Source organism: Colius striatus, chromosome 2, assembly GCF_028858725.1.
Source record: "Colius striatus isolate bColStr4 chromosome 2, bColStr4.1.hap1, whole genome shotgun sequence".
NCBI classification, from domain to species: Eukaryota; Metazoa; Chordata; class Aves; order Coliiformes; family Coliidae; genus Colius; species Colius striatus.
The window spans coordinates 15,022,443-15,094,531 of NC_084760.1; positions in this window are offsets into that span (position 1 = coordinate 15,022,443).

Genomic DNA, 72,089 nt, shown 5'->3' on the forward strand with positions numbered 1-72,089 from the left:
GAACTGGTAGGAGCAAATAAGAAAACACATAGCACATTAACTGAAGCTATCAGCAACAATGGAATCCAGTCATAAAAGGGACTAAAAAGAATCAAAATTATAGAAGAAGGAGTCCTCAACACCATCTAGCTTGCTACCTTTTGTGAGAGAGAAATCTCTCTATGTTTTCTGCTATTTTTAAAACAATTTTAATAATAGTATTAACCTAGGCAAATAACATGGGATTCTATCAATACTTTGATTATTTTAATATATACAACTGAAGAGTGAAAGTCCTTCATGCTTGTGATCTTACAATAGTTGTACCTAATTTAATATATCTCATCTTGGTTTTAAAATTGCTATTATATTGAAGACTTCCAATCATAGAATGGTAGGGGTTGGAAGGGATCTTTAGAGATCATCTAGTCCAAACCCACTGCAGAAGCAGGTTCACCTAGATCAGGTTGCACAGGAACATGTCCAGGCAGGTCTTGAAAACCTCCAAGGAAGGAGACTCCACACCCTCCCTGGGCAGCCTGTGCCAGGGCTCCCTCACCTCACCTCACGGTAAAATAGTTTTTTCTTACTTTTAAATGGAACTTTTTTGTGTTCCAGCTTCATCCCATTAGCCCTTGTCCTGTTGCTAGCTACAATAGAAAAGAGGGATGTCCAATCTGATATAATAGGCTGTACAACTACTGGGAAAGACCCTATAGGCACTAATAATACTGTTGTATTAGACAATTCTGCATCTGCAACATTTATTTCCCCACAGAGGCTCCATAAAAATTCAGAGACATACATTTGGTGGGAAGGGTATTTTGAAAAATATTTAATATTATTTATAACAAATATTTTAACACTATTTCTTTTTAATGAGGAAATACTTTATTCTCAAAGCTAAACATCCCTGAAAATACCTATTTCTCTTCTCAAAATTATGCCTCCACAAGTGGCACATTTCATTGAGTAAGAGTAAATCTCTCAAAAGCTTATTCAAAGGAAATTTCAGTAAGAAATGAAAACATTACAATGGTTAATAATTAAACATATCATAAATCTGTACTTCAGGGGTATTACACTCAAGCCTAAAAGGTCAAAAATTAGATTAAAAAAAAAAATGAAGTATAAATGTTGCCCAACTTCAGAACAATTTGCTCCAGGAGGAAGAAAAGTAACAAGTGAGAGCAGAAAATCTGTGGAGAAAATCAGAGAGGAGAGGAGAGGAGAGGAGAGGAGAGGAGAGGAGAGGAGAGGAGAGGAGAGGAGAGGAGAGGAGAGGAGAGGAGAGGAGAGGAGAGGAGAGGAGAATTCAAGTCTGTATCTTCAGTTTCTGAGCATTAACAGGTTCAGACTCTGTTACTGAGGTCATCATTATAGTGACACCTTGGTAACAAACCTCTAGAGATACTGTCAGAACAATATGTTCATTGTGCCTGGCAAAGTACAAATGCAAATGCATCCTCAGAAGATTCTGAGGTGGAAAAGGGTATAAAGGAGACCTGGGACTGTGTGGTAAACTGCCATTTCAGGTCATTGACAAAACCAGGAAATCAAGTACCTCTGAAATTCAGAACATCTGGTGTGTTAAATCAGTGTGTCCCTCTGCAAATGACTTAATGAACTTCAGTACAATTGTTGAAATATCCCTAGCAAATTCTGAAGCAATAGAATTTGTTTCCTGTTCTTCTATTTATTTTTTTTTCCTGGACGACTAGCACCTAAACGGTTGCTTTTGTAGGCCAAATATCTCTTTACAGACAGAACTCAAATAAAGCAACAGAGAAGCTGTATTTTTCAAATCCTTTGCAATTATTCACATATGAGGCTGCACAATTCCTGCAGGGCATTTTCTCTTCTCCAGCATTGTCCTCTAAATTGCAGGAGGGTTCGGGAACTCCTTCTCACCACCAGCAGTGAAGGTTTCCTCTTCCCCTCTGTCCTGGTGAGCAGCAGTGATTACAAATGGTAACTCTTACTCCATCCAAATACCAGTTTGTGGTTGTAGATTTTAGCATTTTCAAGGAGCTATTGAAAGATCTCTGAGTTCCACGCTCCTTCTGAAATAGGCCATGTTTGACTGATTATCTGTGTGCTACAGATGAGCTGTTGTTAAGCAAAAGGCGCAAATAGATTCAGTGAAAACATTTTTCAGCATCGTTGCTGTGATCATGATTGACATGCAAGTTTCCTGGCAAGTGTGTAAAATAAGTGCCTGTCTATAGAACTATCAAGCAGGATTTATGTAGCTGCTTTCTAAGAAGATGTTTTATTTGTGGAAGGTAGTCTTATGAATGCATAAGTAGTAATGGGTTAAACCCAGACCTTAACTCCCATATTTTAATAGTAAAATTCATCTATTTCTCTGAATTCAGAGATGGAATTTAGTTATATTTAGTCACATTTCTAACATCAATTAGAAGCAACAGAAGTTGAGTACAAGCTGACAAGGTATAGCTTTTGAAAGCTGTACTTAAGCACTTCTTTTGCTGTCTTTAAAAATACTGTCATTTTTCCATAAATACCTCATTTCTAAAGATGCATACAAACTAATCCAGTAAAATCTAGTTTTTTAATCTACAGAGTCCAGAGCTTGTCTTGCTCGAGGGTATTGTGTCTTTTGTTTTTTGTAGTGCCTCTTTCTGCCTGCATCCCTCCACATGACCTTTCTAGTATGAGTTTGAACAGGACTAGTTTTACCTTTTCCTGATCATCAAGTACTGGATATAATGTTAATTATCATTATTATTATCATCGTCATCATCATCATTGTCTTCACAGTTGCACATAAGCACAGGCGACATCGGTACTTAACTTGTCTGACACAAAGTTTTCTTCCTAAAATATATAACACAATTGCTGAAGGTTGTTATTTTCTTTTTTATGCAGCTATATTTATCCAAGTCGGTTGCCCAGAGGAGGTTTCAAGTCTGTTCAGGTGTTTAAGTTTAAACTTACAGATGCTGGTGCTGATGTATCAGTCAGTAAACACTGTCTGGGTTTGCTTGGATAACACTGCCCCATGCTGGTTTGTAGGGAAAAATCCCCATTGACTCACCAAACATCTAAAAATGGGCAGGTGCTCTGTAATTTTAACTTGTATATTTGTTTCACTTTGTTTCTTTAGGGTGTTTATTGTTCTCTCTTCAATCCTTTTCCCAGATATCACACAAAATAGTTCACTTTGGTGTTCCGGAAAACAAAACACAGAGGGAGAAACATGGCTTTCTAAAATCTCTGAAGAGAAAGCTCAGTAATAAACACTGTTAGCAGATAGCACCCAGGTTGTCACCTCGCAGAAATTGTGAGAACAGGATTGACACGGATGTTAATGGGAGCTCTGTGATGTTATCAGGCTGCAAAACTGTAAAAGAGACCGTAAGGTCATGTGGCTCCCACTCCCAGGAGTTCAGCACTATGTCTATTGTTCTTGTTAATAACCCCAGATTTAGAAAAGTCCTTCTCTGTGGCTGACATAGCTCCTGGTACACGGAATAAACAAGGTCCATGTTATTGCCTTCATCAGCCCCAGTTGCTCTTGTTTTACACACCAGCATCTGAGCCTCTTTGGGTTATAAACCAGATATAACACATGAACACTTGGCAGTTTTCAAATTAGCCCTGTATACATGGACCGGAGAAAACTTCACACTTCCTTTCCTCCAGTATATTCCATGTTTCAGTGCTTTTCAATTCATGTCTCCAATCATTAAGAATTTACTTTGCTTCTAGGGTTCAAGTGATTTATCACGTGTGGCTACTTTGCAGAGATGTGATGCCACCTCAAAGATAAACGTTATTCTAATTAATTCCTATACATTTCCTGTCTTCTTCTAGGATGGCTACTGGCTGATTCGTAACTGGGCTGAAAACCTATATTCTAAAAGGTGTCTTTCCAAAACAGATGAGAGTATTAACACTTTGACACACAGCCGCTCCTGCAGAGGGATATGCTGGTCTGACTATGGATACTAACTGTGGTCTAAATTCACAGATTCTGGGGGTTTTTTTCTTTCTATGGTTTTGTTTTCCTTTGCCTGGGACAGAACTTCTCTGATCTGAATTATGACTGAGAGTTCTTGCTGCAGTCTCTGTATGCTCATGGACAGAGTTAATGTATCTAAAAGTTTACAGTCAGAAAATGAAACAGTGGCTTACGTTTCTTTGCCTATAAATGAGTATAATTGGCTCAAAAGAAAAGAGGGACTGTCAATGCAGATCACAAATGTTTCTCCCCATAATCTCAGGGGCATCACACTGTTTGGGACAAGTGCTAGCTAAACACAGTAATAAGTAGGAAAATTACCACCAAGGAGGCTGTTTTGTCACAGATTATTCACTGAAGTATGCAAATTAGGCTATCATATCCTGGGATAAAAAATTAAGTCTAGGACCTATTGTCACGGAGGTGAGACAAGGAAGTACGCAGAGGGAAATATTAAAATCTGTAAGGGAGTCCACAGAGAAGGGAAGAGAGGCTGAGGTGTGACCTCACTGCTCTTTACAGCTTCTGGAGGAGGGGAAGTGGGGAGAGAGGTGCTGAGCTCTTCTCCCTGGCATCCAATGATAGAACTTTTTGAAATGGTTCAAAGTTGTATCAGAGGAGGTTCCTAGAGGTGCATTCATATTAGGAAGCAATTTTCTACAGAGAGGGTGGTCAAACATTGGAACAGGCTTCCTGGAGAGGTGTTAGATGCCCTAAACCTGTCAGTGTTTTATGAGCTTTTAGACAATGCCCTTAATAACATGTTTTCACTTTTGGTGAGTTCTGAAGTGGTCGAGCAGTTGGACTAGAGGATTGTTGTAGATCTTTTCAAACAGAAATTATTCTATGTTATTCTATTCTATTCATCTCTAACACCAGAGATTCAGAGACATAGTGAGAGAGAAAACTAAAGTTCTTATAACAGATCTGAAACAAGAGATATGTGAAAGGAACGGCCATCATTTCAAAGTAGCCTGGTACTACTAAGAATGTACATGAAATAAAATATTTATAGTTAGAGAAATGCTTCTCTCACACTGGTAACATGAAATGATGTATTATGTGTACGTGTTTATTTGTCTGCCTGTGTGGTACAGCTCAGCTCAGAAAGATATTACAAACATAGACAAAAGAATGTAAGAGTGTCCCTGCTGGGTTGCCCATGAGCCATCTAGTTTCATGACTGTTCTCCAGCAGTAGAAATAAGCAGATGATGTAAAGGGGCCTAGGAAATAGAATTAATCTCCAGTGACCTTGAGACAGTTTCCCGATCTCTTCCCTGTGTTAACATTTATAAACATCCATGTCAACATTTCCTATTTTAGGGCAGATACTTTACTGAGAATAGATATTGTATTCCTATGTATTACTGTACTTCACAACATAAAATTAGTGAAATTAGCACTGAGTATGAGGTGGAAGGAAAATATCCAGCTGTAAATAAACTGTCAGTTAATATGTGAATAAATATAATTCCTATGCTCTGCTTGAACAAAACAAAACAAATGAACAATAAAGCTGAATCAGTAAAGAAATAAGAAAGAAACACCTAATCAAAGTGGAAATTCTTGTCCTTAACACTTGTGGCTGGCTGTGAAGTCAAAATAGATGACTCATCGTAGAAAAGTCCCTACTTTGTCAGCACGCCACTGCAAAGCAATGAGCAAGATTATAAGGATCAAAGGAGAAGTTGAAGGAAATCAAATCTATTTGACAAGAAAGTACATGTTGGTTCACACATATCACCCTTACATTTAGAGAACCTTTGCTCTGTAATTTTATCCCTCAGTTTTCTCAGCCTCTGCGATTTTCAGTAGATTTCTTCGATTCCAATATCAACTCAATAATTCAGAGCAGAAATAACAACATGGTCAGCACTCACGATGATATGGTCACAGCATGATTTGAGACCACCAGGTGCTTCTGAACATTAAACATCTCAAATTTTGTAAGATAAAACACATATGAAGATATCACCTTTAAGAAATGCCCTTAAAGATGATCAGGCAATCTACATGTATTTTTACTAAATCTGTCATCATTTTGGGTTGGAGGGTTGAGGGGAGAATTTTTGCCTTGTTAGCTTCAAATTTTAAAGGCATAATATTATGAAGTACTATATAGTTATGGGCAGAAACAAATATTTCATTTCAGATCCTCTCCTGGGACCCATGTCTTCATGGTCCTTCAACTTATAAGGCAATATATGAAAGCAGTACTGTGGCTGCAAAATGGGCTCTTTGTAGGCCTTCATTTGCAATCCTGTCAGCAAAAGGTCAGGGTATGAACAGATCTTGTTGCAATATTTGTTTGGAAAGAAGGTTCTCTTCCCCAACCTAAACACTTCTTATAAAGGCTTTCTCCCGTAATAGAGTGCAGATGTCTTTCTCTTCCATCAGGACTGAATTCTTTTGCTTACCACGGTAAGTATATTTCCCTTTTTTTTCTAGGGAAGAACAATAATCTTTTGTTCTTGTCTTGTGACAAGTACACCAGAATCCCTCTATGAATAAAGAAATGCTAGTTTTAATGTATTAGAAATGTTTATGTGGATAATGACACCTAATGTTTACAACATAAAAACAATTTTCTTGGGGTTCTTGATATGACTGATCCACCCAAAATGGAAAATCCTCAAACATGCATCTGCCACATACATTTTTCTTCACTGACATTTTATGGATAGTTCCTTACCTTGAGACTTCCTTTCTTTTATTTGCAGATAATCTCATGAGAGGTAAGTCCAGTAATACTTTGATAAAATATAATAAATAAGAGAAAACTGAAGTAATGTCTGGTCTTAAGCATTATTTTTCCTATGCCATAGTTTTCTCTCCCAGTAAAGACAAAATTTTTCAATGACATTGTTAAAAAAGTAACATATTCAGGTTTCATTATAAACCTTGAAATATATTTTCTTCTTCCATACCATCATTCTCTAGATATTACCATCTTTTTTGGATTAATAATGTTACCTGCTTTCTGAGACCTATTTTTCAACAAAATCTGTGCTCACTTTATGGTCAGTAAAACTGCATCATATTTCCTTACGTTAAGAGGAAATGTAGAAAAGCATGAAAAGTCTTATTAAGGTCAGATCATATCACATTGCTCATGTACTTTATCCATTAAGCCACTTATGCTATCAAGGCTGAAAATAAGAATTAGATTAGTCATAAAAGAAAATTAGATTTTTTTTTTAATTTGATAAATGTATACTGGCTAGTTTTTGTCTTGTCTTCTGGCTATTTACATTCTAATTGCTTTATCTTTTGTGGATATGGATTTATAGTTTCTTGAGTTGTTATTTCTGACACCAAATTAGATTAACTAATGTGTAATTCCTTGGTGTTCCATTTTTGCAAAGTTAGGACTATGTTTGAACTTCTCTTGTATTGTATCACCTTTTCTTGTCATCCTTAATTCTTTATGGAAACTGATAGCCATATAGAAAGTGGTAGCCAGGACAAGAAGATGGTGATACTGAGTGTTTGAGAACATTTTAGAAGTTGTGACAATTAAAAAATGTAGACAAGTGCAAAGTTTCAGGCAACTGAACATAGAGTTCATCAGCTTCTGGAGGACAGAAACAGCCAGGAGTTATGCCCATGACAGGTGAAGAGGGAACTGCAGTGAGTAGCAAGCCAAACAGAAGTGCTTGGTTAGATGTCTTGTCAAAAGTCATTTAAGGAGTATTAAATAAATATGAAAACAGCCAGTATGAGGAGAGTTTATCTTCTTGTATAACGGCGTAGACAAGTATTTCAGTGCTCTGTCCACCTTTTGAAAAAGTGACTGAAAGCCAAGAAGGCTTTAGGGAACTGTCATTTAATAATTTCAAAGGCTAGTTTAGAGATGGAGACATCAGTAGTTTAATATATTTACTGATTCGTCAAAAGGACTTATAGTCGGCTTGATTATAATTTAAGCATCCTTTGCTAGAAAGAAAATATATTGTACGAAAGAATTCTTTGTTTCAGAAAGAAAGGAATAGTAAGGACCAACTGCTTGATCATTAGCAAAAGAACCTCAACTTAGGGAATTTTTATTTATTCTTTTGCCAGTTAAGGTAAACTTCTAATCACTGATTTGTTTATTGAGAAAAAAAGAAAATCCAAATAGCTAAACAAACACCCAAGTAAACACACTTCCACCCTACTCCCAGGCTCAATTTAGGCAAAACACCTGTCCTCTCCATCCTTATTCTCAGCTCCTCTCATGTTTGTTGTGGGTTGCACACATTAAGTCTCAATGCCTTTGGTGAAGCAACAAGCAAACCAGTTGGCTTGGATTATGTGCACAAAGGTTTCTTTCTGCTGACCCACATTTTTACCAAGTTTCATCCACTTCTCCAAGCATCCTCATTGCCCTCTTACAGTCCCTCAGGCCTATCGGTGCTTTAGTATGGATTAGTCAGGGATGTTCATCATCGACATGGAGTGCCTTCTCCAACTAGCACACCTTCAGCTACGTTTCTCCTCATCTCTCCATGCATCTTCAAAACATTTCCTCCATATGTCCTCTGAAAAGCATCTACCTGAAAGTCTGCAAATATATATTCTTAGTTTCTTCACCTGAGGGTTGACTCTTTCTTAAATGTATCTGAGCTGTGGTTCAGTACACTCTTCCACATGTTTGCAAGTCTTGGGACGTGATGGGGTAACTGTATGGATTTCAGAGATGACTGTGAATGAATGAGGGCAGCTCATACCTCTTCCCTCACAAGGCATCCAGTAGCCAACTGCCATGACAACTCTGCCACTTGCACCTGATACAAGACAGCAAATATTTTCCATCTCTTCCCCCTGCAAATCCATGAAACCTTCCTCAGCACCATATATTACTTTAGTCTTAGCACCGCTTACACTCTCTTCCTACCTACTATCTCATTTCCATTTTCTCACTCTCACTCTTTCCATACTGTGTCTCTTTAACTACCCCTCGTTCTATACCTCAAGCCACAACTGATTCCTCTGCCATTCCCACAGCACCTTTTCAAATCCTTTTTCCATACTGCTTCATGGTTCTTCGTGCCCATTTTCTTTCCAAACCAATCTGTGTCCACATGTCTCAGACCTGTGTCTCTCACAGATCTCAACTGAAATATATTTTTCCAGCATCTCTCTTTAGATCTTCATTTTGCTGAAATTGCCTAAGCTTCTTCCAGCCACCAAAGCCAGTGTGTTTTCACATTTCAGCTCCTAATCTCTGTCCTTGTCTCTTCTCCTGGATAACAGGCTAAGTGTCTTTGACAAGTTAGTTCAAGTCTCCCACAGCTCCCAATGCGCACCTTCCTTTATTCTTTCATTTTTCTTTTAATATTCGAGTCAGGACTATTTCAATCCCTTACAGTTTAGGTTTTCAAGGATAATAGCAAAAAAAATATCGCAGGGTTTAATAAACAAAGCAAGAGACAAATACTTGGCAGCACTGGTACCTTTGCCTGTGGCAGAAACAGACCTGCTAACATAGATGTCAAAAGTAACATTTCCACTGAATTTCAGAGAAACAAGTCTGCAGCTATGTGGCAGGCAAACGTGCACACATATCTGTAATAATCACGTTTCAAATAAACAATGTTACATACACACCAAAACATTTCATTCTCCTGAAAATTCCATCCTCCTTGTAACTAGGAATATTTTTTTTCTAAAAGGAAATACTCATCAAAGAAGAATGTATTACTCTTTTATGGATTTTTAGAGTTATCTATTATCTCGTTCTTGGCAACAGAGAAATATGAATGACAGAAATTTGGCAAACAATGAGAAATCAGAGCAGATTCCCATAAAAAAAACACAACTGAAGATGACTGACATTGGATCTTCATCTCACTATCTGGAAAACATTTTATTTTGCTGTAGGATCTGCAGCTGAGAAAAAGCAATATGATCTTATTATTAATGATATAACTAAATGCTTCCTATAGTCATTGTTTCCTATGGAAAAAGATTTTTCCCTTACCTCAGACAAGTTCAATTATACATTATGTTCTACAATGAATAAATATCCCACCACTCTGTGTTTTACTTGGAAACAAGAGCTTATGTCAGTATACACAGCTGGGATTTTCTCCTAAGAATTTGCTTTCTTGCAAGTAAACACATTTTTCTGTAAGCAACACAAGCAAAAAGGCTAAAAAGCTACGTATTTGCAGAAATGGGCTCTTTTTCAGAACATGGGTGGCTAGGGGAGATGAGGGACTGCCGTTCTGCAACAGAGAACTGTTAAGAAGTTAATAGGGAAGTTAAGAAATAAACCACCAATTATCCAGGTAGAAAGTTGTTTGAACTATATGACCACACACTAGGGAAATTGTATTGCTGTATTGCACTACTGAGGCTGGTTACTGTAGAACAATAATAGAAGAATATGAGTGACACTACACCCAGCTTCTTTCTCTTTCCAGCCTATACACTGCTTAAGCTCATCACTTTCTGTTTAAGATCTGCCCAGCACCATGTTTTAGCATGTGCCTGGGAGACATTATGACTATTGATGAAGAATTGTGTCCTTTTTGTTCCCAAGTAACTTAGGCTTTGAGGAGCTCCAATTGATCTCTGTAGAGTGAAAAATAATCCTCTTTGAAGTAATCATGTTTGACAACCTCGTGTCCTAGCAGCAAGGTAGGCCTTTTGAGAAGAATAATACAGCAATTTAAAGTAAAGAATGTAAGAGGATCTAGTTAATGGCAAAAACATCTAACCTGCACCTGAAAGGTTCTGCAACTAAGAATTGAGACCACATCACATGATAATAATTGAAACCACACCATGAAAGAAGCTTTCTTATAGTGACTATTATGCTTTTTCTAAGTCTAGATTTGAATACATTCTGAATTTCAACATTTTATCTTTAAAATATTTACCTCTTTTAGCAGCGATAATCAGATAACCCAGGTGACACTAGCACACACAAAACTTTCAAGGGTTGTTCTTTAACAGTGTCTAACAGGGAGGGTGACAGAGCACTGGAACAGGCTGCCCAGAGGGGTTGTGGAGTCTCCTTCCTTGGAGGTCTTCAAGACCTACCTGGACATTTTCCTACGAGACCTGATCTAAGTGACCCTGCTTCTGCAGGGGGCTTGGATTAGATGATCTCTAAAGGACCCTTCCAACCCCTACCATTCTATGGTTCTATGATTCTATGATTCTATGATTTGAGCAGTAAATTATAATAAAAGTTAAATTATAATAAAGCTAATAAAATCTAAAGCACACTCTATTTACAATCACAAGTTAATTTCAACAGTTCAAGAGAAGGCCTACAACCGTGGTCCACTTTAACTGCTAATAATACTGTGTGTACTGCTCTGCAAGTGGAAGTTTTCTTCAGCATTGTCAGAGCTCTGCTTCTTCACCAACAAATCTAAGAATGCTGCAAAATGAGTTGCTGGGTTTTGAGAATGGCTTTAAATCATGACCAAGACAAGTAGATGGCAAAAATCCTGGGTACATTCCACCTGGCCAAGGGAGGGCAGATGAATTATTACAGATTGCAAACTGGATAATGGCTCATAATGCCAAGCTGTCTTGGACAAAATCATCCTTGTCTGGATCTGGACAGAAGGAATGAAACCAGCAGAACACGTGAAGGATGACTCTGTTAAACCAAATATTTTCAGTGCCCTGGCTGTAGTTCTCTGCAGAGAACATGAAACCAAGTCTGCAAACAACATACCATAATCAAGCAATGACAATGCAGAAGAAAGCAGCAGGGATACACAGAGATACAGTAAATATTACTTATTCAGAAAGATTTAAAAAAATCAAATAATCAGTGTTAAAAGACTAAGATAACAAAAAGAGTGCCATGAAATGTTTCTACCAAGAAGGGGCATTACCTCTCCCCATGTCACTCATGAGCACAAGAATCTAATGCGCTTAGCATTCAAATAAGATGTTTCAGGCTAGACATTAGGAAAAAAAGCCTGATGTAAGAGAGCTTGCTAAATGGCAATAACAAAGAGGTAACTTGGTCACATTGCCAGGAGAAACACAGAGAAAAACAAGGGAGAGTTGAAAAAGAAATATTATTTTGTCTTTTTCAGTATAGCTTCAATTCCTGTGAACAGAAAATTACATTTGGAGATTCAACTGCATGGATGATTGAGAATGTGTTGTCCACATCACCTTTTTATAGATCTTTTAGAGGAAAAGCTGCAGGACAGCCAGAATAGTATTCTTTGGTGGATTTCCTAAACAAGTAACTTAAGTTTGCTTGGAAATATTATTGTGGATAATGATAAATGTGAAACATTAAAAACATTGCATTAAATTCAGCATTATTCAACTTTACTGGTTCACAGTTTAATTTATAAAAAAATTGATGGTGATTCCATTAGGACTGTTTTAAATCAGTCCACAAGTCATTTCTAGTGCAGTTCATGATGAGTCATTTAATTATAATTTGTCTCAATTCATTGAACTAGAAAATGAATATAATGTTAACCTCCTTCCATTAGTTAACTCAGTTTAAAAAATGCTGTGAAAAAAAGAGTGACAATCAAGTGTACATAGATTTTTTTATTCCATACATAAATATAATTTCTATGTGTTTGGGGTTTTTTTTCCCTTACTGAAACAGATTTAATATGTCAGGGGATCTAACACTGGAATAAGTCAAATTTCTATGTTCCTACCAGTAAGCTTTATTTATACCTTTATGCCTTCACATTCACATTTCTAACATCAGCATCTTTTTTAAAACAATGTGAACCACAATTTCTCCCAACAGATTTCCCTGAAAGGTCTGGTATTGTAACACATATCACAATATGCAGATATAGTTTTCTGGCTGATGCAAGTCTCTAGTGCTCTTCACATTCACATAACAAAATATTTTAATTCAGTAAGTATCTTCCAAAAGGAAAAGAGTTTTGGTTGAATACTGTTTCTGTTTCAGACTATATATTATATTCCACCAGCATTGAATACTGAAATAATAAATGTACTTCCTTTTGTGAAAAAAACACTGTATTTGTCAGTGAATGAGCTGGGAAATCTACATGTAGAGCAGCAAAATGCAAGAAAATAAATCACAGAATCACAAAATCTTAAGAGTTGGAAGGGACCTCAAAAGTTCATCTAGTCCAAACCCCTTGCCAGAGCAGGACCACCTAGAGTAGGTCACACAGTAATTCGTCCAGGTGGGTTTTGAATGTCCCCAGAGAAGGAGACTCAACAACCCATCTGGGCATTATCTTTCTTTTGAAATAGAGAGAAACTCTAGTCTCAACTCAACATGCTGTGATTCAGTAAACTCAGAAATTTTTTCCTTCAGTTTTGTTTGATCCCTGATACAAGTGCCAGTGGTTTTCATTCTGTGGAAGTTATTATATCTAGATCTCGCTCACAGGAACTGTTCTACCTTAAATATTAAATATGTAAAACTTTTCCCTAGTTATAAGAGTGCTAATAGTGCTTGTCTAATAACAGCCATGTGCTGAAACATATTTAGGCTATGTCAAGTCTGTATCATACTTGAAACAAATGTTGTGTGGCTGGATCTGAGCTAAACACAGCAATGGTTTTACCTGAGATAAGTATCTGAAATAACAGCACCAAATCAGCTCTGGATTTTTTACTCCTCATTTGAGGGTGTCTCAAAATTATCACCTGTCTATACTGCCTGTGGGTGAAATCCTAATCACACCAAAGTCCTAATAACCTGATCTACCCTAGGATTTCATGTTTAGTATGAACCTGTCCTCTCCAGCAGCCTACACAGGTATTTTGGCAACCTTTAGAGAAAATTGCCCAATAAATTAACTTCCTGCAGGGGAAAGTTCTCTGTTTCATTCTGCCTAATTGCCTATGCCTATTTGTCCAAGTATTATCTTTTGTCAATGGTATGATGAAATTTGCTCCATTCCTAAAAACTTGTTTCTTAATATTGTATTTCTTATGAAATATCAACATTGTCTACTAACCATGTTATATGAAGTTAAATCTTACAAAATTCTGTAATCTGACATAATTCAGCACAGCCCAATTTGACATTTAAAGAAATATCATTAAAAAAAAACCCCAAAACTGTGAGAGAATGTGGCAAATATCCAGGAAAATAGTATACATTACCTTGGCTAGAAGCGAAGAGTAGTTATTCTAAATGCTTGAGCCAGTTAATTCTCTATTTTCTAATAAACTCATTCATAAGATGTGAAAATATTATAGTCAATGTTCATTTTGTCACGTTTTTTACATTTTCACATTTCAATACATTCTTTAATAACATTTCAGGATCCTTTACACCCCAGTAAGTTCTACCAAAAATGCACAATTGAGCAGCTGTGTTTTTAACTTTCTATCTTTTGCCTTTTAGCATGCTTTGACCAAATTATACCATTATACTGGCATTTACTGACAAAAAGAAATTATGAAGTTATTCAGTCTATCTCTGGCATCCCTTTCCACATGATAAGACAAACCACCAACTAGTTTATTTCAATGCAAGTCCTCCGAAAATAGCTTGCAGCAACTGAATACTAAGTCCAGTGACCAGTATTTGATTCACAGCTACAGGATGCACTGGGCCAAATGCTCTTAAGGGGCTAATGAGTGTGTCACAGGCAATGTTTAGCTATTCAAGTTTCAAGCTCCACAGAGTTGTATTAGAATGAAGGGTCACAGGCAATAATCTAGAAGACTTGAAATTGCACAAGCAAGCCAGAATGTAAATCTAAAATTTAACTAACCATACAATGAATTATGTTACATGCCTCTCTCTAGGGAAGACAACAACATGTAGCAACTCCTTTTTTAATGAGGATTGACCCACAAACCAGTTGCTTACAGCATAAAGGAAATTCACAGAAAATTTGTCTTTTGTTGGTCTGAGTTTGTTCTTGGACAGATTCTTCATATAGATTTTAAACTGCTTCCAAATATTAATTCTTGCAAACTCTGAAGGTGAAATTAAATCTGATTTACTGACTTGTAGTTGCTAAGTGTCTTACATAGAGCTGATATTTTATGGTATTTGATGAACACTGATGGACCAGCCATAACCCAACTCTAAATCTACAATTCATTCCTAAGAACGTGGAAACTTTGAGTGTACATAACACTAAAAGACCGGTACTCCTAGCTTATCCATACTGTAGAGGCTGAAGTGGGACTGATGGGGTGACAAGGGGATGGAAAACTGTGGGCTGGGTTGTTGGCTTGGAAAATGAGATTACGTGCAGAATAAATTGGGACAGCTGTGGGTTAAGTAGGAGAGTTGGAAATGGGATGTGGCAAGTTGAGCGTGTGCAGTGAAAAGCTGTGCCATAACATAGATTCTCAGAGGTAGAATAAGATGTGCAGGGCTGAGGGTGGTCAGCTAAGATACCACAGCCTGTGCCCTCACAGGGTTGCAGATTCACCTCAGCAGCAGAGCCCATAGCCTGCGCTGAGCCTGCAATCTGTCCCACAACCTGAGGACATCTACCCCCTTTTCTGAGGGTCTAGCACAGTTCAATTTAACAGCATGTTTAGGAGATTGAGTATGTTTTGGACTAAGCACATTAGAGTATCCATTTTGATCACTTCATGTCACAGCAGTCTATTTCTCTTCAATTTTGCCACATGCACTTCTCATAGCTCACTACATTCCTGCTCATCATCCAGTTCGATACCTACTCTAACCATTTCCATGCTTTCCCATCATCCATTACCCATTGCTATGCTGCATTATTGTACACCACTAAAATCTACACAATACATTTCTTTCCTTTTAATCCACTGTACTGATGCCTCTCACTTATGGAAAGACCAATAGCATTCTTACTTCAGTGGTCAGACAGCTTTTCAGTTCTTGCACACCTTACACTCCCTTGGGGAAGCTAGCACGTAATGGTTGGTGCTGCAAATTAAATCCACTCATAAAGGAAACAAACCCTTGCTTGGTGAAGGCTCATTGGTAGAACAAGTATAATGTAACAAGCAAGTCCATTGATCCAGAAGCTCTAACACAATTGCTGAATAACTGCAAGAGGCACAGAAGCTTATGGATACCTGATCCAACATGGAAGATGATCAGACATCCCACAAAATAGAGAATGGGACTGGATTATGGTATCTCAGTTCAATCTATGCGCCTGTCTATCCAGCAATGGATTGTTTAAACAGGTGCTTGGAAGCATTTTTTCTAGTAAGAAACATGCTAGCAAATTATCTTTTGAATTTTTGTTGCTAAGGTTGTCTTCAAAAGACAGAGTTCTTAATAAAGCTGCACAGTAAGTAGAATGTATTCTAATAACACTCTAAAATAGGAAACTCTATTTATTGGATTTTTTAATTTTTCTCTGGCTCAGAATTCTATGTGGATTTACATTTCAAATTGTTTCCCATGAGCAGTTTTCTACACACTTTTCTTGAACTGTTGCCAGATATAAAACACAAAAATAGTTTTATTCTCCATATGGAGAATGTGTGAACGGCTCCATCAATGCTCAGGAGCAACATGCTGCTGCTTGCTGTGATGCAAGTTACTGACAATATCTGTGAAAACTTGAACTTCTCAAGAGTCTAAGAACAGTGTTACTGGACCGATATAAGATTGAACAGAGAATTTCCCTCAGCACATCTCATCACATGCACAAGGATACTACTAACTGCAGCTTCTATTTTGAAAGAATGGGTAGTGGAAAAGAAAAATTAAGGAGTAAAAAGTTGTTCTGTTTCTATTGTGACAGAGGAGACGAGTTGCCTGTGTTCCCACCAGGATAATCATTGCAAGTGCAACCAGGGCAGGGAACAAAATAAAGCATGTTAGCACAACAGTTCACAAACAGCGAAAAGTACAAAGACAAATCTCTCACCAGAACTCTCCCTTAGAAGCAACCAGCTTCAAAGACTTTAAGAAAAATTCCACATGGCATCAGAGTCAAGGACAACTGGCATCTACTACTGATCATAAGGAGCTGTCAAAATTGGTATCAGAGATCCTGGCAGAAAAAAAAGATCATGAGGGCTAAAGTGGCAAAAGCATCAAAAGCACAAAAGCACACAATGCAAGAGTAGTAAATTTGCCAGCTTATTTCTACTAATATATTGTTAATGAAAGATACTAATTTGTATTTTTAGAATAAGAATTCTTTAGCTTGAACTCTCCAAAAGGGTTGTTTATATACAATTTCCATAATCGTAAGTAGCTACCTCAATATATATCATAGTAACATGGACCTATCTATCTAGTAGTACACAGTGACACTTTTTTGTCACTGATGATACAAAATCATGGCATTGCAAGAATTTGAATTAAGATCCAGATATAAATTGGTATGTAGCCTAATATCACCATTCTAGGACAGTCACACATACTGTGAAGTTTTTAGGTTTATGAAGAGCATAGTTCAATGTTTCCTCCTGTTTCCAAGTTCCTAGTACTGTGGCTTCTGACAGATATTAATGCAATCAATCCTGTTTATACAAATAAATCAGCCATGGAACATATTTGATCACAAACAGCACATGGACAATGGTTGTCAGGAAGCAATCCTGCCTCAAGAATAAATTCTGGTTAAAGGGATCAGTGCAGTCAGCAGGCTCCACTGATGTTTGCCAGAACTTGTTCCAACAACCAAGCAAAATACACATCCCAATAAAAGAAGCTTATTTTCATACAAATACATATATATGCACAAGACCTTATTTAGCAATGTTATCAGGTGATCTTTAGAAAACAGGTTATATAGAAACATAGTCAAAACATTCCCACTTGAGCCAAATATTTACTGAGGTCTATTTGCTTACAACCTAGAGACTTTAAAGTGGCCAGAAGAATTATATGACAACCAATAAATTAGTTTCTATGTGCATTGGGAAGTTATTTTTCCTAGCAAACCTGTAGCATTCCAATTGTTTTGACAGGAGAAACAAGAGAGCTCAGAAATAATAGTCACATTTGGAAAGAGTAGCATTAAATTAAAAATACCACTAGCCAACCAATAAGAGTAGAAAAGTACAAAATTTAACAATCTTCAAATGTCCACCTGAAATATAATGGAGAAAAGAAGGATAGCTTTTAAATTTCTTTTAAAGAATAACTATTTGGATTGAAAAAAACCCAAAATATTCACACTAGTCTTGGTTTACTTAACCCATAACACTGATGGTCTCTTCTTTGGCATTTATTGTCCTTTTCCCCATTCAAATGGAAATAACAGTTCTGGTTGAAAATACGTCATCTGATCTCTAAGCAGAACATCTCCTTACACAGATGCACATAAGGGTTTTGCCACTGGAATGTCATATAATTGCAATACTGCTCAAGTCTACGTAATCTGCAATTACAGAAGGTTGCAGTTTTCTTCCATTTGGTTTAGTTCTCAAATCTTTTTTCCCAATAAGATATTTCTTTGACATCTGGATACATCTCAATAGCTGAGACCCTTCACAAAGCTCTGTATTACTCAAAAGGAATATTTCCGTTGACTTTACCAGATTTTAAATCAACATTTACATTCCCTGCTTCAGTCATAGTGTGAGGTGTGCAACATGTAATAACCGAGTTGTTGTCTTAGTGTCTTTATCAGTAGTCTTTGTATCAATTTATTACTTTCTTTAGTACTGTTTTTGCCGTTTTTTCTTGAGCAGTTTTGTAAATTATTTAGTGTGTTATTTCTGTCCCACTCAGCACCTTCAAACTGCATTTCATTCAAATTGTTTATGATTTTCTTAGTTAATATTCTTCAAATTAAGTTTTCATTTGTAGCACTAAATCCATTACTCTATTGTCTCCAGTTCTCTGTTTTGGTCTATTCATTTTTCTTCTGTGGTACAATAATTGCAATTTCTGTTATCTTGCTATCATCAATGCATTTAATGCTACATGATATTTTCCTGCTATGAAGCAATTTAGAAATAAAAATTTAAAAGGCTGTCCCAACTGCACCTACACATCACTTGATCTCAATTATTACTAATATTTACCTCCCTCTGTACTACCACTTTCTATCTATGCTATTATGAAGAGAAATAGTCCTAAATATAGTTTGTCAGTTTGGCTACCAACTTTATTGATCTGAATCAAAAGACTATCTAATAAGTAGATTAATTCAACTATCAACCAGCTTTTCTTAACTTTCTCCTTCACCTTCTGAAAGATCTCTTCCATGCTTGCACTAATCAGCAGTTTATTATTAACTTACAGAGGTTTTTACTGTGACTTGCCTTAACTAATTTTTCTGTTGCTAAGGCTTCAGAAAATGCAGTCCAAGCTTCCACTTAGAATATAAGAATGAGGACAATCCTGAATTATATCCAATGCAAAAACTTTTTTGAGAAAAGATGACTGTTGTTTGTAGACTTGCCTTAATCTTTGGCCATGTCTGTCTACAGAACAGGCAATACTAGAAATGAACAAGGGCCACAGTTTACCTGGGTGTTCCCATAAGGAGCTGAGGCCAGAGACAGGATTGAAGATAAACTGTGAGATACATTATAGGAGGAAGGGGTCCATCCAGGAAGGCAACTACCTAAAGGGATGGAAATGGAGTTGGAAGCTGCATTGCTGTGATGTCATGGGTACAGGGGCTGACAGCTCTGGGCTGGGCTGGGCAAATGAACAGGATGGAAGCTAGCCCCAGGAGAGGCCTTCTAGTGTACTCAGGGCTTTGACAGGCTCTTTCTCTGGTTCTATCCTACATTTTTGCCCTTGATACACGTGGTTGCAGTCAACTAACACTCTCAAGTCCATACTTTCTGTGAGTCCTTAAGAGAGAACCTACTAATAGATCTCTAAAGAATAATTTCAGTAGATTATTTTTCCTTATATGAAAGACCAATCACAAATTGCTTCAGATTTTGGTGTGACAGCATCTGGCATTCAGTGTACCTCCCCAAGGCAAGGCACTTCTATTGGAAGATAAATTAAGTTGTTGATGCATTAGCTTATTTCCTGTGGCAAACATTTTGCTCCTGGCTCTGGAAGCAGACAAGCCCTCACAGTCAGCTCTTAACTCCTTACAGAATCTTGGCAGTGGATCACAGGGACCTTGCTGTTGGTTTCTCTCATACAGAGCATTTCTAGGACAGAACTAAATGTTTTATGAGGATTTAAGGGCTAGAGAGCTGGCTGGATTAACAGAGAGGGTCAAAGAAACACACATCCCAATTCTACAGCCTAAAGATGAGGCAAAAGAACAGAGTTGGTAGAACTGGGCTCCTTTGGTGCACGTGATAGTGAGTGTTGCTTACTTTTGGATTTAACTGGATAGTTTAACAGGTCACAAACAAACAACACATTACTCAGCGATAATTCAGTGGTGGTGCTTATAAAAGCATTGGTGTTGTGCTGGCAAGAATAGTGTTTTGCTTGCCAGGACTGTTTGAAGTAGCAATGTTGGATTTTCCACTCTTCCAGAGAACATTCTTCTTATTCTTAAAATATCAAGCTCCTAAAAAATCTTTGTGTCTACTCAGGTGAAGGGGCCATATATTTGCTAGTTGCTATGCTCAAGATGACTCAGATTTTGTGCCAAACTTGTGCCAGTTTGGTCAAAGAAAAGAAAGATATCACATAATTTGGTTTCTTTTCGTGATTGGATAGGGTTTATTTTGTGCAACGAATGCTAGCCAAAATACTTTTGGTAATACTGTGGATCCTGGAGTTGTGTAGATATTTTTCAGGAAACTTTATCATTCTTAAGTAGGCCACCATCTCACATACAAAATTTTCGTCTCACATTTTGTCATCTCACAAAGGTTTATTTAAAATCATGTTCCCAAATTGCTATTAGATTTCTGATTTTCTATTGAATATTTTATTCAAGGGGTTTTATGCTTCAGGCAAATGAGGTAATTCTTACTTTAAATTCACTACATAGTAACTAAGTAACTTTCTTCAAACTGACACCTATTCTGTTTACAAAGAAAAACCTTCCAAATCTTGTTATTGTAGATGAAATATCAAATACAAAACTTACTTCATTACAGTATCTTTAACATCCTGTTTAATAATACTCTTTTAAAAGTGAATTAGTTATTTGGAATGACTCTGCACTTTAGACTATTATACTTCAGTATTTAGCTACTCTGTAGATCTTGTCCAATTAGAAACATTTTAAAATCAAAATGCATCTGAAGAAGACAGGAGAGAGAAGTATGAGCAACATTACATAGGTAAAAAAAAGGCGAAAATAAGAGGAATTGTCCCAGGCAACTAGGAAATCATGTAAAAGTCAAGCCTGAAAAGCAAATAGTCTGTGTTCCCTCTTTTTTTTCCTATACCTTTCTCTTCCATCCTTTTCTACTGAAAAACAACTAAGGCATCCTTAGGCATATCTCATGTTATTTCTATTTTGCCTTTTTTTTCACATTTTGAGCTGACTCAGAGGCCTCTGTCATCTGTTTGGACCATGAGTAAGAGAGGTATAGGTCAGTATTTGACTTTTGGAAGAGAGTAATGTAGGCACTAAATAGCAACATAAAGTGGATATGAAATTAGTAACACATCAGAGGACAAATCCCAGCAGTGTGTCATTCACAGCCTAATACACTGTAGTTCATCTGGATTTCAACCTTCTTCATACATTATTTGGCCTCTGTTTGACAAAGAAAAGTAAAATGTATGCTGGAGTTGCAGATTCCAGTAGTGAGAACAAAAGCTATCAAATTGACTAAGGTAACAAAAGGGGAAATATAATGTATGCTGCCACTAAAATTTTCCCCCTCTCAGCTTTCTAATGATATGATTGTTATTACTGTTTGAGTGTCTCTGTAGGAACTATAAAACTGTAGTACTCTCCTAATATGGAAAATTAAATTTGCATCTGCTTTCTTTAACTCTCATCTTTGTTTATTTTTATTGACTTCAGAACCACTGACACATTCTCCCTTTGTGATGGCTGCTCTTTTGCTCTTTTCTATGTTATTTCTATGATGAAGACAGAATTCCTGAAATGCTGGTTTGTTGACCCTGCAGCTTCCTTTTTAATTTATTTTTGTGCTGTGAATTGAATAATGTGTGTACCATCAGCTACAAAAATATCTTAATTCTTCAAAATATATTTGGGATCTTGCAGGAGAACTTCATAATCTTCTTTCTTAGACAACATATCAAATGGTGGGGAAGGGGAATAGGATTAAGAGGGGGAATTTCCAGACTCTTAACATTTTCATACCTTTGTGAGAAGTACGGGTGGAGGTGGCCATACTAATAACAAGAGCTGTGGAGCTAGACTTACGAAACGCTTTAATGAGAGACTTCATGCTGTCTACATGACTTCTGTTAAATTATTGTTACTTGTGATTCAACCTTCCACAGTATTAAATGAAACGTTTTTGCACAACTGCATTAAAAACTGTACCTGAATTTTAAATAACAGTTCAGGAAATTAGTAGGCAAAACATGAGCTAGAAATGTTAACCAAGTGGCAGTACACAGAGTCTTTGGTGTATATTTATTCACATGTCACTGTGGTTGCTTTTCTGCATATACTGCAGCAGAACACTTTTATATTTATACTTCCCAGTCTATAACCCAAAGTAGTGATATCCTTTCACTTGTACAAGGTTTCCTTGGTTTCAGTAAGTTTGATTAAAACCAAGGAAAATAACTGACCAGAATGTCATAGGAGGTGAAGATGCTCCTGTGGCATCTCTGGCAGGACAGCTCACAAATCATAGAAAACAGATATGCCATGCTCCGAAATGTCTGTTAAAAATGTCATGACATCTGAATTTTCAAATTTATATATCATCCTTTTGATGTAATCTCTGTGTACATGATTCTCAAAACCAAAGCTGTCTAATCTAGCAACTTATCATAAGGAAAAACTAAGAAAATCTGAGAGGTGAGTTTTATACTCAGAAACCAATAATAATGCAAAATATCTCTATTGCAGTGAGCTATTATCAAATAAGATTTTATAGTGCTTATTATAATTATATATTGTATGATTCCTATTCACATGTTTCAAATTTAATTTGTTAGTTGCCACACTTGTAACAGCTATTTTTTTCAAATAAATTCAAAGTGAGAAAAGTGATGTAAAAAAAAAGCCCCATATAGGAAATACCTAGGAATTTTTAACCCAATCATTCACTTTCTGTTTAGAGTAGATTTGGTTCTTCATTCTTCTCCAATAAATATAGTGCTGCATAGTGTTGCTTGACCAAGACAAAAATCTGTCTTCTTTGTAGCTGAGAACTGAAGTGGCACAACAGTTCAGGAAAGCCTTGCAGTACCTTTGGGCATTGGCACAGATTGTTGTGTTAGTGTGTCCTGCAGACATGGATGGATACAGTTCAGTGATGTTGTTTGCATTTTTCTACATGGAAATACAATACATAATTCAAAGCAAAGGCAATATGTGTATAGTGTATACAACATAGTGTATACAGTGCACTGATTATGGATAACTCTTCCAAAACGTAGTTTCATAATGAAACATAATGAAAATTACAAGAGATGCTGAAACATTCTTTAACTGCCCTAGATAGGGAGTTCACTCAACCTGAGAGTAAAGAGAATTCTTTAAAGTGAAACTATTAACTCATTTAATCCCTGAGCTGAAAGCAGTGTTTTCCTGTTACATCTGCTACAGTACATCTGCACTTGCGTCTTCTTGTATGAAAGCTACAGCAGTAAAATACCACCCTGAATTAATTATAGAATAATATAGAGACAAATCAAAATCATTTCTGACAAATCACATGGACTTGCACTGCATTTTACTATTGCTTTAATATCGTCCAAGAAGATATTATCATATTGTGACCTTTTAAGTATCAATAGAAGTAGAACAAAACAAATCACAACATGAATGACAGTACCACTGAAACGTCTCTTGGGAGTCTTGTTCTCAAGAGATCTGAGTGATTACAACACCACCATTGTCATCGTGTGAGCATTTACCATAAATGAATGAGCTTGATACATAGTGAATAGTTATACATATATATACATACATATAGATATATAGTTAATTACCAGTGACTAGGAACTATAGAGAAGTGTGAGAAATTTTAAAAGATAAAAGAATCCTGGAAAAGTAGGTTAATCAGTATTAATTCAAGAGCTTGAGATTCTCTAATTAAAGATAAAAAATACTAAAATCTTCTAGAGAACTTCTCAGATTATTTTAAAGATTATCAGAATATTTGCTCAGATTTGAAGTCTCATTAGAAGTTTCTGAGATTAGAGGACTTCTCGCTTTTAGAATCACATGGTCTTCTTAGTATGAAGATGCAGTACATATGCCCATTATTGTCTCAAGTTCTTCCAGAGAGCATCTGTTTCACCTTTTATTTAAATTTAGGTCCTCAGGTCAGTGCTTGAGGACTTCTGACTGTTTTTTTTGAGACTCCCCTCACCTACACAAATCTAGTGGCACAATTACTTTCTCACAGTAAAGTGAAACAGAAAGGTACTTCACTAGCTGACAAACATTTTAAGAAAGCAACTGGCAAAGTGACTTAGCTGTATCCAGCTACTGGACTCCTCAAGTGCTCTTGAGCATACAAATTCTTCACCAGTGGATACTTTGAAGGTATCAGATTCATTTGCATAGGAGTGAGGTGTGAACATTTTGAAGTTGGGGATCTGGGATCCAAAACTCTGACATAAATTTTCAAAATATGTCAGATTAAAACTCTTGCATGCCTATTAATTTTTGGTGCCCTGGTTTAGAAACATAGTCTTTACTCTTTTTTTCCCCTTATATGTAGATGTGAGAGCTTTGCTAATTTTTCAAGGGATTGATGTTTCTTACGTTTCAGGTTGCAGCTACTACTCAAACTCAGCTGTAATGAAAAACCAGTTTGTCCTGTGAGGACAAATCACTAGAAGAGGATAAAGCACTTATTATGCAATAGACTTCACAGTGATTTACTAAACAGCAAAGGAATGTTGAGGCTTAGGGTTATTGCAGCCATTGCAATGTTTTGGAGAAAGTTTGCTCTTGTGGCTAGAAACACAAGTTCAGTATAATTATCTCTTCCAATCTATCTGTATACTTAATGCTGTACCTTTGCACATGCTTAACACAGGCTTTATTTTCCATGCTGTAATGCATTTCTCTTTCCACAGTAAATGCCAAAGATCACTCAGCTTTTATTAGTACATCATCCAAAGGCTGACTTTCCCTGAAAATTGTGTAATTTACATATGTGATTTCATTCCCACTAAACAGTGATTAAATTCTGACATTGCTAAATGCTTCTGAGTGTTCAATGCAGCTTACTTTTAATGAGACACGGCCAGGAGGAAGTTAGATTAAGTTAATTTTTATTTGGATGTGGATAAAAATTCTTCTGTCATTTATATATCATCTCATTATTTCCATCACTATCGCATATTGAGAAGGAAGGACGGATTCAGGCCCAGTGTGAAAGGAAAGGCTGTCCTACTGCCTCACACAGAGGACACAGGCTCAGCTGCAGAATGCTCAGTTTCCTTTGGCATACAAATTGCAAAGGAAGGTTCCTCCCACAATGCCAAATATCACAGGTAACCTTGAAGTCCTCTCCTCCAAATATGTCTAATCAGCCACATTAGCCCTTTTGGTAATCAGTCCTTTTATGACAATATCCCTATTTACATTTTTAGGGATGCCAGTGCCATCGTGGCATCACAGTATATGATGGAGACTGATATCCCTTCAGGGCTCCATGCACAACAGACTTATACCTTCAGGCACACAGATTTATACATCATGAACACTAAATCTTTGCATATGTTTTCTTTATAATAATTATTTGACATATGTAACTATACTCTATTGCAATTAATCATAATGACAGAATCACAAGATCAGAGAAGTGTTGGGGTTTGAATGGACCTCTGGAGCTCTTCTAGTCTAACCTCTGCTCAAGGCAGGGTCAAACACAGCAGGTTGCTCCAGGAACCGTCCAGTTAGAGATAATCATCAAAATGTAATGTATTTTAAAAACTCCCCACAAATCCCAGGTTTCTGGGATCATGGGATACACTAATCTCACAAAAGAAACATTTATTTGGGACCCTCACTTGTGCGTAAACTGCTTCATTGTAAATACTTTGAAAATATTGAGTCACATATACCTTCTTCAGTCAGGAGTCGAGACTGTCATTGCCTAGATGTTGAATAGATAGGGTGATGAGCTACTTTAATTCTACTACAGTATAAGCATGAAGAACAAGAGCTCATTGACAGTGCCAGCAACAGCAAGTCTATCCATACTGAAGTCCACTGTCATCTGAACAAGTAGAAATTTAGCAAAAAAGTATCAATAAATTCACTGTGTTTTGCTCAATCAGGACTTACATCATTTAGTGATGGTTAGAAATCTCCCAGTGCCAGATCTTGTTTATGATGTACTCAACATCAGATTGTCTCCCACCTTGTTAAGGCAGACAATAGGATATTTTTATTTATATTTTTACTTTTTCTTTTAAACAGAATCCATTCTTCACCATGTTCCTGGCAGGTCCACAAAAGTTTCTCCTCTTGCAGGACTGTTAGTGCCACCTGAAAGCTATTATTGGCTTAGCAGAATGCCTAAATCTTGTTTTTTTCTGGTATTTTGCAAGCACATTCAGTTTTCTTGTGTGGAAGATGAGGCAGACACAGACTGTAGAAAAGGCAATGGAATCTAGACTAAATAGCTACTTTCAGTTGCAAAGCAATGACAAAGTCCTTTCTTGTTTTATATTCCAAGCTAGATCATCATTAGCTATGAATTCCCTCATCCTAAAGCCACTTCATTTGACTGAATGGATAACCCATCTGGACGTCTTGATATGGCTACATTAGCCACGTCTTCACAGGAAAATTATTGGAAAGTTATATAATTTCTGATACAGACAGAGAGCCACTAAAGAGTAAAATACAATTACAACAAAAGAAATTAGTAAAAAATTGCAGTTCAGTGTTTTCTATTCTTTTCATCCAGCATTCCTTTGCTACATATCAAAAAGTAAATTGAAAAGAACTTCCAAGAAACCAGCTTATGTGCATCTGCGGTCAGGGTCACAATCTGGGACAAAATCTGTCTCCTTTCTGGATTTTGGATTAAGTTTGACTAGAAATAGACATACATAAATGATTCACCTCTCCCATTCCAGTTTGTTATAAGTGTTCCAGGCATAGACATATTATCTGGCATAGCAATCAGATAAAACCACTTAAATTGATTAATGAATGGTAAAATCTTTTTTATGACTGTTTAATATCTGCTGTGACCATTTGTTTTATCTTCTTGGGTTATTCTTAATGAGGCAGCTTGACCTCTCTATTCTTTTTTTAAAATCACCTTACAAATAAAATGATTTATATATGGACTTTAAAAAAATAAACTAGAGACATCATTAGCAGGGATATCATGCATCTTTCATCTGACAATCCTTGCCTGGAACTTACAAGAAAGAGGTATACAGCCAATGCTTCTAAAACCTTAGAAATACAAATCTATATCATTTTGCATTGAATTCTCTTTACCAGTTTGGGTAACTACCTTTATGTTCAGGAAAACTTAGCAAGAATGATGTGTTCAGCAATGAGTGCAGTTAGAAATGTTTTATAGATGGCTGTTTTATATTTCGTTATGATCCAAAATAGCAATAAGCTATATTCTGTCTTCATTCTACATTTGGAATTTCCATTGACGTCAATAGAACTGTTAAGTAATTTTTCACAGAATAATCTAGGGTCTAGGTAAGTAAGGAAGCTTTTTTTTTTTTCAGTGGGAAGAGCATCAAGTTGACTATTTTTTTTGACCTCATTCTCTTCATCCTTCTCCTTATTCTACACACATACACACACTGCACTATCTGCCCAGCACAATAGGACAATAATTAAGACTAGTAGGAAAAAACCAACAAACACAAAATTGGAAGAAATGGACTCCCTATCTAAAATCTAAGAGAACTCCCAGATGACTGATATTTATAAATTAGGATATTGTTTTCCCAGAAGATTGTTTCTAAGAGTGTTTAAATCCATCTAATCAACATAATATATCAGATATTTTTAAAGAACACATATATATGGTATGAAATAATATTCAGATAGAATTAGGTACCGTCACTATGCTTGGCATCTTTTTTTAAATGTCAAATTAACAGTCTATTTCAAACTCTGGAGTAATATGGAGGGGGAAAAATATAGACTTTACTCTTTTTTTCTTTTTTCTCTGCCAAAATACAAGTTTTTTATTCTTTTAGTGTAAAACTTAAAAGACTCATTTTTAAAAACAAAAGCCATGACCTTTCAGAATCTTTATTTTAGGATCCTCAGAACAGTCTCATTTCTACCATCAGCTTTACCATTTTTGCCCCTGAAAAAATTCTAAATTTATTGGTACTTACAATGTCAAAACAATTTACTCCAAAAATATGTTCAGATAGTGAGACTTATCACCTTATGACAAAGTCTGATAGTGGGTGTTGCCATGGACGTACAAAGCTGCTTCAGAGATACAAAGCTACTTCAGAGAAATTACATATATCCATGTTTTCTGGCCACTTGGTCCTTTATATGTTTTGTACCTCTATTCAATGGAGCATTGTTCTTCCAACTGCATTTTCTCTGCTGTTCTTTCCATTTTACATTGTTATTTTTCACTTGATTCTTTCGGCAGGTCTCTGTCTCATAGTTTTCTCTTTCTCTCTCTTACAGAGCACCCTCACACACTCCAATTACTATTGTTACTCCATTTGATCTCTTCTTCATAATGCTTACTTTACCTGCTTTTTTTTCTTCTTCCTTGTCTTCTTTGTAGCTGAGAATTGAAGTGGCACATGAGGTCTGGAAAGCCTAGGAGTATCCGGAAAGCCCAAGAGTGCTCTCATGAATTTAAATTAAATAAAATCAGTCATCCAGAGGTGATGAAAGCTCATTATGGACAACAACTTTCTGTGACAAAAGGATTGATTTTTGCTTCCTAAGTTATATTTTTTGAATTATGTCTGTCCATATCTTCTCTGTCATTGTGTGACTCAAAAAGGACACAAGAAAATACCCAATTCACAAAAAAATCTGTGCAGTCCTTTACCTGAACAGGTTTCTCCTGTTTTAGAGAGTATTTGTATGTCCTTTTAGAGACTTCTGAACATCTCACAGGGGTGATGTTTTGCTAAAGCACGAGAGGAATTGCACTAACAAATCTACTTATAACAGAGCTTGCCTACCAGTCCAGAGGCCAAGTCCAGGAGCCACTGTGCTGAGGGCTGTCAGAACAGATAAATATAGGACTTGTTATTCAGTAAATGGAAGATATCCAAGAGGAAAAGTATGGATGTAGCCTCAGTAAGGCAGCCTTACAATACTTTTTGCTGTCAATGGACTAGTTCACAATGATGATATGGTACTACTTAGCATCATTTATGCTTAGGAACCCAAAAATGGAATTCACAATAGAAATGAGCTAATGTTGTCATCTGGGATTTAGTATAGTGAGACCATTTCCAAATATCTTTGTAGATGCTCAAGAGTATGAAGCAATAGCTCTTATCTTTCTTCATGTTTGGAAAATTCTTGTCTAGTTAATGCATCAAGTTATAAATAAAGAACAATGAAGAAAGCAAAAATAGACTGACCACTGGGATCTTAATTTGTTATAGAGTGACAAATAGCTTTTATAGGATATAGTGAAAGCATTCTGTGCAAAGGCTCTGAAGAACATAATGTAAATGAAAACAGTGTCTACATGTTAGCATTTACCTTTATTAACAATTTCATCTGGCATCTGTAGTTAGGTATATCTTCTCATTGATCAATGTAAACTGTTCTTGAGGTATCACAGCATCTTTTTTGCATAGAAAAAAACATAATAACTTATTTTCTCTTCTGTTTGCTTTTTCTTTGTGTAACTGAAACTCTCTCAATAATAAACCTTAAACAAGCTTGTAGCAGTTCTAGGAAAGTTCCCAGAAGTTCTTTGTGATTACTGTGTTTTATTTCCTTATTCCTTCTTTTTCTTTCCTTTTGCTTATTACTTATTATTTTTCTTAGTACCTATTACTTATATCATTTAAATGTGTGTGGCCCTGATTAGTGCAAATTATTGAACTCTTATAATTATGTTTGCATAATGTAATTGATAGAGTTTGCATAATGTATTTAACTTATGACAATGTAAAGGCTGCTAGACAGCAATTTTCAAAGCTTCCTCAGGTGGCTTATTTTCACTGGTAATGTGATTTTCACATTAACCTGTGAGAAAGTGGATTTTACAGCTAAGCTGTGTTATTTTGACCCATGTAAAACAGTAAAATAGAATTTCTTCATCAAATAACTGATTCTTCATCCTTGTTAGCCATGACTGGAGTTCCATACTGACATTTTTTACTAGAAAGTTACATGAAAAAACCCACATTTGAGTGGAGGAATCTGAATTAGTGAGATGCAAGATCTTATTCAAAAGTTGATAACAGAAGTGCATGCAACTCCAGTGGACTACAGAGCTTCAAATTCATTATAAAACCCTTCTGAATTGCTGATCTTAACACAGTTGATCTTAGACAGCAGTAGACCAAGAAGGTGTTATAAACCTTGTGATGGCTTCCCTCAATAACTATTCTAACCAGCATATTCTTTAGCTGTTTTTATTATACATCTCTCAAACTGAAGTAGTACAGTAGTTCCACTGTGATATGCTGAAGGAATTGATTTCACTGGATCACGTACAGAAGAATAAGGAAAACTTTAAAGAAATTTACAGGATTCTGTTCAACAAACTAGTTATTTAGTCGGACAGATTCTGACTAAGTTTTTAGGAAGTTGTTTGTGCTTTTCCTTCAGACTATAATCAGGAGACAGAGTTTTGGAAGTTCTACCTAACTTATTTTTTAAAAATAGTCTACATGAAGTGCATCTAGAAATTACACGTCTGTATCAATCACATACAGCCACAACCTCTTCTTTGTTAAGAGTCCAAGCTATATAAACTGCATATCTATTCAATTCTACTTTCAGGACTAATTGCTTTCTTCAGAGGAAGTAGTGAAGCATTCTTAGTTTGTCTCATTTTGTATTTGCATTAATTCATCAGATATTCTGCTTTCACAACAGAAAATTCTGAAACTTGATTATTTTTTGTGCTGACATCTAGGCCTACCTCTTGCATGGCCAAATGAACAGAAAAGTAGTCGGCACAAAGAGCTAAAATACTCACATGCTTCATTAAATAGGAATGGATTTATATGTCTGCGTAAACACTCTGACAAATTAAAGCCTTAAAATATTTCACTGATTCTATCAATTGTTCCTTGTGGTATCGAACAAGAGGAATTTTTCAGCAAACTCAGAAAATATTTTCCATCACTAAATTTAGGCACTATGCCTTTTAACCACCTCTGCTCAAAAGAAAGCCACAACTTTGACTCTGGACTTGCTATTAGCTGTGCGTGATCGGTGTGGTTCCTCACGAATTCCCTGGCCGCCTGCTTGCAGTAAGCAACAGAACTGTGCATCTCTTACATGATTTTTGTTTTCTCATCCTCTCCAGAAGGAGCAGTGTTCTGGTAAGGTTTCAGTTTTAGGATTAGGAAAGCTATTATGTGTTTACATTAGAAAAGGCAAAGTGAAAGAGCCTGGAGCTGAGCAAGCAAAGCTTGTGACATTCTTTTGTCCCCACAAAAACTCTAGGTCTGTTTGAACCACAAGCAAGTCCTGAGAGATAAACTTTAGCCCATTTACAATGCACTGTACATAGCAAAAGTATCTCAAGCACATTTCTTCTGTCCTTCAAGATTGTACTGTAATCTCTTAGCCTGCGATATTTTGTACCATTTTTATATCGTATCAAAATACAAGAGGAGAAAAAATACTAAAAAAGGTAGAAAAAACCAAGGATATGTGGTGGGTTATTGGTTTTTTTTTTTCCCCAAAGGAAAAGTTTTAATGAAGTTAGTTAAAAAACATAATTCACAAATTATTCTGCTGGTAGAGAGAGAGGGGCATCTCCAAAACTGCTACATTTGCTTTATTTTGACTGTTCCTTTGATATGTCCAATGTTGTTAACAAGCCTGATGAATACTAGGAAAAACAGCACATATAATCCACATAGCTGCTTTTGGGGAAGCCACAGAGTTTATTGCAGACCACAGAGGGAGTTTCTAAAGAAATGAGAAATAACAGAAGTCAGTAGAATTGAAATGCTAACATCTTGCAATGAAAGCAAAAGGTTAAAGTTTCACCCAAACCAGGATTTCTCATGGTTTACCACAGTTAACATTTCTGTGATAGTTCTCCTTGCCACTGTTTTTCTCTAAAAAATAACCATATGTAATAACACACACACCAGGAACTCATGAATGTATTCAGGGTCAAAATGAATCTGATTTCCACAGAGCTAAAACAAAGAATCTAAGCCAGCTGGGAAAGTAAGTTAAGAAAATATTTTTAATTGCCATTTGAGATGATCTGATGCTTCCATTGTTATATCCTGGAATTTCTGGACCTGCTTCTAACCATGCCTTCTCTCTGAGAATGTCCCTAACATTTCAATTGGAGACAAAGGTGTCCTACACTGTTGGCAAACAGTAAAGATTAACTGGAAGAACTGAAATATTATGCAATCTTAGCAACCTCAAAGTTCAACAATTATGACTTCTGTAATGTCCTCAAATTGGCTGCAAAGGCTATTTTTTAACTACTTTTTTTTTCCACTAAAAGAAATTGTCACTTGTTTTTTCACTTACCCAAGAAACTATATTTGTTTTGTTTTCCAGAGTGATAGGAGAGTTTGAACACAAACTGCAGTCAATGATAAAATAGGCAGAAAATTCTCATTGCATAAAGAATCCCTATGAATAGGTAGCAACATCCCCTGAATAATTATATTTTAATGAGTGAAAGCTCTATGCAGACTGTGTTTTTCAATCATTTCTTATTCTAGTGGGGTGTGACTGCTTTAACCTCTTTTTACCTCTAGTGTGGTCATATCTTTCTTTGCTCACTAAACAATCAAAACCATTAAAACCACAACCTTCCCATCTTTCAGTGTTGCTGGGATTTTCACATATATAGAGCTATTGTATTGATGTGTCACTTCAGTTGAGCTTTTTCGTGTTCATCAATGGTTTGAATCACATACTGGAAATAGAGGTGTTTTACTCACTATAGAAACACTATAGATAACTGTATTTCTAATTTTATCATGAAACATATTTACCAGTCCATCTCTATGTGTACCTGTGCACTCCTCTTACTTTAACTGTTTATTTTTACTATCTGTTCCCTCCAGCATGTGTGTCTGGCAGTTTAATTTTACTGGAAGCAGTATTTTCTTTGGTTTTATTTGCCTTAATTTAATATGGTTAAAAAGAATAACAATTTCCACAAGAGAACTTACCATGCGACAAACACAATTATCAAAAAATGCAATAGAAATTTTAAGTTATTTCCACAGTTAGATCAAGTCGTACATGAATGTGTCCAGGCAGGTTTTGAAAACCTCCATAGAAGGGGACACCACACCCTCTCTGGGCAGCCTGTTCCAGGGCTCCCTCACCTCACAGTAAAATAGGTTTTGTTTATGCTTAAATGGAACTTTTTGTGTTCCAGCTTCATCCTCCCCTTGTCCTGTTGCTAGATACCACAGAAAAAAGAGATGCTCCAACCTCCTGACACTCATAATTTAGATATTTATAAATATTAATAAAATCTCCCCTTAGTCTTGCCTTCTCTAGACTAAATAGCCCCAGTTCCCTCAGCCTTTCCTCATAAGGAAGATGTTCTCTGATCATCTTGGTGGTCCTGTGCTGTACTCTCTCCAGAAGTTCTCTGTCCCTCTTGAGCTGGGGAGCCCAGAACTGGACACAGTACTCCGGTGGAGGCATATTCTTGTGAGTTATGGGTACTCCCAAACAACCTCTTTTGTTAAGTATTTGTAGAAATAAAGTAATAGTATAGTATGCAAGACCTATATTCAGGATCCCTGTTATTCAGATTCTATCTTAGGTATTGCCACTGCTATTTTATCTGAGTTTAAAAGAATAGGCAAATAATCCTGAATTCAGCCACAGCCACCAGAGCCTGCCTTCCTGCAGAGTCAGGGAAAAGAATTTAAAACTCTTTTATCTTAATCATTGCCAGAGATATAACATCTATGTGTACACTAACAAGTTGCCTGCAATCTTTAAAAAACAGGAAAATATTCACTTAGCCTCACATATCTTAGTTTCAGACCTTATAGCCCACATATAAAAGTAACTGAACAATCCTGTTCTCAACATGCTTGAATCAGAATTTTTAATGATGACAAAAAAACTACATTCCAGAATCTGATACTATGAACAGATGTTTCAAGACAAGTTAAAATCCATATACATTCTGAAAAACAGATCGAATCAAAAGTCCTTAGTGTATATTTCTGTCCTTAGTGTGTACTAGACAATGGTGAAACAAAGCTATATGTAGCCTGAAATAAAGGGGTTAAGGGAGTCAATTCAGCCATCTATAAGGCTGAATAGTTCCTGAGCTGGCGCACAGGAACGCAGAGAGTCTTTGTAGTTCAGTGAAGTGTAGCAAAAAAGCTGTAAACTGGAAGTTATTAGAACAATAAGATGTCGGATGTAGTTCAGAAAAGAATGCAAATTGTGAAAATGATTTTAAATTATTAGTTTACTTCCATCACATGACTCTAAATATTTTCCTTGTGTTTTCAGGGTTATTTGTTTGGACTATTCTTGTCCTTGAGACAAATACCTTAATTAAAATTTTCTGTTCAGGTTTGAGGGATTGTTGTTTTCCCTCTTTTTCAAAAAGCCAGCTATTGTGGGTTTTCTCCATGATTTTCCTATTATTTACCATGACAAACAATTAATTTCCTCCATGAAGATCACTTACTTGCAAGCTGTGCTTTCATGAACAACAAAAGAAATCACAGTGGTGTAAAACAAATCAGAGGAAAATTAGACTGTAGCTTGAGTTATGGCAGACCATGTGATGTTTAAGTAGACCATTAATGTGAAAAAGGTTTCTCTTAAAAGAAAAAGAAATAAAAAAAATAAAAGAAAAAGTAATACAAGCCTTTAAGTGGTTTCAAGCAATTTCTTTCAATGTTTTCGGCTAACAGAAAAGGAAGGAACAGATGTGAGGATGTATTATTCTGAGTCACTGTCATTAACTCATGGACTGTAACACTGTAGGAACTACATATCTGTCTTAGACTTGCCACACAGTGTTGAATGAGAGACAATTCAGTTATATACCACCACCTTTTAACCAGTTTGATTTTGTCAGGGACTTTGATTTTACCATAGTGTTTTTCTGTGGTTATTTCACCTAGGAAGAATTGTTGATGCCTACTAGTATATTTAATAATATGAATCTGAAATATGTGCTGGAAGGCCAAGATGCTGCTCTCAGTTTACAGTGATGATGTTAAGTTGGATATAAAGATTATCAAAAGATTAGCAAGTTCACGAAATTCAAAACCTGACATATCATAATGCATGGTTGACAATACCATAGACACATACCAGTGCTGGGGCAATAAATCACCCAAAAAAAAAGAATGATTCAATGACATTAAATACTACAAATTCAAAATTTGGTTTACATTTTAACCACTTGCACGCAACAAACTACATTTTTAGAAACTGAAAACTATACTACATTTGCTACTTTTTTCAAACAATAGTATTATTTTTGCACATGATTATTTCGCTAAATAAGAAAAAATTTTGAAATAAAGCTTGTCAGTCATACAGTTTCTCCTCATATTGCCATTTCTAACCACTATGGATGAACAGCAGTTGATTGGCCTATATTCCTGTCCAAATAACCATGTAAGTCTGAATTGATAACCAAAAGCATGAACCAATGAATTTTTTTTTTTACTGGAGCTGCAGTAGGCATAGGATTTCATCAAGTGGGGAAGCTTATGCAGAAAATCATCTTGAGTGCAGTCATGTGGGATGTACAGGACAACCAGGTGATCAGGTCCAGTCAGCATGGATTCATGAAAGGTATGTCCTGCTTGACTAATTTGATATTTTATGATAAGATGACCTGCTTAGTGTATGAGGGAAAGGCTGTGGAGGCTGTTCACCTGGATTTCAGCAAAGCCTTTGACAACGTTTCCCACACTATCCTCCTAGAGAAACTGACTGTGCTTGGATACATGATTTTTTTGCTGGAGAAAAAAATCAGCTGAATGGCTGGGCTCAAAGAGTTATTGTGAGTGTAGTTAAATCCAATTGGAGGTCAATCATCAGCGGTGTTCCCCAGAGATCAGTGTTGGAGATCTTTATCAATGATCTGAATAAGAGGATTGAGTACAGCCTCAGTAAATTCATAGATGACACAAAGTTGGACAGGAGTGTTGTTCTACTTGAGGACAGGAAGGCTCTTCAGAGAGACCTGGACAGGCTGGAGGAATGGACTGAGACCAATGGCATGAGATTCAACAAGGCCAAGTGCCGAGTCCTGCACTGGGGCCACAACAGCCCCAGGTGATGCTACAGGCTTAGGGCAGAGTGGCTGGAAAGATGTCCAGAGGAAAAGGACCTGGGAGTGTTAATCGACAGCAGGCTGAATACAAGCCAGCAGTGTGCCTAGGTGGCCAAGGCCAATGGTCTCCTGGCTTGTATCAAAATAGTGTGATCAACAGGAATAGGAAAGTCATTATGCCCCTGTACTTGCTTCTGATTAGGCCACACCTACTGTATTCAGTTTTGCGCCCCTCACTACAAGGAACATACTAAAGTGTTGGAGCATGTCCAAAGAAGGGCAATGGAGCTGGTGAAGGGTCTGGAGCAGAAGTCTGATGAGGAGCAGCTGAGGGAGCCGGGGGTGTTTAGGCTGGAGAAGAGGCGGAGGGGAGACATGCTACCTGAAAGGAGGTTGTAGTGAGGTGGAGGCTTGTGTCTTCTCCCAAGTAACAGGCCACAGGACGAGAGGAAGCAGTTTTAAATTGCTCCAAGGGAAATTTAGATTACATGTTAGGAACTTTTTTCCACTAGAAGCATTATCAATTATTGGAACAGGCTGCCCAGAGAAGGGATGGAGCCCTGGAAGTATATAACAGACATTTAGATGTGGTGCTAAGAGACATGGTTTAGTCGTGGACTTGGCAGTGTTAGATTCATGACCATACTCAATGGTCTTACAGGGTCTTTTCCAACCTATATGATTCTATCATTCTATAAGCCACCAAATTGTAGGCAATATGTATCTGTGCATATCTACTTTGCATGAAGATATCTTTTTTGAAAATATTTACAAATATTTATAAAATTATCTCTATATCTTCTGATTTAATCTATACTGCTAGTTAGATGTGTGCATTTAGGAGACATCTACTACTGCCACACCTAAGAAGTTAACTTTTAAAGATTTATGATAAAACTTCTAATGATGAATGACATGGAAGCTGACATTGCATTTTCAATATATAATCAAGGAACTTAAGCATGTAACTCTACTTACACATTCAAGTTTCTATTCGTTTATTAATTATACCTAAAGCAACCTTGTTCTCATGGCATCTCATCAGAAAACTGCAACTGGTTACAGATGTAGCTTTAGTTTACATTCAAGGTAAAATTTAAACAAAAATGAAAATACACTGTTTGCTAGGACATATCAGTCATACACTTAAAGTGACAGTTAAACTTTTTATTAAAATTAAAAAAAGAAGTGGAATTGCTGTTCTTTCTTACGAACTTGTGAAATCTCTAGTATTCCACCCAAAAAACCAAAAGTATTACAACTCTGTTTCCACTGGTGTTAATGGAAACTGTTTAGTAGCAATTTTAAAAGTTCAAGCAGAAGGTTAGGAGAGAACTGGTTTCACTAGAATGGAAGAGAATCAGTAAGCATTTAGAAACAAAAGGTATGAGCAAGAACCCACAGACACACATATACACCATATTTGAACTTTTTTTGCACTTTTTGGTATCATCTGATTATTATCTGCTACCTCAAGGGGAAGACAAAGCAAATAGTTTCACTTCTTTTTCCTTTCATTTTTCTGGTATTTTTCCAAAGCTCTGAATTTTTATGGAGGCTGAAGGACAACCTTATTGCTCTCTACAGCTTCCTGAGGAGGGGACATGGAGAGAGAGGTGCTGATCTCTTCTCCCTGGTATCCAATGATGGGATACATGGCAATGGTTCAAAACTGCATCAGGGGAAGTTTAGAGTGAATATTTGGAAGCTTTTCTTTATAGAGAAGGTGGTCAAACACTGGAACTGCCTTCCTAAAGTGGTGGTCAACGTCCCAAGCCTGTCATGTTTTAGCAGCTTTTAGACAGTGCCCTTAACTTTTGGTGAGCTCTGAAGTAGTCAAATAGTTGGACTAGATGATTGTTATTGGTCCCTTCCAACTGAAATTAATCTATACTATACTATACTATCATCTGTGCATAAAGATAGTTCACAGCTCTTGGTCACTAGAGATATACTAGAATATTGAGATCCAGTTGATACCACAAAATAAATATGAGATAAAATTGTAAAATATTACTGGTTTCATTTACTTTTTTTATAAAAGGAAAGATTTTTCCCTTTTTTTTGGACCTAAATAGAAACAAAAAATTACTGGAATTAGTCATTCCTTTCCCTGCTGTTGACATTGTAATACACAAGTGGCTAAATCACTATATGCAGCTTGGAAAACTCTAACAGGAGAGTCAGTTTTACTCTCAATAACCTTGTTTTCTTGAGTCAGAAAGCCTTGAAACTGCATGCTAAAATGAAGCCCAGAAGAACAGGAATTATAGAGAAAGCTCACAGGGTGAAACACAATAATACAGGTACCTTAATTCTTCTTCCTTTTGAGGTGAAATTTATCTCACCTGTTGCAGACATCTATGGTTGACATAGTGATCCTACTTTACAAAGTACATAGTGGTAAGCCCTTTTAAATTTAAATCACTTTATCCTAAAGTGAACATATAAAATTTTCACACTTTAATAGTGTCAATTTCTCTTGATTGACAATAAAAAGGCCAATGTAACAGGCTACTGGATGTGAAGTTCCATTTTAACTGTTCCTTATTCTTCATTTGAGATATCTTCTCCAATGTAAGCATTGAGTTAAAACTAGTAAGCACCTCTTACTGGCACTAACCTTTTACATACCACTGAATATTGTAAACTTAAAAATAATTGTGGATTTATTATGGCTGTACAGTAATTTTAAGCAACAAAGTAATTTTAAAAGTACCAAAATTTCATGTCATAAAAAAATTTGCATTATTTTTTTTGTAGATCAAAAAATTAACTTAAACTGTTTGTTCCTGAGGAACAACTTGCTTTCAATGAAATTATAATTGCTGAACCAAAAACTTTTAATTTTCAATACTTCTGAGTTGCTGTAATTGAGAAATATCTTACTTCAAGAAACTCAGATGCATATCAACAAAGGATTTATGACAGAAGAGATCTCCTGAATGAAGATTTCAGGCAAAAGTGAGTATTAATCAAGAGAACAACTAATTGTTTGGTTTTCTTTTAATTGAATTATTTCTTTTGGGCAAAGAGGTCTAAGACATTGTTTAGGGGATGAGCTGTTCCAGATCAAACTTCAAAGATGGTTTTGGAAATAATAGCGAAAGATTAAGCTGAGGTGTTTTTTAGCTGGCAGAGTAGGCAGACAATTTAACTGGTTGCATGTGTGCACTAGGTACTCATTGTTAAGAGATCTTGGTTTATCTCTGTAATCTTATTTTCTTTATAATTTATTACAACAAAATCATGGCAAGAATTAGGCCTGAGTCACGAATTAAAGTAAATCTATTTACTGAAAGACATTCATCCCACTTTTATTTTTCACTGTGTTTCTCAGCTGTTACAGCATTCATGTTTGTATTCTTTTTTATAAATAAATAAATCCTACATTAATATTAAAGTCATGAGGTAATTTAACAGCATAATCTGGTTTTATTTAGGAAAGTGGTACGTAAATTACTGTCTTCTGCAAGACATAAGGGGTAAAATCCTTGTATTGAGGTCACTGAGAGTTGGGCCAGGATCTCATTCAGTTACTTAAATAACTCACTAATGAATTTCCTGTCCCATAAGCAGGCTGATTAGCATAGATTGTTTAGAAACTACTTAACTACTTTAGAAACTACTACTACTAAAGACAAGTGGCTGGGGTATAGAAAACCCATGATATCTATGACAAGAAAATAAACTAGTAACTTTCTAGTTCATGAGACCAGGTCAAGAGGTATCCAAAGTCAGCCAGCAGTCCACACAGCCCACAAGTTTGTTTGGAAGTCACTTCATTTTTTTTACTGCTACAATCTTTCTGCTATCTTCTATCTATAAAGATAAGGGTAAGGCAGAACACGAAGGTGCAAGGGTGCTAAGTGGTTTTGCATTTGCAAGTGCATAAAATTTTTAAACATTATGCATTTTATTAACTAGAAAAATAAGAAGTAAATTAGTATATAGAATTAATATTGCTCTAATCTAGGCTAAATATATTCTTTATCTTGGGGTATCTGTAGGAGTCTGATCTTTTCTAGTGATCTCAGGAATTCACTGCACTCTATTGCTGCATGAGTTTTTGGGTCATCTCTCATTTCCATACTTGGGCTCACATTGTGAAGTGGTACCAGGATACAAGGTGGACTGAAAAAAAGGATTGAAAAGAAAAAAATTGTCCATAATGTCTTGTTCTCAGAGATCCCTTCGAAGACAAAACATTCTATAACTCTGATTCTATGTTCTAACAAATATGGTCTAACAGTCCAAGAATTAATTCAAAGTAAATGCCTCTTGAAATGTATATTGTGCACAGTAGAACCTCAGTGCTCATGTTTTGATTCTGCAAATCCACTTATATTCATGTTAAGGTAGTGTGGTTTGTTACATATGACAGGACTAACCTCCTGCTGTCCAGGGCCTGGTGAAGCACAGAAACATGATCATAAGTATGAAATTAGAACAACATATGAGATATGAATTCATTCCAGATATACTCGTTCATTGACAGATTACATAGTACTTTATTGACATTGTCTTGGTTATTTTCAATTCTCTGAGATATTATTTTTCACACCCTAAGATCACCACATGTCTAATATACACAACCAGGAACATTTTGTTCCTTTTAGTTTTATGTATAGAGGTAGATTTTTTTTTTCAATGGAATTAACTATTGAATTAAAGAGAATTTTATTCTATAACTGACCTAGACTCATTTCACTGTTCTTCAGAATTTATTAATATTCTATTATATTTTCATCTGGCTTGGTTGCAGCTTCCTGGATAACTTCCCGTATAACTGAATGGGAAACAAACACTGAAAGCATTGCACTCACAAAGCTCAGTTCTGCTAAATGAAAGCTAAAATCAGCATTTTTGAAAACTCTTCTACAAAAGCACATGAATCAATCTCAGACTCCAAAGTAGAATAGAAATGAAAGTGTACTTTTGAAAATTCTTAAAAAAACAAGAGGAAATCAGGCAGCAAAAGGGATAAATCCTTCCTCCCTTGGAATTTTTTTTGTTTTTCCTCCTGTTTTTCTTTCTAGCACAAGGCTGCTGTTGCCTCAACTGCCCAAGTCACTGGAGTACAAAAGGTCAAACAGAAATGCTGAGGGAAATTGAGGACCTCAGCCTCACTAAATAGCTAGAGAGGCATCTTTGTGGAAATATATACATGCTATCCTGCAACCAGTTCATATTCATGTCCTTTGTCACGAAAGACTGCTTCTGTTGAGAAACCAAATTGTGTGAGGCAAAGCTCAGGTTTTAGACCATCTGCAAGGTGCTTGAGACAGCCTTGCACTCTTGTTTTCTGATTTGTTTTTGTAGAAGCACTTTAATTTGTTTGATGAATAGACTAAGGGCATTGTTAAACAATCTAAGAGAATACTAGCTGTTCAACTTCTTCAAAACCCATGTTGTATTTATGGACATTCCGTTATTTCAGTTGAAATCAGGCAGCATAGGTACCCCTTTCCAAATATTGACCATGCTCTGGCTGTACATCAGATCACATGGTCAGACTGTCAGTTTGGAGCAATCCACAAGGAAAATGTCGGGAGTTAAATGCTGGATAGGAAATTAAACTGCACTGCCATAATCTGGCCTGTACTCTGAAGCATCTTAACTTTGGCTGCTCAAGCAGAGGAGACAGTGTGTGAAGGGGACCTGATACTATCAGGGTTATGCAATGGACTTCAACTGGTCACGCATTTTCCTAAAACCTAGATGAGCATCAGCTTACCACGTCGCACACTTGTCCCAGAAAAGATCTGTTTACCAAAAATGAGTAAAAAATTTACACAGCAGGAGAGAATGAACACAAACTCCTCAGGGCATGCAGCATTATTGGTATGCTTCTCACAGAAAATCTGCTTGGAGCTGTTAGGAAAACAAACAAATATTAGCAGTAATTAAAGGACTTGAGAGAGTTATTCACACCAACAAAGCTACCTCAGGGTTTTTACAAGACAGTTGCAAATCCAGCTGAATGCAGTCAAATCAACAGAACAATAAATGAAACTGGGAGCAGAATAAGCAAGAGATCAAGCTGGAACAGACATGGAAGAAGGCAGAGATGGAGAACAGAGATGAGAATGTCCCACAAGCACCACAGGCAGTGACTGAGTTGTGAACTTTGACATTTAGCAGTGAGTCTCACACTCCTTATAAGAGTTTCTACTGAGCTGCAATCCTTACAATCCACCCTGCAACTGTCAGCAAGTTGTGGTAGAGAGACAGGTCACTCCCTAACAGGGAAGGGGCTGTAGCTCAGACCACCACATTATTCAGTGTAGTAAATCCTGGATGACAAATTCAGTAGCTTTACCTACTAGTTAACAGTGTTTTAGAGTGCAAAAACAGTGCAAGTTGCAGAAAAGATTACGAAAATTGATGTAAGTTGTGCAACAGCTATTGATCTATGTTATATAATAACTTTTTTCATTAAATCATAGAATTTTCTCTTGTACTATCACTTGTTACTTAGAAGAAGAGATCAACTCCCATCTCACAATAACCTCCTTTCAAATAGCGGTAGAGAATGATCACGTCTCTCCTCAGTCTCCTTTTCTCCAGGCTAAACAGCCCCAGCTCACTCCTCCCTCAGTTGCTCCTCATCAGACTCAGCTGCTCCAGGCTCTTCCCCAGCTTTGTTGCTTCACTAGTGCTGAGTACAGGGGAACAATCACTTTCCTAGTGTGACCACCAGGTCACACTATTTCTGATACAAGCCAGGATGTCATTGGCCTTCATGGCCACCTGGGCACACTGCTGGCTCATGTTCAGTCAACTGTTGATCAACACCCACAATTTTTTTCCTTTGGCAGCTTTCCAGCCACCCTATCCATGATGAATATTGGTATATTCAATTCAAAATACTAACATTGTTATGGCACTTCTATACTAATCTGCCCTATGTATATCTTCAAGAAAAAGTTAGATGTCAGAAACCAGTTCAGACCATCAAGCAGTCAGAGGCTTTTCAGATGTATATAGAAATGCAGATGAAGACCTGAAGCTGTAATATAGTTCAGTTCTGCTGTAGTGTATCTTAAGAGCAGTGAAATTTGCCTAAAAGTTTTAATGAAAATCATTTAGAAATATTTATTTAGTCATATGAGGAAGAAGTGGAAAGATTTTTCCCTTTCTCTCTGTTAACCTCAATTTGGAAAGTTTGGCAACTTAGACTAAAGAGTGCATATGCTCTGTAAATACACCATTCTGCATTAAACTCAGCACTTGTTATTTTAGGATTTAAGGCAATCATTCCCAAAGGCCCCTTCCAGGGCTGCATGTGGTACAAACTTGGGAAGTACACAGTTCCCACCATGAAGGATTTGCCAAGGAAAAATACAAATAAATGAGGTTAAAAGACAAACAAGCCTCCTTAGTTAAATGTTACAAGATTTCTTTCTTTTCTTTGTTTTGTCTCGATTATTTGGGAACATAAGAAGAGAAAGGTGAATCAATGAGGCTGCATACGGGTGAGTAAAGAAGAAAAAAAGAAGAAGAGAAGACTCCTACCAGCCTAGTCATGACTGTTAGCCTAGACTTTGCTGATGGAACACCACAATTGTGCCTGAAAGACTTAGCTGGAAGAGGGCAACGATTCAATCACATAGCTTTTTCCATGCTCCCAGGACACTGAAAGCATTTCATGTCAAGTTGTAAATTTCTACACCCTGACTGATATCAGCAGTGCAGTGTGAAAAGATAAAAAAAATTACTTTCAAGTTAAGAATGTTTTTTAGCAATAAGATATTGAAAGCCCTCCTGCTGTGTCAGTACTTGAGATGTCATAAATATTATACCCACTCAGAAGTAGCATAACTTTTTCTATAGCAATAAATTTACACTTTGAAGTTTATTAATTGTCTGACCATTTATACAATCCTGTAGATTCAGGGGTTTTTTTGATCTCTCTAGACCATTAAAAACCTTGGGAAATCAACAGTAAAATTAAATAAGTATACTTAATTTTTTGTGGTGTTCAGTCTTTTCACTCTTACTTTATTTGCTCCCATTTCCAAAATGCCTTCTACTAAGACTGCTAGAAATCTTTTAAAATTAAAACTGGCTTACTAAAGAGTCTTCTCAGGAAGCAGGTTCACCATACTTAAACTTAGTTTTCCTTACTTGGAAAGGAAGAGTGGAATCTCTGACAAGGAAATAAGGGGGTTATCCTATCCTTACTATATCCTATTTCATGCTTTTAGAATACGGAGTAAAAGCTCTTAATGTCCCAACAAACATTGGGAACATACAAACAACGTAGTAATGTCCGGGTAATACTTGGATCTACTCTGTGAATCTTTTCAATGAACAGAGCAAATGAAAGACAAAATCAGACAGGCATGTTGAGCTAATTTGTGTTTATGTTTTGACCCATGTAACACTTTGATCTCCCAGGAACTCATATGTATTTTACTGTAACTGTGCAGTGCTGATGTCTCTGTAGGCATTAAGTAATGTCTACCAACCCCATGTGCAAAAGACACAACAAATATAAACAGAATCCAGAATAGTAATGGACTGTCATGTAAATAACTCTCAAGAAATGTCATATAAAACAAATGTGCCATCTGTGTGACGGAACTTAGTCTTCATTAGAAAGTAGACACCACTAAATATATCATCACTAATGACATCCAAAAAAGTCCTGTTCATTGAGTCTAATGAGATGTGCTTAGACACTTCTTTTACAGCACTGAAGCATGGTTCTCTGCATCAAAAGAAGCCCACGGTAGTGAAGTCAGTCTATTGGTTTATCCCAGATTCTCATACATTGACAGAACAAAGAAAATAAAGGCTGAAAGAAGCGTCAGAGAGTAAATAAAAATAAGATCTTATTGTCCTGGAGTAAACTAGGGTAGAATGTATCTGGAAGAATTATCTAGTTTTTTAAATCTCAAAAGTGGCTTAAGTGGTTTAAGTGATTTCATAAAGCCAGTCATACCCTTCAACTATTGGGAAAACAGTAAGTGCTTTACTGGACTGGAACCTCACGTGGTTTCGACTGTTAAGTATTCAGAAACGGGAGAAAAGCCAGAGACAGTGTTTCATAACCGTTCAGCACCAAAAGTGTTTGGATTTTTTCATATCATCCTTTAAACATTGAAGATCATCACCTCATTGAGTTTAAGGGATTGTGTGATTAAGACATTAGATTTTAAGTACACTGACAGCTAAGGATAGGAATTATCAAAGTAGACAAAGATGTGCTCTAAATGACACTTTTATTGATAATTTTCTGTCTCCGGGAAAAAATCAAAACACATGAACATGATTGCCCAATTAAAGCCAGTGGCAGAAGCACAAGGCAGCCTGAAATCATGCTCTATTTATTCTGTGGCTGTAGCTTCTTTTTTTTTTTTTTAAGTTTAGAGGTATGGGTTAGTTGTGGCTTTGCTTTTTCCAGCTCTCATGATGGGACTTCCAATGCAGCCTGAGGTGGTTAGGCACTCAAGTGACAATGAATGTCCATGAGACTGAAAACTCCTTTGAAAATCCTACTGCAACTTTCTTTTCCGTCTTCCCATTTGTTTTTAATACTCTGTGACTTTCATTTCAGATCTCAGAGGGAGAGGGATCCACCCCCTCTCAGTGATTACCAAACAATAGGAAAAGCAATACAAATCCAATAGCTTTGATGCCTGTTAGAAACTTTCCCATCTGTATATCATTTTAAAGCACAGTATCTGTTCATTTATCATGCCAATAAGAGTGGCTCAGAAACTATTTGCGCTATAGCAAGTAAACAACTGGAAAGTCATAGCGGGATATGGATTATCTGAAGCAAACAAAAATAAAATTACCCTTTGAAGGTTAGAACTGGTTCTAGCTTTATGTCAGTAAGACCTTCCATACACGTTCTCGCAAGAGATCTTCACAAAAAAGTATGTGAGGCTTATGCATCTTTACTGTGTTTGTAACATTTCCATCTGAGGAGGAGGAGGAAGTGTGTGAGGCCTTCTACAAACAGCTCAGAGCTGTCTCGCGATCACAATCCCTGGTCCTTATGGGGGACTTCAACCTCCCTGATATTTGCTGGCAAAGCCACACAGCCAAGCACACGCAGCCCTGGAGGTTCCCACAGATTGTTGACGGCAACTTCCTGTTGCAGGTGATTGGAGAACCAACAAGGAGGGGTGTGCTGCTGGACCTGGTACTGACGAATAAGGAGAGTCTGGTTAGGGATGTGAAGGTTGGAGGCAATCTCAGCTGTAATGACCATGAGACAGTAGAGTTCAAGATCCTGTGTGGAAGAGGCAGGACACAAAGCAGGACTGTGACCCTGGATTTCAGGTGAGCTGACTTTGGCCTCTTCAAAGACCTGCTTGGACAGATCTCATGGAATAAGATTCTAGAAGGTAGAAGTGCCCACGAGAGCTGGTCAATCTTCAAGCATTACTTCCTCCAAGCCCAGGATCAGTGTGTCCCAACACACAAGAAATGAGGAAAAGGAGGTAGGAGGCCTCCATGGATGAGCAAGGATCTGCTGGGACAACTCAGGCAGAAAGCAGCCATCTATGAGAGGTGGAAACACGGGCTGACTTCTTGGGAAGAGTATAGGAACATTGCCAGGGCATGCAGGGGTGCAACTAGGAAGGGTAGAGCCCTTCTAGAATGAAATTTAGCCAGGGATGTTAAGGACAGTAATAAGCCGTTTTTCAAATACATCAGCAGCAGAAGGAAGACGAGGGGGAATGTGGGCCCGCTACTACCTCGTCCCTGCTCAACATATCGGGGGAGCAGGGATGTGGTTAGTCTCTCACAGATGGGCTCTGCCACTTCTCTCTCCTCAGAGGAGGTTGACTCATCACATTCTTCCCCTGCTCTGATATGGGGTCCCTCCCATGGGACACAGTCCTTAACAAACTTCTCTGGCATGGGTTCTTCACAGCAGCTGCGGCTTCTGCCAATACAGGGTCCCTCCTACAGGACACGGCCTCTTCTGTGCATAATTTTAATAAACTTCTTTATTGTGAGTTCTTCCTCACAGTTACAGCTTCTGTGAATATGGAGTTCCTCACACGGGACACAATCTCCTCCGGCCATAGTCACTGCCCCTGATGCAGGGTCTTCAACAAAGAGTTTAGAGCAACCTTGTACAGGAACCATCTTTACAGTTCCCTTCCCATTACCAAAAATGGCTTCACATCAAACCTTGACATCAGGTTACTCAAAGGCATTCATGTCTGAACTGGATGTTGTTCCACAGTCTTAAATTCTACATCTAAAAGTAAACTGTAGAACCAGTATGAGAATACTCTTGTGATCACTTTAATGTCTGTATTAGAATCATATTTTTCACTACCACAAGAAGAATAAGATACAGAGCCAACTTCTCTTCTCAGTCACTGGTGTAAATCCAAAGTATCCTCATCAAAATCAGTGAACTTATTCCAGATTTACACTCGTGGGTCTAAAGGAGATTTCAAGCTGTCTTGCTTTAATAGTCTTTAGTTAAGAAGAATGTCTGGCTTTCCAGAACTCAGAAACTATGAGTCTGTGTGCTGCCAGTTTAACAATAAAAAAAATCAGATTCGTGTTCTTTTCCTGAACACAGATAGAGTGAAATGATATTGACTCCAGCCTCCACACTTCTGTTGCCAGAAAATAGGATCATGTCTTTCTATCCAAATCCATCCATTGCTATTATTTTTATCAATTCCCCAAGCAGTTCATGAAGTTCTTTTTGTACTCTAAGGTTGATTATGCCCTGGTGAGGCCTCATCTGGAGTCCTGTGTTCAGTTCTGGGCTCCTCAGCTCAAGAGGGACAGGGAAGTGCTGGAGAGAGTCCAGTGCAGGGCCACCAAGATGATAAGGCAAATGGAACATCTTTCATATGAGGAAAGGCTGTGGGAACTGGGGCTGTTTAGTCTAGAGAAGAGGAGATTGAGGAGTGATCTTATTAACATTTATAAATATCTAAAGGATGGGTGTCAGGAGGTTGGGACATCCTTTTTTTCTATAGTAGATAGTAACAGGACAAGGGGTAATGGGATGAAGTTGGAACACAAAAAGTTCCACTTAAACATAAGCAAAAACTATTTCACTGTGAGGGTGATGGAGCCCTGGCACAGGCTGCCCAGAGGGGTTGTGGAGTCTCCTTCCTTGGAGGTCTTCAAGACCCACCTGGACATGTTCCTATGCGACCTGATCTAGGTGACCCTCCTTCTGCAGGGGGGTTGGACTAGATGATCTCTAAAGGTCCCTTCCAACCCCTACCATTCTATGATTCTATGATTATGGTGGAGAAGTCAAAGGCTGGATCCTCTACCTCTTCCTCTCCTAATCTACCAAAATACTCAGCTTGATGTGTCAGAAATCCCATAGTGTAATGTCTGTGCTTCCCGTTCTCTGTGTGTAGCAAGTCCATGGGCAGTTCCAAAAGACTGTGGCTTTTTCCAGGTAGTATTTCTTTGCCTTCTCTTGAGAAGACTATCGAGGGAAAACGCTCAGATTAGGAAGTCACTTTACAAAGAATTATCATTAAGTGTTTCCTACTAGGCAAGAGAATAGAATAGAGAGAAGCTAGATTTTTTTTCTGTCCTTTCTTTTTTTATACCAAAAAACGTGTATAGATTTGAGAACTTGGAAAATCTTGCAGAGATTTAGAAAATCATCTCAGGCATCCAGCCACAAAAGAAATCTGTGAGTGTGGGACGTGACAGTACAGGCTAGCCTAGAACAAAACTACTTCATTGCCAATGCAGGTCAAAGAGCTATTGAATTACAACAGTGAATCACAATCTGTAATGTTCAGCAAACAGACCAGATCAGACAGCAAAGGTGCACTAGCCTGCTGTCTAAAAATGTGTGTGGATCAGCAAACAAGAAGCAGGATCACAGGTAGCATTCCTTATGATAGTAAGAGAAATTGTCAAAGTACTAATCTATGCAAGTCAATGAAGAGCGGAGAATCAGTGTTTACTTCAACAAAATACGGAGGATTTTGTTTCAAATGAAAGGAAGAAGGATTGGGCATTTTAAATGAGATTTCACAGTACTGTGCAAAAGACTAGTGGAAAAACAGGGCCACAAACAGCCTACCAGCAAATTCAAAATGACCAGAGTCTTTGAAAACTCTTAATCTATGAAATAGTATCTGTCTGTCAGTTAAGACTCAAGGCTGTAGCCTGAGATCCAGCTTAGTTTTCAATAACTCATTTTTTATATTACTATTATTATACTATATTTATATTACAAGTTTTTCAAGAACCCATTTTTATATTACTTAAACAGCTGGAAAAAATCCTCCCCTCTAGAGGGGAATTGTAGAATATGGTGTCCTGTCAAGGTCACTGAAGAGTATTAATGGAAAATAGCTAACTACTGTATAACTGACAACACTAAATAAGCAATGGGGTTGAGTGGAGTGGCATTGGAGTGCTATTTGGAACTGATCTTTGGAGGAAACATACAGGAAGAAAACGTGTTTTAACTGGAAAATTCTACCGTTAAACCAGCACCTGGTTTAAGTAAGATTGTTGTAGTGGAGGAAGAAGCCTATGGGAAAGAGGGTGTTATTCCAGGCCAGGAAGCAGAAGCAGCAAATCATACATGTCTAAAAAGCACCATCGACGTGAATAAGGCAAGAAGAAGCAGGGGGATTGGAAAGGCATACCTTGCTGATGGCATGCACATCATTCTCTGGAAAATTCAAACAAGGGAGCCACATTGATCCAAGTAACTAACTTAGCAATTGCATCTCATATTCCAGTAAATTAAGGGAATTTTTTTTTGTCATTCTAGAAGGAAAATGATATCCTCTGTATTAGGTTGTAAGGCAGGCCTGCACTGCAGCCAGCTTGTAGGCCAGGTCTGGCCCACAACACAGTCTTCTACTGCCCACCATAAATGAAGCAATATGTGCCTTTTGATCATGCACTTCCTAGCTGGTGCCAGTCAGTATTGACATCTCCTGACTGCTGGCTGGCCTAGAAGAAAGTTCTGTCACATGCTGGCCCTGACAGATAATTTCTAGCTCCTGGATGGCCACTTCCTTCTCCTTCTTCTCTCCTCTATCTCGCTGTGGTGGTTTAGCCTTGGCTGGGTGCCAGATGGCCACCAAGTCATTCTATTACTCTCCCTCCTAAACTGAACAAGGGAGAGAGAAATATAGTAAGCAGTTTGTGAGTTAAGGATGGAGAGATCACTTAGAAATTATCATCATGGACAAAACTGACTCAACTCAGGGAGAATCAGTTTGACTTATTAATTAACAATCAGAACAGAGTAGGGAAAATGAGAAATAAAAACAAATCTTAAAACACCTTTCCCATTCCTCCTTCTTCCTGTGACTCTTCTCCACAACCCTCCCAGGAGCGTAGGGGATGGGGGATGAGGGTTATGGTCAGTTCCTTATGGATGGACTTTGCCACTGCTTGTTTTCAGTGGGAGGCCTCCTCACACTTCCCACTGCTACAGTGTGGGCTCCCTCCCACAGAAAACAGTCCCTCATGAACTTCTCAGATATGGATCCTTCCCATGAGCTACAATTCTTCACAAACTGTTCCAGTGTGGATCCTTCCCACAGGGGCAGCTCTTCACATACTGTTCCAATATGGGGCAGCCACAGGGAGAACAGTCCTTCAGGAACAGACCTCTCCAATGTGGGTCCCCCCACAGGATTACAAGTCTTTACAGCAAACCTGGTCCGGCTCTTCTCTCCTCATGGGTTCCCAGGTCCCAACAGGAACTTGCTCCAATGTGGACTTCCTACAGAGTCACCTGGTCCAGCATGGGGTCCTCCACGGGCTGCAAGTAGGTCTCTGCTCCCCGGTGGTCTCCACGGACTGCAGGGGCACAGCTGCCTTCCCGTGGTCTTCACCACAGTTCACAGGAGAATCTTTCTCTCCCTCTTTCTCTACTAACCTTGGTGTTGGTGGAGATGTTCTTTTCATACTTTCACTCCCTCTGCTGCTGCTACAGTTTAGCAACTGCACAGAAACTTCTCTTTCTCAAATAGGCTAATCACAGAGGCATTATCTCAGTCTCTAGTTGGATGGGCCTTGGTCAGCTGAGTCTATCTTAGAATTGATTGGCATTGACCTTATCAGCTACAGGGAAGCTTCTGGCAGATCTTTGTTTAAAGAAGCCATCCCTGTAGTCCCCTGTGCTACCAAAAGCTGACCCAGACAAAACCACTACACCTTCCTGGGCAGCATAGTGTGTCATAGTCCAAGCTAATCAAAGAAAGGGAAGAGAGAAGGTATTGAAGTGAATGAACAAGACGGAAGAGCACCAGGAGGTGTTTGGGTGAGTATTAGGAAGTAGGAGTCATTAGCAGCCTTTGAGCTCATTTCAGTTGTAGCCTTCTGCAATAAAATTTCATTTAAGAGGAAAAGGTGAAAACCATTTCCTGTGTCATAGGGATTCTTTCAACTCTATAATGCAACCAATTTGATTTGACAGAATAGTCAAATAACAATACCCATTGGAATAGGAACTCTTCAAAACTGAATATAGGTTGTCAGGGATATTGCATGATATCAAATGAGGGCAAAGAAAAAAAACATTTTTTTTACCATTTCTTTTTCAGACATATGAAAGACACTGTGTTTGAGTAATTGCAAAGTGAGAGGTCAAATAAAAGTGTCGAAGCTGACTCATTCCAAGTGAGACAAGTGGAACTGGGAGAATGCAAAAAGCTGAGACATGGGGCACTTGATTTTCCTTTTTACAAGAATAGACTATCATCCCCACCTCAGCAGTAGGGGAAGCTGAGCCAGTTCTATAGCAAGCATGTACAATGAGGAGTTTAAGAAGATAGATCCAACTGCCTGGTTGGCAAAGCACTCTTGGGTTTGTTGGTTTGCAGATTGGTTTTCACTTCCTTGTTTTACAACACATTTTTTTTGTTGTTGCATAAGTACTGAGATGAATTTTTAAACAAATAAGGGAGTGACAGCACTGCAGTATCAGCTGAGGGTACAAGGCAGTTCCATTTTAGAACAGAGATTCCCAAGACAGAGCTGTAACCCTCATGACAGGACTCAAGTGAGTCTCTGATCAGTCAGAGGCTGAACCTGACCCACCTTGTGGATACTAGAGACTTAAGCACATGCTCCAGGCTCTAATTCAGTTTACAGCTTTACATGAACCTCAGGAGCTTCAGCAAGGTCTGCTCTATGAGCATTGCCAGGACTGGGCAATAGTCCAGCATACTCACAGCAGCTGGGAGAATGCAAAGATCAGGCACCTGCCTTCATATATAGCCCCGTGGGGTCTGGAGTGCAGGGAGGAGGACAGCAGTTGGCTCTTACTATGGTCTTCTCAGCTGTCACATATACCTCCAGAAAGAAATTTTTGGGAACCCCTATTTTAATATCTTTTACTCCCTCCAGAGGAAAATATTCATTGATTCAGGAAGAAACCTTCAGGGGGGTGTTTCTAGTCAGAGGAGAGGGAAGAGGAGGAGAGCCAGTAGTGGGCAAGGAGCTGCCTCTGTGCCTCAGCCTGAAATAAGTATATGTTTCCAAGCTCGTGCTCACATCCCTGTGCCAGGGACTCTTCTGGCTGGGGCTAATGCACCTAGAAGAAGAGGTCACACAGTACAGCCTGCCGCCAGCTAGCGAAATATGTTTCACAGCATTTAAGCACAGCCATTACTTAATATCTGCTGCCAGGAGCCACCTTGTCTGTGCTGACATCATCTGGTCAGGTTTTTTACACTTTCTAACAGAAACTATGACATACTCCAGCAAGAATAGACAGTTAATGCCAAGAAACAGACAGTTTAACTCAGGCCCCCAGATGGGTTTGAATCATTTATTTCTAATTCAGCTTCATTTTTACGACTTCTGGAAGAATGTTTTTGAGACCAAAACTTCCATACACAGATTTTCTTTTCACAGAGCACTGAAACTTTTGAAAGCATGTTCAATAATTTCAAGTTGAAAAGTCAAATATTTTGGAATATTTCCCCGGATAATATAATCTATGTATTTACTTGATCATGACAGACTTTCTTGTAGTAAGTATCCTATTTAAACATGACTTTAAATCATGTTTTTATGACAATTCCTTTGGTATACAGTAAGAACCACATCAAAAAGATTATTAACAGCTGAAATCAATGCCACTCATATGCTGGTAAAGAAGAAAAAAAACCCACTTTGTTTCAACAATTTGCTATGACACTGCTGAGTGTTAAATCAAGGAAAACAGCTCAATAGCAGAAGCCAATTAGGAATACAACTTACTTCATCTAAAGTTATATATAATCATTCCAATAAATAAGAGCCATCTGGAATCTGGCAAAAATAGCATGGTAAAATTAGCTGAGCTGATGATTTTCATTTTCCAAACAAGACAACAAAGGTCCATTGCTGCTTGGTATTGTTCAGTCTTCTTTCTCTGAACACATGCAGAAATGCATGTCACTTAAACACTGCAAAACATTAGTTACTTGCTACATCTGAATTTTATGCATTTCTTTCATACAAGTTAATGATAGAAGGATTCATCATCAGAGACCATAGACATAGGAGCTCATAAAAAAGGCATCATTTCATGTTACAGTAGAAAGGCCCAAAGATTAGAAGAATAGCCTTTCTGATTGTGACTCATTTTGCTGATTGTGTCTAGAATCTTCTCCAAAGAAATGTCCAGGGAAAGATTCACGTGGAACATGCTGGATTTCAGATCCACATCTTAGTAAGTTTACTGGGGTGGAATTTTTTCCTGTTTTCAGTAAAATAGAGATAGTGGTTGGCAATGAAGAGTGAAATCCAGGAATAGCATAGGAAATAGTGGGAAAAAAGCTTATGAACAACCTTTAAGATACCATTGGAAAGACAAGAGCTAGCAGTATCTTCAGTGAAGTGATAGACTACTCTGACCTGGCACAGCAAAGTCAATAGTGTCTTATCCTGTCGTTTGCCGTATACCTTATCTCAGGATCTACTTCCCACATCATTTTCTGAGTCAGCAGCATAATCCTTCTGCTGAATATCATCAAACAAGAATGTAAAGGACAGAAAGGGCCAGCAGCAGTAGTGCTTTCCAGCAAGAGGGTAAAGGTGCTTTGAAAATGTGGATTTGTTTACAGAAAAACAAGTAATTCTTGCCAAAAGACCATATTGACTTAAGTGTAGCTGAACACATTACTTGATACAGTAAAAGGATTTTTATAGAAGCTTACACCATAGCATTTTCCTATGCTAACTCTGGATATCTTTACTTCAAAGTAATGTCAGTTTGAAAAAAATAAAAGTGTAAATGAATCAAATAAATATACCCACAATACATTGCTTTTTGTCTAAAACAGAAGACATAATTTAGCAATAGTAGGAATAATAATGTGAAGCAGTGATGGATTATTCCTGCCTTCCTTAGAATCCATGACCTCAACAAAGCTGAATTTTCTTTCATGGTGTCTGACATTGGCTCTGAATCTCCAGTAATTCAAAACCAGAGCATCACTTTAAAATCCTAGTCTCAATTTTTTCATTAAAGCATTCACTAGAATAGTTTTACAGATATTGGTTCTCCTCCTATGCTGGACAAAGACTAGAAAACAGCCATTTTTTATTAACTATTTTTTTTATCATGAAGTCATAATTTTTATGGTTTTATGAACTGAGTGCTAGCAGTACTGTTTCACTCTTTGTATGTGATTGGCAATGTGAGTAAAATAATGTTTTTTCCTGCATTGTGACTCTATTTTTCATAAATGGAAGAAGCCACTTTCTCCTGACCACAAAATGGCCGTGTCTGTGTCAAGATGTGAATTAATCTGTGTATCCTTTATAAGTGTTTTGCAATATTAATAAAAATACCTTTAAAAAATAGTCATGACTGTTTCTATTACAAAAAGTTATCTTTTGATAATAGCCAAGATGGTTTGATTTCTTAGAAATGTTACTGTAAATAACTCTCATCAGAGAAAAGAAAATAATTAAGAGGCCCCAAATATGGCAGAAATAGATGTCTGAAATCTGATGACAAGGATGCTCGTGTGTTTATCAGAACTGCATGCTAATGGCCTGGATTTTTATTCATGGGGTGACTGACTATATCTATGGTTTATTTTATGCTATAGTTCCAGAAGCAGTCTGTTCTGTCATGAGACAACAGGGCTTTTGCTAAAATGCATTGCATCTGTCATCCTGTCCTCCAAGAACCATTTGCCCTGTTACTCGAATACAGGCACTGATATGTATGGCTGTATATGAAATCAAATAGCTCACAAACACATAGTCCTTTGAAACGTGCCACTTTGTGCCTTCAGTGGCCAGTCGTAAAACACCAGAAAAAAGTGGAAATGGATAGATGACAAGACATTCAGCTGAACACACCAGCCAAAATTTATCTCATTAATTGTCCAAGTCCAAGTCTTTGCTATAAAGCTTTCTCTCTGCATTGTAATTATACTATGCTACATTGGTGCATATGTTTTCGTGTTTCATAGTGAGATAAAAATGAAAGATAGGTATAGTGGGAGAGCATAGGAGAGCCTGTAAGAGCGGTGATAATCTGTGGAATTCATTGCCTAAAGTTGTTAAAGATTCTGAATCTGTTTCTCGTTTGAAGTTTGTTTGAAGTTTAATGTTTTGGATATGTCTTTTTCTAAATATATGTGTGTTTGTACTTGCTTCCAAGGTTACCTGTATTTTATTTTGTAAAGTAGATTACCATTAAATACTTACAGGCTGATTTGAAAGTCGCTGAACTTAATGTAAAACCTCCCAATGACTTCATTGGGTTTTGGATCACATCTTTAGGGTACTCTCTTCTTACAAATAGAGATTATCAGGCCCTTGTAGAGTATAAGTCAGTACTGACATTATTGCAGTCAAAGTGGTTTATAATAGATGAATACCTGATTCTATCTCCAGTGTGCCCAGTTTTCCAAAACTCGAATCACTTTAATTGCCTTGTGAGTCTTTCAGCCATGCATTATTTTGCAATGGACCACAAAAGTGCTTTGGGTAAAAGCTACAAAATACATTAAGACCTGTCAAAGACCACATTCCAGACTGTAAGGTAGCCTTGTGGATACCCTGCTGAGCTGCTATGTCCGATTACTTCAGCTTAACAGGGCTATCTTGTGAAATTGCACAGAGAATACACTAAACACTTTGTCCCAGTCATAAATATAGATAAAACACCTGTTTCTGTATAGCTTTGATTTATACAGACATGCTACTTTGGAAAAACTTTCAGAGCACGCTGACATCTGTGTAGTAGAAAGAAAAGAGAAAAAAAAACAGATTTGCATTTGATATCTGGTTTTAACATTTCTCGAATCTACATTAAAAATTCATCTCTTTTAATATGTGATGTTATTACTGGCATTTTTTTTAAGGGCAGAAACTTGAAACTTTGCTGCGAAGTTTAGCTGTTCAAACAACTGAAAAAGAATGACAGGAGGTAGATTACATGCATTATTTAATTTCAGAAACAAAAGCATTAGAGATGAATATAGACTGGTTTAGGTGTTTTTGGTACTTATATATGACAATTTCTAAAAGAATCACTTAAAATAAAAATAAAGAAATTGAATTTGTGTGTCAATAACCCTGCCCATTCCTGTGTTTATAAAACATAGCAATAGTTTTAATAGTAATTGAAATCACAGCTATAATATAAAATATCCATCCATCCAGTGAAATTTTACAGTGTACTCCACACACATTAGCTCTTTTCTTTTCAAAAGGATTTTGAGTGTATGTACTGTCCACCTAAATATAAAACAGTAAAACTGGGATCACCGAACAGAGAAATAACTATGTGTTTTACATGAGATGCTTTACAACAGTTGTACTTTTTCTCAGCACCAATAAAAAAAAAAGGCTTTGAACACTGTTCAAGCTTTGAGTTATGTTGAAATATGGCTAACAATGGGGAACTGCGACAACAGCAAAAATACTTTATTTCTGCTGTAGGCCAATTAGTGTGGAAAATGTCTCATTTGCAGCCCATATATTAAACCTTTGACTGTCATACAAGTAAAGTAATTTTCTTGAAAAAAAAGATAAAAACTGTGGACTTTGCAAGATTTTAAACTTTTGAAAGGGCAGACCTCCAGTTCCTCTGCAGAATATTTGATTCACAGCATCATAACAATTATCAGAGTTTATTATTGCAGTGGTTACTCTACATGAGAGCTGCCAGAATCAGTCATGCTTAGAAACTGGAACACTCTTCAAGTTAACAAAGCACTTAATTGATTTTTAGATCAGGCCTTTAAAGCAAAGAAGGCCAAAAGAAATACTTCATTACGATTCATATCAGAAGTGGTTGAAGTTTCGGTGACATATTTTACAGACTTCATTTGTTTATCACTGGTTGAAGGTAGAGTGAAGGGAACAGTAAAATTATGGTCTTGAAGTTCTTCAGGTTTCACATTTAAAGTGTTGTCTCCATTGTCAGTGCCAGGTCAGCAGTAAAAGCAGTAACTTGCCTCATATGTTTCTGTTTTGTTCATCCCCTAGGTATATAGCAGGTGACATAATCATTGTAAAAATGAAGTTGACAGGAGGCATGTTGTGTTTTGATGGAGGTTAGTTCAACCAAAACTTTTAGCTTTATCGGTGGTAGGGGAATGGTAGTAGAGTCAGACACAAAATCAGGCCTGCCAATACCTGATGATCCAAGCAGTCTGTGAGATCTGAACACCATGAATGCCTCACATATGACAGGGCTTGGAACATTTACTTTGTCAAAATGAAATTCTGTCAACATTGGTAAGGAACCTTTGTCCAGCCATTGTAAATGTGAACTATGGAAAACGTCAATGCCTTTGAGACTGATGGGTTCTGAAGCCATTATTTGAGTGGATGCTTGAAGGAGTAATAAGGTGGATGGGAGTCTTTGGGTTATGAATCCTGAGATCACAAAGCAACAAACATTAGTATACAAAGCATTTGGGAACAGGTCAGGAAAACTCAATATGCAGCACAGCACTAGGTCCCCCTCTACTGGCATCAAGTAGAGGGGAACTGACTACCATATCTTTTCCAGAGTGAGAAAGATGCTCTGAGTCCATGAAGTAAAAAGATCTGGCACTACTGTGCTGTAATCTACAGTATTTTGAGAGAAACTGCTCAGAATAGCACTTTTCCCATAAATTTCTCTTCTTACAATTGACTGTAGGTAAAGAGCTGACATAAAGCATAAAAAACATTGATGTTATCAGTCCAAAAGTTTACAGACCTCTAAAGTAGAACTTTTTTTGTATATGGAAAATTAAACTAAACTAATTCACTTTTTGAATTATGCCTATTGCTTAGTTTCCTAGGCAAGTACTTCAAGGTGCTGACTGATGAGCTCTGCAGCCCAGTTCAGCATAACACCATACCATGTGCTATAAATTATCCCACAGACTCAAGGATTGAGCCTTTAATTTCTTTCTAGTGTCTCAAATATTAGTTTCATAGGACACTTTTTTTTTTTGTAAGCATTACTGTATTTACTTTCACCTTGTGGGTTTTTGGGATTTTTTTAAAATCAGCAGTTCCCATTTTTCTAGACTATGCAACTCGTGAATGTAATAAATAATTCCTTTTTAAGAACATACACTATCCATACCTTGACTTTCTTTGACAGAAAAATTCATATCTACTTAAAAATGTATACATGATACTACACACAAGTCATTAAACTGGAAGAGAATATGTAACCACTGGACAGACAGAAAAAGGTGAATTTCACAGAAACAAAGAACAGAGGCCCTATTGAGAGGAACCATTTAATAGAGAAGAAAAAATTAATAAAATAACCTAAAGGCCATTTAATTCCTTTTTTGAAACACATGTTTAACAGTCAGAAGGTAGCAGGCCTTTGTTAAAGATTTCACACTTCTGCCATTTCTGAATCTTTTCTGGCAGCCTTAAACACACTATGTCTCCTAGTTTAGAGTTTGATACAGTACACTAATTCTTTTACTTCTTTTTAAATAAATTTCTTTGTTTCCACACATAACATGCATCCTGCCTCAGTTGCCCCAAGACCCTATTGAAATCCTTTTGCTAGCCCCTTCCCACTTACTTCAATGCTTCTCTGTCAAGGGAAGGACACTTTCCCTAGACAGAGACAGGTGACGGATCTTGCTTCTCTATTAGACTCCTTTTTCATTTTAAGATGAGCACCATTAAGGATAAGATCACTGCTCATCAAGAGACCTTCTTAAGTGCATCCTCCTCTTAGTAGACATTTCTGACCTGAATGCTGCTCGGCCTCTGACAAAAAATTCTCTTCTCTACAGCAAAATCACAGAGTTGGTCAATATACTTTCATAAATTGGAAAGTTTAATTACTTCTCACTGCAGAGAGCTTTACAAGACTTTTGCCTCATGTAGGCTGTGCCTTGTCCTTGCAGGCTGTTTCTTAATTTTTTTGCTAATCTGGAAAGGTGAAATTCTGACATATTTTGCCTAGTTCTGACAGTAGTTTTCTATCTCAGGGAGTTTCCAGTTCAGTGCCACTTGCAAGTTATCTACTATCTCAGCCCACACTTGTCAGAACTGCTAATCATGGTGGAAGAACAGTAAACCCTTAGGGGAGCAAAATAAGGCATCATGCATGCCAGGCTCTGTCTTTCAGTGCAGATATATACTGGTAACCAGGTCAGGAATTAACAGGCACCCAGCACAAGTGTTAACTGTGTCAGTCTCACCTTTCCCAGAAGCTGTTGCCTGGAGCTAGAAATGTCACAACCACCTTAGCAATGGAAGATGCAAATGGTAAAATCATTAGGCTGAAGGTATTCAATGCAAGTTTCTCAAGCCTGAACAATATCTCAAATTTCCCAGAGTCTATCTCGTGATTTTTTTTTTAATACTTTCCCCTACAGTTAGATTATTCTCTCTTTGACTCAACAACTCCAAGCAACGAAGGAAGAAATTTGAGGACAGTGACTAATTGGTAAAGTATTTCTTAGATATTAAAGCAATATAAAAGTCACACAGAAGAGTATGAGTTCATGTTCCAACAATATGCAAAATAAACCACTTACAACTTAAAAAGCAAAGGTTAAAACACCCACCACCCATTCATTTCTCTTTGACTAGAAAATATTTAGCAGATGTTTTTCAGTTCCCACAGGAAGATTAGCAGATTTATCTTCAGGTAAAGGTGTGGAAGTGCATGTATACATGTATGTACACGTGCTCTGGTCTCACCTGAGTCTGATTATTTATATAGGAGAGACTTGCATAAACTGAAAAAAGTAAAGTTGTGAATAGTTGTACTCCCTTAAATGGTATAGGTTTGTATTAAAGACATCTTGAAATTAGTGTGTGCTGGGAAATGTCTGTAAATTGTAAGGAATTACACTATTATTTTCAATAAGACTAGAGAGGTCAAGGTCTTTTATTTGGCCTCAGGATTTCCTCATTAATAATAATAATACATTCCTATTCTCAAACAGGAAAGAGGGAGAGGTTACTTATATAGACTAAGAGTTATCATAGTTAACAATATCCAAAAAATAATTTAGAAGGCTAAACAATTATATAACTACTAGAGATTAGGGTGAAACCTTTCTGCTATAAACACCTACACCTCTAAATCTATTTTCAGTTTTGCATTTATTCTTTCAAAGCAACTGATATGACTCATCATCAGAAACGGGGTGTTGAATAGCCAGTCTATGAGCTGGTTCTCACTCATACTGTGTTAGCTCCTTTATTTGAGTGGATTTGCAGATATGAAGGTAACATTTCCTATTTGGTTGTCATATGGGACTATGGCCATGTAATCTACATATGTTCTTTCATTTGTAGAATAGTTTTGGTTAGAAAAGGTCTTTAAGATCATCAAGTCCAACTGCTAACCTAACACTTCCAAGTCCACCACATTCATCCTCTTTAGTGTGATTTCTGTTGTAATCACTTCTGGTGGAAAGATGAAATCTGTGATAGTGAGATATCAAGACAATTGTGGAAGATATATGTTTATCCATATACATATTTTGAGGTAAATATAACAACAGAACAGAAAGATAAATGTTGGTCCACTTCATCTGAATAATTCACTCAAAGTAAGCTCCAGTGGTATCATCCTTGCCATGAAAATGCTTGCCATCATAAAAACGCTCGTAATGATTAGCCATGGAGTTAATGCATACTGAATTAATGAGCTCTCCATTCTGGGATTCTTCTACTCAAGGGAAAAAACATTGGGGTTTTTTTGTTTGTTTTTTAATTAAAAAATTAAACTCGTTGCTTAATTAAATTTTTGTCATAAATAACTTCAGTTCATTATGTTGAAGACTTAAGCCATCCAAGAATCAGATCTATAAAAGCCACCATGCTAATACAGGAACAGCCTGATCTAGCAGTATGATTGTATAAAAAAGACTGTATCTTTCATCTTCTTTGTTCCCAGGACTATGCTGTCACAACCTCCCAGGGCCCACATTAGAATGTCCCTTCCTGTATGACTCAGAAGATCTCAGGAGGTGATCAAATCCAAACTGACAAGGTTACTTAGGGGTTTGACTCTTAAGGTCATGGAAACCTACAAAGAAGAAGCCAAAGAGCTCCACTTATCACCAGTCCCCTGAAGATGAGAAGAAACCTTTAACCATGGTGATCTAAACCCTCTCTTTCTAAAACCAAGTTGGGATCCATACTGTTTTTCAAAAGGTAGCAGCATAAATAAGCTCCCAAATGGCACATTCATACCCACTCAGATAAGATACAGGTAAATCATTGAATTTTTAGGGCAACCTCTTGGCATAAATTAACCACATGGCCACTTAAAGCAATTACCACAGACATGCTCAGAAGGAGATTTTACAAGGGCATTGTTTCATTAGAGAATACTTACAGATTTTGGAGTTCCCCAGGTACTAATTTTGGAAGATCAGTTTTCCAATTAGCTGCGTGTTTCTGGTGTGAAAACAAAACACACATCACTTACATAGGAAACAATTAAAGTCAGAGTATTTAATATTTCAAGGGCACATATCAAGGAAAAATTATAATAATTTTCCAGCTTTAATGATGTGATTTATAGGAAAGGTATAAAGATACGTTTTTTAGTTTTTTATGAGTACTTTAACACTGTTTTCCAAAAGACGTCAAAGCAAATATTTACATAATCCATAGCTAAAACTTGGGACTGAGAAAACTCCAGATGCATTTGGAAAACTTTACCTCTGGAAGCAAATCAAAGAAGTAGATGAAAGCAAACCAGACTTGCTAATGTGCTATAATATTTTAATTGTTCTTTAATAAAAATTAATATCCACTACTAGATACTTCTTTCATCAAATTTTATTAACAGTCTGTAAGGTAATTAATGTATTACAGGTATATCCTTTCAAGCAGCTGCAAGCAACTGTATTTCTGCTCACAGATTAGACAACTTAGTTGAATGAATCTTAGTTGTTTTCCTGTATTTACTGCTGCACGATCTTCTCACATAATATTTACAAGAGGTTATTGCTCCAAATAAGTCTTTCATCTAGCATTTTAGATTCAACTGTAACAATTGAAGAAACTTTGAGGAATTAGGTATAATTTCTTTCTTCAACAATTCTGACATACATTTTTAAAAAATCAGTTCTGAGTTACATCAGATGTTTCAGTTTTAAAACAAAGCTATATAGCAACTACTGATGACTTTTTGACTGTATTTGAAGTTGTAAATAAACTTGCATATAAGCTTGCAAGGTGGCATCAAGTTTCCTCCCAAAATCTTTGTCTGTGGCTTCTATGTAAATCATGACAAATCCGTTAAAACAATCTTCACCTGTGTTTAAGACACTTTCAAAATCCTCCAAGAATTTTGGCCTTCTGTGACACCAAAACCATTTCTAAAAAGCCCTGTCATTCATCCCAACAAATTAACTTTCAGAAGACATTAATTCCTGTGATTTTTTTGTAATTTGGAGAATATTTTTATAACATTGTGATTACAATCTCCATTTCTTATGATAACTTTCTTATCTATTTCTTTCTCCTGACCAGGTGACATCTCAGTCTTCACTGAAAGTCTCGTACAGATTCATACTATGAACACATTTTGCCAAATCTCACAGTGATGTCAAAAATCTGCTGGAAAGTGACATGAAGAGCCACCTGGAAGTTACATGTTACTGGAAGAGAAACCTCCAGAACTGCAGGCACTGGATGTGAAAGTTTCTGTATAATCCCAGGAGCTCATACAATGAGGTATAAGTCGCTAACATTCAGCTAAAGCATTTTCAGCGTTGTGAGGAACACAACAGTCATCAAACATGCATCACTCATCCAGAGCAATTCTCAGCTTGTATAATGTTTCTCTGAAGCATAGGGAGGGGGTCTTTGATAGCAAAAGATCATTAGTCATCACAATTTGGTGTGATCAGACAGCAGTCTTAACCATTCACCACAATAAAGGCAGCAAAGGAGAGACAGGAAAAGGGTTCATTGTGTGCATAGGGCAAGGACAGTGCTTTCTCATATAAAAATTCTTGGCCTACCTGAGTTGCAAGGTATTTATAATTTTTTGTAAATGCTAATAACAGCAGGCAGGCTACCACTGAATCACCAAGAAAAAAAAGAACTTGAAGCATGTAATAAATAGATAATTAAAGTATATGGTTAATTTTTCCCACCTTCAGCAACCTTACGTTTTTCTGATTCGCTAATCAAAGTTTTTTCTCTCTAACACAGAAACTTTGGATTTCATATAATGAACAAAAATTAGTTACGACTATTACAGGTGTATTCCAAATGTCTGTCTTTTTATTAATTAGTATCATAAACTTGTGTCCTTGGTCTTTGCAGTTAGAAAACTCACAAAGCTAGCTTTCGAGTAACTATACACCTCTACATAAGGCTCACTTATACAGTCAGTTTTACTTTAATTTCCCTTTATTTCTTTCTCGTTATTTTTATTTTCCAGTTAGAGATAAAATACTGTATTCATCCCCACAAGGGCTTCTGCAATCACAAACAAGCTTACAGCCTTATGAGATGTGCACAGATAGGTGAAGTTTTTTGGTTTTGTGATCATAATTTCACTTATGATGTAAGATTAGAAATCTTCAGATAGGAGATACAATACAGACAGTTCCAGGAGAGTAGTATGCTTTGAAATGGATAACACAGTTTTTAAATGTTATGTATTTCCTAGGGGTCTAAAATAGAATTATTATATGACTCTAAGGCTACATAGTGGCTCAGGGCCAGATTCTCAGACAAAGTTGAGCAGCACAGGCTAAGTCTCAAGAGCACATGGTGCTTGGCTTAAATTTCTTTTCAGACTCCTATTCTAGTCAACAGGGAGTATCAGTGAGGACTATGGTACTGAATCAGTCAAGGTACAGCTGAATTGAGCCCACAAAAAACCCCAAGGAATTATTACTTTCAGAGAAAATGTTCAAAAATATCAAACTTGCTAAAAATTAGATAAATTTGACAAATAATATTGCACCACTGACTTGTTTTCAGCTGGAAAACAGTACAGTGAAGTCAAATGTGATAATCCTGTCTAGTTAGAACTGAAACTGTGTGAAAACACTATGAAGCCAGAGATCGCAAATGCAAACAAAACAGCTCCATGATTTTCACTTAACTACAATCTCCAATTTATCACTGAGTTCTTTGGCAGGCTGAAAAGGAAGGTCCTTGAGAAACATTCATAAAACCTGCACCAAGACATCACCGTGCAGGGTGTTTGTAACAAGGTTTCCTTATTTGAGAGTTTTTAACCAATGGTAGCATAAAATGCCCTAAGTAAGCAATTAAAATGTACACATAAATGTAGAAAGAGTTCTGTATTGCAATGCTTTGTCCTATTTTCTTTTTTCCAATGAAAATATCTCACCTTGTGAGACAGCCTAAATAAGGCATGCTATACAGATTTCCTAGACTAGAAAGGCCAGCTTCTTTGTACTTACAGTGTTACCCTTCTTGTCACTATCTACATTTCATTAAAGTGGTTTCACACGTCTTCTTCTGGATGCACTTATGTTATTTTCCCGTGACTTCCCGTCTCGTATCTACAGATTGTAGAGATACTAATGTTTCACTGTGGTTCATTAGGGATTTAAAAGGTAATTTCTTCTTAGTGCTCTCTCTTTTCAATTTACCCTACATTGCTGTCAATATTTTTGTTGTGCTATAAATTCACTGAGAGCAGTGAAGATGTTTGCGAACTGGAAAAGTAACTGCAGGCTAACTTAAGATAGAATAGGAATTTTTTAAACAATTTGTGAATCTCTCAAAAATAAGAAAAAAAGAAAAAGAAATCGATTACATCTGAAGATACTTTGCTAAATCAGTGTAATCTCCTTTAGCAGGATAGGTGACTAAGTGAATAGGGAAAGGTAGTAGAGCTCAGCATTCATAAAGTCTCTGGCACCTTACTGCATGATAGTTTCATAAGGCAGATGGGGAAACATGACCTAGCTAAAATAACCTAGAAATGGTTATAAAAATATGGGAAAATTATCTCAGAAACAGTAATTAAATAGAAGATTCTTTTCTTTAAGGCTTGTCAAAGAGTTGTTTGCACCCATTCCAGTCAGTATTTTAATTAGTAACTTGAGTTTTGTGTAGAAATTGTACTGATAACATGTGGATAATACAAGACTCAGAAGACTTGAGAGCACATTACAATTCAAACTAATGCTGAGATAGAGAAATGATCTGTGAAGGCTGACTCAACAAAAGTGGGAACGAAAAATTTTCTAAAAAGAAAAAAGTGGTAAAGAGTGATAGAGCAAAATCTGGAGGCCTTAGTGGTTCACAAAGGAAATATGAGGCAGCAATAACAATGAAGTTTTTCTATTACAAAAGAAAAAAGAAAGGAAAAACAAAAAATAATTCCTAGGTTGAGGTATGGTTGATGAAGAAGTGAGCTTTGATTACTCTAAAAATGCAAAAGTAAAACAGGATAACTTTTTACCAGTGCATAAAAAATGCTATAGGATTGTAACCAGCTGTTTTCCATGGCAAATCAGCTGTTCTTACTCAGACTCAACAGCTATGCAGAATACATCCATATAATTTCCAAAGAGGAAGATCTGATGTTGAACATGAAGCAAAAACTCCAGCCAGCAGGTTGCTAAAAAAATATTAAAGACTGATAGACTGCTTTAGAAAATCTTTGGAGATTTTTTGCAAGTTTGCTTTCCATTAATTCAAAATCCCTCAGTGCAGGGACTAAACCATGGTCTGATGTCTCCTAAACCACTTCAAACTTACTAATGATTGACAATGTCTAAGCAAGGTTATGACTATGTCTAGGCAAGGTTATGAAAGTGTTATCTAAATGTTAGTTTTATTTATGAAAGATGACCAATTTGAAGATTATAAAATTAAGAATAATTCAGGAACTGGAATAATATATTCATATTCTTTAAAATCCTTTAGATTAATTTTATGAGAGGTTGAAACCTTTGCAAAGACATTAATGTGATCATAGCATCTGAGTAATTTACATCAAGTCAAGAAAGCAAGTACACAAGGGGTTTGCTCATTTTGGCTGGGATAATTTTCCTCTTTGTAGCTTGTTTTCCCTAATTCTTAAAACAATGCTGGTAAAGCAGCACTACCTAAAAATGCCAAATGGTGATATATAAAATACTCAGGAAAAAGTTTCAGACTGCATTGCATTGGTGTTTTCCCATGAACAGAGATGTCTTTCTGATTCTAGCTGGAACAGTATGGTTGTCAAGAAGTGTAAGAAGAGAGAGGAATTGATATGACACTGTCTCACAGACAGGGAAGAGCAGGGAAGCCAAGGACATTGGAACAGCTCCAGCCCTGGACATTGGACACTTCTCTGGGGACAGGGGTGAGCTGAGGCCAGGACAAGGAGAGCTAGAGATTGGACCTACAAGCAGCATCACTGAGGCAGGGTCTGACTGGGAGAATTGACATGGGGTCCTGGGCCATGTACTTGGAAGATAAAGAAGATAAACTAACAAGTGCAGCCATGCCAGCCAATCCACTCCTGTGCCTTGTCCCTTACTGCAGCCAACAGTCTGGTCAGGGTCTGGGGAAGGGTGTGCATGCGGGCAGGCAGTATGGCATTGCAATTCATTTTGTATGGCAATGATTTACATTTTGTGTACCAACCACATACATCGCATTGCTGTCATTGCATATAGACAGCACTTCTAACAATCTATACACATTACTTTTGTAAATAAATAAACTATCTGCATCATAATTTTTATATGAATTGCCACTGTGATTTATAATTGTTTTGTTGTTAAAAAAAAATAGTTTAGGAAACATAAACTTTTACTGCCCTAACAGCCCCATTTAGCAGTTTGTTCAAGTTAAGCATTATGGCTACATTTATACAAGTAAACTGAGTGGTGCCAAGGAACGTTTCCAGACACAAGAACTTGATCTTTATGTTCCTAGCATGGTTTTGGGCAGACAGATAGCAGCTCTCCCAGATGAGTACTGAGCATGACCAGAAAACTGGCTTGGGCCAGGGCTCATTCTCAGCAAACACCTGCGTGCAGACCCCGGCTTTGTAGGGTAAGATAAATGAAGAGAAGGGAGTTGACAAAACTGCAACAAATAGCCTTGTGGTGGTGGACTGGCTTTGGTGAGTGATAGTTTCCTAGTATAAATTTAACCAATAGTTCTTGAATGCTGTGAATAGTTAATGTATAGAGCAGGATCACTTTAATAGAAGTGCTGTTCTTTTTTCAAGAAACAAAGAAATTATAAGTAGTCTACATCAGACTTTGCAGGCAACTTTCCTAACAAATAAGTATCTATATATGATGTGATGAAGAAAGAATTTAGACAAACTATCACAGAGGAAAGAACTTTCATTTGAAAATGAGTACAACCAACCTTACTTTATGATCTAGTCAAGAAAAATGTTCCTTTGTCTCACATCAGGCATTTTGCATATACATTTCTCTAATATTTATCCTTACATATAAATAAATCTGTGCACACTTAAACTACAAAAATTAATAGTAGGGGGATTAATTTTAAGATACTCTTTCCTATAGATGGAATGTCAGAATCCCTAATGCATTAAGAAATCAGAACATGTATAATGCCTCATAGCAGACTTGCAAACAATTATCTTTTCATTTTACTGCAATGACATCCCTTTGCTGTCTTCCGTGACTAAGGGAAAAACACCTTTTCTACAGGACTGGAACAAAGCTACCACTTGCCCTACTACTACAATGTTCTTGGGAAAGAAACAAGAAAAGTTTTGCATGATAAACTCAGCCAAGATTTTGTTTTTCATATATGTGGGAATATTCTGAGCTGCTTCTAGAAGACATACCACAAACATTCACAATCATTTAATTAGATCTTGCAGATGTTACAAGAATTGTTTTCAGAATGCTGTATGGTTTATTACCAGAGTTCATTTGATCGTTATCTGTTTAAAAAAACTGAAAATAAATATGTAATCCCATTTCACTTCAGAGCAGCTTAATTTTCTTCAGAAATGTTCATATATCTTAAAACACTTTTCAAACAAAAATAAGATTGTGTGTCAACCAAGCTTTTGCAACAAATTTTGTTAAATTCATAAATGTGAAATACAGTGTCAACATTAAGTGTTCAACTCTTCTATTTGCAGAAATATTCTGGCAACCATTATTGTGGAGCATTTATTCCTTTATTTTCCTAGATTATCATGTATTGCACTTCAAATCGATGGAAAGGAAAATTGTATTAGAGTACAGGAAGCCTGCTCCTAAGGAAACGTTTTTCTATTGTCTCTGCATGTCTCTGCAGAGTCCTGAATCTGGGAAGGAACAACCCCATGCACCAGTACAAGCTGGGGGTCAAACTGCTGAAGAGCAGCTCTGCAGAGAGTAACCTGGGAGTCCTGATTGATAATAAGCTAAATATGAGCCAGCAATGTGCCCTTGTGGCCAAGGCCAATGGCAGCCTGGGATGCATCAAGAAGAGTGTGGCCAGCAGCTCAAGGGAGGTTCTTCTTCCTCTCTACTCTGCCATGGTGAGGCCTCATCTGGAGTCCTGTGTCCAGTTCTGGGCTCCTCAGCTCAAGAGGGACAGGGAAGTGCTAGAGAGAGTCCAGCACAGGGCCACCAAGATGATCAGGGGACTGGGACATCTTTCATATGAGGAAAGGCTGTGGGAACTGGGGCTCTTTAGTCTGGAGGAGACTGAGGGGAGATCTTATTAACATTTATAAATATCTAAAGGGTGGGTGTCAGGAGGTTGGGACATCCCTTTTTTCTATAGTAGCTAGCAACAGGACAAGGGGTAATGGGATGAAGCTGGAACACAAAAAGTTCCACTTAAACATAAGAAAAACCCTATTTCACTGTGAGGGTGAGGGAGCCCTGGCACAGGCTGCCCAGAGGGGTTGTGGAGTCTCCTTCCTTGGAGGTCTTCAAGACCCACCTGGACATGTTCCTATGCGACCTGATCTAGGTGACCCTGCTTCTGCAGGGGGTTTGGACTAGATGATCTCTAAAGGTCCCTTCCAACCCCTACCATTCTATGATTCTATGATAAGTACAATGCATCTCTACCTTCCTCTGATTTGAAAACAAGTCAGGTTAGCAGGAGCTAACCTGGTGGTCTAAATTTTTAGTGATTTCCATTGTTCTCTAGACAAGAGGAAATTATTTTCTACATAGTTCCCTAACTCAGATGGATTTGGGAGTGTCACAAAAAGGTAAATGAAAGGAGTCAATGTGATCTAACCATCTCCTCTGTTCAGGGAAAGTACTTCTCTTTAGTAAAAAGGACTCATGAAAATGCATAACCAAAAATAGTAGTCCCAGGAAAGTACTTTCCAGAGATAAAATTCACAGCCATATTTAAATATAATTTGATGAAGACCACTATGTTAACTCAATTAAAAAAAAAAAGTCATCCAGAGACCACTTTAAGTAGCATTACTCACTGTCATTTTAGCACATTATCTTAATACATACATACTTGTATGAATAACATGACTTTTTTGTGTTTCAAATCAATGAAAAGTTCTCCCAGTGGTGCTGAGGATAGGAAAAAGCAAACATAACATATATCTCAGCTTTAATAAGAATTTTGACATTTCTTTCCTGATGTGAAATAGGGAAATAGTCCTAGAAATGGAAGAGTGGAATGATGAAACCATTATAATGTAGCTCCAAACTTACTTGAAAACAATATTCAGACAGAAGATTTAAATCAATATGAAAATGTGAGCATGTATTCAGTGGGATTATGTTGTAATTCCAGACCTAGTCAGTACCTTCATCTTAACAATAGAGAAAAGTGTGAATACGTAGATCAACAGCTAAGAGAGCACTAAATGACAGGGTAAGAATTTAAAACTCTCTCAACACATTGAAGAAGTGGTCTGCAAAAATAAGATGCAATTTAATAAAAACAAGGGCAAGTTTCAACATTTTTGCAGCAATGAGCAACTGGGTGGGGGATAAGTAGCTTAACAGCAGTCTAAACATGCAGGGTCTAAACATAATGTCGTCATGCTGTTGCAAAAACAGCAAACAATATGCTTGAGCGGGAGTCAATGGTAACAAATGTGAAGTAAACCTTCTGTTCTACGCAGAATTGACATGGTCCTCAACTGAATTACCTTGATCATTTTTTTTTCTCTGATTATAGAACAATTGAATATAGTCAGCTGCATTTAAAATTTAACTGAAGATATTGATGGCCTGTTTGTACCCCACTGCAAGCCAGGTCAGTGTCTGCCACAGGTACCTGGGGGTAACAGCTCAGAATAACTTTTATTTTGCATTTAAAATAAACCGGAAAAACCCCCACCAGAACCAGTAACACACATCCCTCTCCTTCCCTTCCCCCCCCAAAAAAAACCTCAAACAAAAACCAAAACACACAAAAAAACTCACAAAAAACCCCCCCACAAAAAACTCTCCACATCAGGGAGCCATATCTGTCCTCTCTGAATAGCAGATTAACATTTCCTACATCCATCCTCTTTCTGACCTAGAGGATTTTATATTTGCAGGTTAGGAAGAAATCTCAGCACCTATATTTGTTCTTTCATGTCTTCAGATCCACAGGATCAAAATTAATGAGATGCAGATGTATACAGTTGCAGTGCTAGTTGCATTAACAAGCCTTAATATGAATTAAGCGTTGAAAATCCACTTATAAAACTTAAACAGAATCCCAAAATATTTTCATTTATCTACCAAAGTTAAAACTCCCTTTCCCCAGAGTGCTCTCCAAGTGTTTTATTTCAATGCACTCATTGCAGTATTTAGCCAAGTTGGCCGTAAGAACTGCTGTCGTAAGGAACTCCAGGTCTTCCTCTGCTTTATATCAGTTCTCTGCTATAGGATACACAGAATACATGACCAAATTGAATAGCTGCCCATCCATGGCCAAGGTTCAAATTCATTACATATCACAGAGTCTCCATGTGTTCTACATGGAAAGTGTGGAAAGTGATGGGCCCACGAGCTGTGAGAAAACCAGGCCATGCTTGGAATGCTGGAGTTACAAGACTCCTGCAGTAATTATTTATTATGCACATATTATATCAATATGTAGGCTACTTCATATAAAAATCCAATATTTAAGGCCTTTTATAATTTAACTGGTCTATGGTATCAGATATAAATTTAATTCATTTACTGCACTTGGGCTCCTTTTTAACATATTCACCTCAGGTTGGTCCACACCATCTCCTAGGTTCACAAGTATCATCTAATCTCAGTTAAAAATTGATGGACTGCATGAGGAATATCCAGCACATCAGAACACAAGACCTAATTGGTTATTCACAAATTACCTTCCACTTATCTCATGTGGGTCTCTCTTCTTCAGGAGGCTAAACAAAACTATCCAATCAGAAAAGT